Source organism: Aulonocara sp. 'chitande type north' Nkhata Bay, linkage group LG7, assembly GCF_057382095.1.
Source record: "Aulonocara sp. 'chitande type north' Nkhata Bay isolate Kocher_YH1m ecotype deep benthic linkage group LG7, A_spYH_male_GT1.1, whole genome shotgun sequence".
Taxonomy (NCBI): domain Eukaryota; kingdom Metazoa; phylum Chordata; class Actinopteri; order Cichliformes; family Cichlidae; genus Aulonocara; species Aulonocara sp. 'chitande type north' Nkhata Bay.
In genome coordinates this window covers 62,835,679-62,900,409 of record NC_141350.1, presented here as the reverse complement: position 1 = coordinate 62,900,409, position 64,731 = coordinate 62,835,679, and the positions used below count along the sequence as shown (strand labels likewise).

Genomic DNA, 64,731 nt, shown 5'->3' with positions numbered 1-64,731 from the left:
TGATTAACCTATAGTAGCATTCTTATATATGAGTTTGCATTGGGATAGGCATTGTTAATCCCTTTATCCATATTCATAAAGGCTTATTAAGATAATCTAATAACACAAAAATAAGAAAATGTAAGAAAACGTAACAAGGAACTAAAACAGAAAACCTAAACTGAGAAACAGTGGGAACCAGGAACTGGGAACATGGAACCTTAGAACCATGAGAGTAGAGGAGCAGGAGACAAGGGAAGACTGAGACAATGGTCGTGTCCAAATTCATGGGCTGCATCCTCCTGAGGACCCAGCCTTCGCGGTCTACGTGGGCCGGGTCCTCAGAAGGTCGGGTAGGCCGGAAGTAAACGGCTGGGGAAATTGGACGGTCTAGCCTTCTGATTAGCGTCACCGCTGTCTCAGTGGATTTTAATAAACTCGGCCATCTGCTCAATGCTATCTAAAATATAACGGGACACTGGCATAAATTCTCGACCGTCTCATACTTCTGTTTAATCAGTTTTCTGTTTGATGTTTATTCAGCTGTGTAAAAACCAAGGAGGAACCCCCCCGGGGGATTAATAAAGTTTTATTTTATCTAATCTAATCTAATAACTTTAATCTCAGCCAAACCGATTGACTCACGAACAAATAAAACACTGAAAAAAGCCCAACAATAACATTTTTAGGTTGTCTAAGTGAATTATATATTACGTTTAACCTTGAGTAGCGAAAGTCCGCGGTGATCTGAAAATGATGTGCCGGGAGTTTTGCCGTTCTCGGCGGCTTCAGTGACCCTCGAGCTCCCGACTAGCTATCGAGCTGGTGGGTAGCAGACGTCTCCGAAAACGTCGAAGCACTTTTGCAAATATGTGATATCTTGATAAACCGAGCAGATATTTGATGTTTACACAGCTACTTTCTCGCCTGAAAATATGTCAAAAGTTTATTTTGTGACCCAGAAAGATTAGTAAGAGTAATTTTAAAACTTAGTAGTGGCCGCCATTGTTTGGCCCAGCCAAACTCCAGAATTCTGGGATATGGTAGGCCACGAAGGACACACCTGACACACCCATCCTTCATCCTTCAAATTCAGGGAAAAGGAGGACGCATTTGTCGGCTGCATTCGGAGGAGTCTACGAATTTGGACTGCCTTCGGCGCGTCGCTGTGACGTAATCGGTCTACAAATACGGCCTCAGGAGGATGCAGCCCATGAATTTGGACACGACCAATATATACACAAGAGGAAGATTAGGAGAGTGGAGACATCTGGGGAACACAGCAGGAACAAATTAAACATAAGGAGGCAAGGGAAGCAAAGTGAACCAAATGCACAAGAGATGAGGGACTATCAAAATAAAACAGGAAGCCAGACAAACAGAGAACTCAAAACAATGAATAATTTACAAGATTCAACACTCTAAACATAAAGCACTGGCTCAAGACCCATACCCATGACATAAGCACATAAATAAGTTTTACAAATAATTAACATAAATGAAATTATTAATAAAATTCACACTTTTATCAGCTTATTACTATTGAGATTTAATAAAAACACTTTAATACATTTGTTACAAAATATATATCAGTATATATTATATTCTGTATATATAGAATATATTGTAAGTTGTTACAGTTAAAAGTTTTCTAACATGTTATCATGAATGATGCATTAATAACAGTAGAATACATTACAGTACAAATCAATGTGGAAAACATTACTGTATAATACTCTGGAAAAGTCTTAAGCCACTCCTCACTACTCCTAACCCACACTTCCAAGGAGACAGGTTTACTTGTAATTATTTAAAGTGCTAATGAGAAATTTTTTGAAAAATTCTATTTTGTTTGTTAAGCCACTTAACACTGACCTATGGATCATTCTTAGTTAAAAAGACACATAACTGAAAGAATGGACCAAAAGTTGCAAAGAATCCATTCTAAACTGTGTCTTTGGGGTTTATACAGCAGCTTGTCACAAAACACATAATTTGTTGCAATTTCTTTAGTTGAATATACAAAAACATGCCAACAATAACAGATTGATATGGCATACAATAGTATTTTTGCACCAACAAGATGATTCCCAGAGTGTGATTAGCCTAAACCCTTGCATATGTTGATGTGGTGTGCAGTGTCTCTTTTAAAAAATTTATAGGAGAAAAGGACGCAGCAGATGGACAATACCTTTAAGTTATAACATTAATAAATAGGAAAGATTACAGCATTGACCAGATACAGGACATTTTAGATCCTTCTGGCACTTCTGCTAATCCATCTGCTGTTTACTGAAGTCTTATTAGAAATGGTTTCAATGGAAGGGCAGCTATCAAAGAGCAATTTTTAAGAAAGGGAAATGGGGAGTAAAGGCTGAGCTATTGCATATCTGACATTACACAAGAACTGGACTGAAAATCAGTTGTAATAGGTCTTGAATAGGAATAATAATCTGAATTATTATTCAATTAAATTTTAATTTTATTTATACATTTGATTGATTGATTGGTAATTTATTTCAACATGTGAACAATATACAAGTACATTTAGAAAAGAAATAAGAGAGAAAAAAAATACTATACAAATTACATACAAAAAAACATTCTGATTAATTTACATGTTGAAAGGGAGTGGGAAGAAGTATACACTTATTTAATCCCACCCCTGTCCCATAAATTATCAGTGAATATTTAGTCAGCTTCCTTACTGATATAATTTGTAATAAAAATAGTGAACAGATTTCTGATATACTATATACTATAATATCACATCATGAATTTTTTGTTTGTTTGTTTTTAAATAGAGACATTCACTTAATTTAAATATTTTCCTTTTCTTTATAGATCGAGAAGATCATATTTTTATAACTCTTTTTATAACAGTGCCAAATCACAACAACAGTTGCCTCAAGGTGCTCAGAGCAGACCTAACAATAATACATACAGATTATGTATGAAGGTCAGGAGAGAGGTATAACACTGAGTACTCTGTATAACACAGTGGAGACTCTTTCAGCCTCTTTGGGCTTCATATCAACCGGTGGTGTTGGAGATTTTGTCAAAATTAATAGAATTTTGAACACAGAAAAGTACTGTCAGATTTTGATGTGCCATGCAGAGAGAATTGAAAAAAAGATGATCATACTAAATATTGATTTTCAAGCACATCGGAATTCTAAAAACTCTGTTTTTCCCCCTATTTAATATATATCCACATATATTTACTCATTTCAATAAATTGCTGCAGCTATTTCCCACCGTTCTATCAAAATGTAAAGAAATAGGGGGTGGCTTAAGACTTTTGCTGCACAGTATTGTACAGAACAGGTAAAATCACCTCCAGCTGAAGCTGGCCACAACATTAGTATACTTTACAGATGCAGCGTGCTAGTACCAGTTTGGACCACATTTTGCCTGGAGAGCAGCCTTAACTCTTCATCATAGACTGAACATGCTGGAAGCAATCCTCAGAGATTTTAGTCCATGTTGACATGATAGCATCACACAGTTGATGTCTACGTTGCAGGTATAGATATCAGTTGAAGTCATGTATTAACGTTAGCTATCTCAGGTAACCCTGGTCAGTAATTTCAGAAAACTGAAACATCAGTAAGATAAAATGCCTTAATATCTGTATATGTTATTATGAGCCTATGAACCTTTAAGACTCAAGTTAAAGTAATGCATTCCTAAGCTTAATGTGCACGTTCAATACATCTGTAATCACACTGTCTGCTAGTCTTTGCTTTTCAACACTTCCACTTTCCCCATGCTGTGAAAAGCAATGCTGATGTCATTGTTCTAAATGGTAAATGGCCTGTATTTATACAGCGCTTTACTAGTCCCTAAGAACCCCAAAGCGCTTTACATATCCAGTCATCCACCCATTCACACACACATTCACACACTGTATAAATACAGGCCATTTACCATTGTTCTAGTGACTAGAACTAGTCAGAAAGACGATTGGACTAGAATCTAGTCCAATCGTCTTTCTGCCGCCATCTTTAAACCAATCAGCCTCCATGGCACTTATTTTAACTCTCACTGCTCACTGTCCCCTTCAGACTCCTGCGCACAATCCACCTTCTCAACATCTCCCACGTTGCTCATCTTCATCACCACCATCAGGGTTTAAAATCCAAGGCAGTCCTACCTACTGAAGTAGTAGTTAAATCATTTAAATAAGTTAAGTTTAAATGAAGCTGTCTGATTTTATTTGACATTTATTTTAAAGATTATAATAGTTATGATTATGCTTTCACATATGTAAGTTAAATGTAATAAAACTAAAACGTATGATGTATTTTAACAACACTGTATGATTTTGATGTGTACTGTATATATATATATATAAAAAATAATCTTATCCAAAGATTGGCGTGGACTCGAGGAGTTCAGAAAACCCTTTTTCATATTTATTTGTAAATTGTTAGATGTTTTTTTTATTCTTGTTTTTTTTTGTTTTGTGTAGTCATTAACAGCAGAGCAAGGAAGCCGAACCAGCAGGTAATCATCACAGTTTGAAATAAAAACAGAATCAGTAGGGCAGATAACACATAGGGACTGCAGAGTTGAATCAAGAGTCAAACAGTGTACAATAGTACATATCAGCTTCAATTTAATGACTCATCCCTGTCAGAATACGGAAATATTCCCTTCCCACCAATCTCAACAAATTTGCAAAATTTGCAGCTTCTTTTATTAGGGACAAACTTCCATCATTCCAGCATTTCAAAGGTGTTAATAAGTGTTGCCTCTGCTGCCATGAGCTCTTTAAATGGAGATGCTTCAGTTCATGTTTGGCTGAGGTTTTGTGGCATGTCAGAACTGCACGGCACTCGGTGGGATGTCAAACATAGATGGGTCAAAGTCCTGCCCTTTGAAAGGTGACCCTTCAGCATCCCATCCCTTCTTCAGCATCTCATGCACTTTCTGCAAAGAAACATGGACACAGATATGTTATGTATGTATCTTTCATGCTAACAAACATCCTCACAATTCACACACAATCTAGGTGCACTACAGCAGTGACTTCCAACTATATTTGTCAGAATAGGTTTTAAGGACTTGACTCAATAACTGAATATCATTTAAGCCGAATTATAAGATAAACGTTTTTATTTTACAGAAATAATATAGATAATATAGATATAGCCTGTGTGTGTGTGTAATGAATAGTTTGTGTTATTTTTTAATTTGCTCCTTACCAATTCGTGACTTTGTGGCTTTCCCTGCAGCTTCTGGTGGTAGTCAAATGTGAGCCTGTCCAGAACAGCATGCTCCTCCTCATCCACTGTTGCCATGGAACGCTCACGGTTAATTTGGTTTATATCAATCTCCTTTTCGCCTTTGAGCACCGCATTCCACCAAACCTCTGATGTCTTGTTCAGTGACAACTGTAATTCAGAGACAGGATGTTCAATTCAAATATGTTAGACAATCTTTGAAAAGCCAACACTGGCTTTTGATAAAATTACTTTTTTGAGAGCAGAACTCATTTTTACACTTATCCTGTTATTCCAAGCACTAGAGAGCATTAACTCTTTCTAAACTAAACATTAAATGAAAACATCTCATTATGCAATGCAGAGTCTCTGTAGAGTCTAGTGTTCCTGTACATGACATTAACTTAATATCCCCACAGGGAAAGAACAATATCTTACACAAAGATAAGCAATTTAATAGTCATTAACATGAACAAAATTTGATTTTTGTCTTCGATCACCACATTATTCATCATCTACAGCCCTTGTCACCTTCGGTGTACAGAAAGGTTGGACTGTAGCTCCTGTTTTACTTTTTATTCATAGAGAATTGAATTTTCCAAATTAAATCGGAGCTTTCAAACTCTGAAATGGAAAAGTCAATCTTTAATTTCTCCATACTACATTAGTGCAATTCCTTCTTCGCCACTCTCGCCTCCTCTCTCCTGGCTTGGCTTCGTGTTTTACAATTGATTTTAAGATTTCGCTGATCAGCTTTGAAGCAAGTTCTGGTTCTGGAACAGCTATGACAGCCTCTTATGAGCCAGTAGTCAGGCCAGTCAAGCCAGTGCCAGTGACCTTCTTTCTTCTTTTTACTACCATAAAACCAGATGTTAGCTCCTGATAGGTGTTAATCCCTCTTGTTAGTTCATATTCTGATAACTCAAATAGCAGAAGGTGCACTCATTGCCACATTTTCTTCAGGAGTGTTCTTGTTGTTATTACAAAAATTAGATAATGCTTATGTGTACTCACAACCACACAGTGTCCAGGTTCCAGACTCCACAGAGAGTTTTCAGTGTTGATCTTGTAAGTGAATTCACCCTCCATCAGTGTCTTGTCTTCGGCTCCATCCCTCACACATACTCTCACGCCACTGGTCTGCAGACTAACACTGACCTGTGGGCCGTGAACACAGTTACAATAAGTAAAGTGTTATAAAAAAGTATTACTGGTGTCTCACATAGTTAAATAGACCTGCATTCACCTGTCTGCCTTTAACAACCGTCTTGGGCACAAACACGCGGACCTCCACATCCATGTAATCCTGAGACCAGCTGTAATTTTCCCTCACTGCCCCATTGTAACTGTCGGGATTGGACTGGAAGTTTTCTTGACGTCTAAAACACAAAATTCAAACACAATTTTTATATAAACGTCTTAAATACTGACACTACATTTTGAAATGCATGAGCCATTTCAGAATCAAATTAGAAATCATTCGTTAGTGCAAAGCCTCATTATTTAAAATGTTTTGAAGCTACCAAAGTTAAGTAAGAACCACTGTTAAGCTGGTGGAAACCCTGCACACCCATACAAAATTTAATTTAATAAATTTAATACAAGTCTGACAAATCCAAAATAGCAATTTTAGTTTTGTTGTCTCCCCGAAAACAAAACAAACAAAAAATAAACACCTTCAAACTATAATTTCACAGGAAGATTCCACCTAAGAGTGAAGCAGAGGCTGAGATCCAGTGTCACTTGTTGTCACTACTTCTACTTCTTTTGAAAGCTGTCTTTCTGTTGATTTCATCAAGATGACCTTAAGGTCGCAATGAACCAGCTTCCAGTCCAAGTATGAAGTGGATGGGATGAAATTTAGCAACTTGAAGTCCAAGGCCACAGCCCTTGACTAGAAAAGGGTAGAGTAGCCCCTACAGGTTGTGTACAAGTTGCTGCCACAAATGGAGGAGTTAAAATATTTTGGAGTCTTGTGGCTACACAGGAAGCTGCGGCTAATGGCTTTCTGCTAGGCCTCAAGTCTAGTACATGTAGTCACTAAACTTTCCAAATACAATAGAGAGTTCACACATGTTTTTTCTGTTTTCCCATCTCACTGTTTTCATACAGTGGGGCAAAAAAGTATTTAGTCAGCCACCGATTGTGCAAGTTCCCCCACCTAAAATGATGACAGAGGTCAGTAATTTGCACCAGAGGTACACTTCAACTGTGAGAGACAGAATGTGAAAAAAAAATCCATGAATCCACATGGTAGGATTTGTAAAGAATTTATTCGTAAATCAGGGTGGAAAATAAGTATTTGGTCAATAACAAAAATACAACTCAATACTTTGTAACATAACCTTTGTTGGCAATAACAGAGGTCAAACGTTTACTATAGGTCTTTACCAGGTTTGCACACACAGTAGCTGGTATTTTGGCCCATTCCTCCATGCAGATCTTCTCGAGAGCAGTGATGTTTTGGGGCTGTCGCCGAGCAACACGGACTTTCAACTCCCGCCACAGATTTTCTATGGGGTTGAGGTCTGGAGACTGGCTAGGCCACTCCAGGACTTTCAAATGCTTCTTACGGAGCCACTCCTTTGTTGCCCGGGCGGTGTGTTTTGGATCATTGTCATGTTGGAAGACCCAGCCTCGTTTCATCTTCAAAGTTCTCACTGATGGAAGGAGGTTTTGGCTCAAAATCTCACGATACATGGCCCCATTCATTCTGTCCTTAACACGGATCAGTCGTCCTGTCCCCTTGGCAGAAAAACAGCCCCATAGCATGATGTTTCCACCCCCATGCTTCACAGTAGGTATGGTGTTCTTGGGATGCAACTCAGTATTCTTCTTCCTCCAAACACGACGAGTTGAGTTTGTACCAAAAAGTTCTACTTTGGTTTCATCTGACCACATGACATTCTCCCAATCCTCTGCTGTATCATCCATGTGCTCTCTGGCAAACTTCAGACGGGCCTGGACATGCACTGGCTTCAGCAGCGGAACACGTCTGGCACTGCGGGAGTTGATTCCCTGCCGTTGTAGTGAGTTACTGATGGTGACCTTTGTTACTTTGGTCCCAGCTCTCTGCAGGTCATTCACCAGGTCCCCCCGTGTGGTTCTGGGATCTTTGCTCACCGTTCTCATGATCATTTCGACCCCACGGGATGAGATCTTGCGTGGAGCCCCAGATCGAGGGAGATTATCAGTGGTCTTGTATGTCTTCCATTTTCTGATGATTGCTCCCACAGTTGATTTTTTCACACCAAGCTGCTTGCCTATTGTAGATTCACTCTTCCCAGTCTGGTGCAGGTCTACAATACTTTTCCTGGTGTCCTTCGAAAGCTCTTTGGTCTTGGCCATGGCGGAGTTTGGAGTCTGACTGTTTGAGGCTGTGGACAGGTGTCTTTTATACAGATGATGAGTTCAAACAGGTGCCATTCATACAGGTAACGAGTGGGGGACAGAAAAGCTTCTTACAGAAGACGTTACAGGTCTGTGAGAGCCAAAGATTTTCCTTGTTTGAGGTGACCAAATACTTATTTTCCACCCTAATTTACGAATAAATTCTTTACAAATCCTACCATGTGAATTCATGGATTTTTTTTTCACATTCTGTCTCTCACAGTTGAAGTGTACCTCTGGTGCAAATTACTGACCTCTGTCATCATTTTAAGTGGGGGAACTTGCACAATCGGTGGCTGACTAAATACTTTTTTGCTCCACTGTATAGTACATCACACAGTTGTCCATTCCATATCCTATACACATCACTTCATCCAATATCGAGGCACGTATTCCTTCTCCTCTGTCTTTTTCAAAATTGCTGACATTTGAGGCACTTTAGTCTGCACATAGCATTGCTCGCACACAGTGCAGAGTGGTTATACATTATATTTCCAGAAATATTCACTTGTCACCCTTCATATGTATGAGTATGATATTGGTCCATCCTTTGCAGCTATAACACAAGATTTAGGAGTGTGTTTATGCACTGTTCTTGAGCTAAACTGAAGGTCACGTAAAGTTTCGAGTTCTGCAGCGATTGACTCCACCTCAGCACACTATGCACCTCAGCATCTGCTGATCCCTGTTCCTGTGATTTTACATGGCCTACCACTTTGTGGCTGAGTTACTGTCATTTCCAATTGCTTCCACTTTGTTATAATATCACTAACAGTTGACAGTGGAATATTTAGTAGGGATGAAAATTCACAACTGGACTTGTTGAAGAGGAGACATCCTATCATGGAACCATGCTGGAATTCACTGAGCTCCTAAATGTTTGTAGAAGCAGTCTGCATGCATAGGTGCTTAACTTTATACACTGGTCGCCATGGAAGCGATTGGAGTACCTGAATTCAATTATTTAGATGGGTGAGTGAATACTTCTGGCAATATAGTACAGCAAAGTACAGCAGAACTAAGTTGGTTAGCAGTGAACATTTTCTGTCTTAGTTTATAAATATAAATATTTTCCATGTTCTCCTTGTTTCTGCCTGGATTCTCTCCAGGTACTCTGGCTTCCTCCCACAGCCCAGAGACAGGGGCAGGGTTAGGTTAACTAGTGATTCTAAATTGCCTTTAGGTGTGAATGTTAGTGCAGTGGTTGTCTGTCTCTCTGCGTTAGCGCTGCAACTAACCTTCACCAAAGTCTGCATCCTGTCACAAAGTCATTTTAAGGCCTAAAATTGACCTTGACAAGTGCATTTACTGAAACACTGTAATGTGCAGAGTAATGTTTATGTTGGACCATATTTAAAACAACAGATGCTTCAAAGGTTAAAAAACGCTAGTAGCTACTCACCCTGCTTTGGATTTCGAGTTGGCTGCAGCTGCCTGATCTCCACAAATTGCTGGACTGCTGCTGCTATCCTGCTGAGAGCAGACGGATGTGCCTGAGGCTGCTGGAGCTGAAACATCCCCAGAACGTGAGGGGGAGTTCTCCATCTGCACCGCCTCTGTACTCTGCTGCTTGGTTTCATCACAAGGCTCAGAGGCAACCTCCAGCTCCTGAACTGCAGGAGGAACATACCTAGTCTCCTCTCTCTTCTTCAGATTGCTCACTGCTCTCTCTCTGTCGTGCTCCGCCAGCTTCTCGAATGACTTATATGTCTGAGGAAAGATTTAAAGGTTATCGCTTATCATCATTTGAGAGGCAGACAACTCTAGATTAGGATATAACCTTCACCAGTCTTAGGACAATAACAAATGTATTGCTATAGGTCTGTGGCTCATATAGACAGCAAGGCTATCACCAAGCACAGGAGTTATTTTGTATTATGTAGGTGTTAATTCATCGACGAATCACTGCAGTGTAAAAAACTCGAGGACCACAAAAGTGTACGTAACATTATAACAGCTTCATTTTTAACCTGTGATTGTAAATAATATGCATGTGCATAAACTGTACACTTAGTCATGTGTGTTGCCAAGGTATTTACATTTAGCAGGTTAAAATGTTGAGAAATTTCACCTTAAGCACCATCTTCTCTGCCACACCTGGAGGGAAACCCATCTTATCATTGGGACTCGACAGCAGGCGATAAAAGTCCGTCTTGCGGTACAAGAACCCAAAATAGACCTGCAGAAAGTCCTGAATGTTCCCAACATGCTGCAGGATCCCCAGAAGAGCATTATCGTACATCTCTGTCATCTCCAGCGGCGACGCCATCGCAGCTTTCAATCTTTATTCCTCTCAACAAGTCTTCAAATGATTCCAGCCAATACTTATCCCACCAAAATAATGACAGTTTGCCAAGAAACAAGTGGGACGAGTAGGATAACGCTACTTAGCAACTACTTTCCTCTTTCCAGAACAATACAAATACTTCCGGTGCAACGTTTTCAAAATAAGTGTGCAGTCTTTGACAAATATCGGATACCGGGTATCAAAACAAACAAAACAAAACCACAAGCTATGGCTATTTGTAGTGTTTTTGTGTATTTATTTATTTTTTTAATACATATAAATTGAAACAATCACGCATTTAGGACCCCCCCCCCTTTTCAGTTCTTGACTTATATTTATGTATTTATTCTTTAATAGCACAGATAGGCTAAGCAACTTTAGACTTACCTTCACTTGTTAGGCGAACCACTGCAGTGTGGACCCACTACAAATAAAGTAAAAGTATAAACGAACACAAATAATCGCAAGAAAAGTGACATATGTTTTCAAATAGGGTATATGGTTTCAAAGAATCTCTTTTTAAATAAAGCACAGTTAATACATAACAGAAACATAATAATAACTATAAAATTACTCAAGTATGCAAGAAAAGTTTTTGTACTAATGCATATTATACACAATAATAATATTAATGTTTAAAGCAAATTAATCATTAATAATTAAAATAACGACTATGGTTAAATTAAAAAAAAACTAAAGAGTACGTATTAGGTAACAAAATTTATATTTTAAAATGCATCTGTTAAAAATAGGAATTTTAACTTGCTTTAAAAACAATTCGTACGAGAACATGTTGTGAGGAAAAACTTTGCAATTAAACTGTAAATTAAACTGTGTGTTTGCATACAATTTTCGTTCAATGTCAATAAAGATTCTGATTCTGATTCTAAAATATCACTCATCTTTAACTTAAAACTTTTATTTTCCCTCTTTCCGGTTGGTTCAGGTTAATAGTTGTCCGGTGGAAACTTGTGGAAACTGCCTGTGGAAAAAACAGTTCCAGTATACAGCTCAAGTTCAGTATAGAAACGTTAATTTTGTTATTTTTACGTGTTATAATTATTACCGAGCTTTCGTAAACCTTCGGCTATTTATACAGTAATAAACAGAGTGACTGCTGTGTTGTAGTTTAGTACCACGAGTTAATTATTTGAATAAAACATGGCGGCGTCCTTGAGCAGCATAGGAAACGTGAGGGTGCTGGTAAGAAAGTCATTTTAAACCGTAACATTTACTTAATTTCCATGAAGTCTTGTTGACCGTGTAGCTATCGGCGTGCACCCATTAATTTAGCGCTACGTTTGGTAAGGCTTTATATATATAAACAATTTTAAGCTAGGGGTTAGCTAACTTGCTCTTGGCTGCCTAGGTTTCTATGATAAATAGCAAAAATTTCAGACATGTAACAAACGTTTGTGTCACTTTGTTACTACTGCGTTGTATGACCACAGAAACCAAACGTGTTTGTTTGTGGCACTACGAACCTGAATTATCAAACATGGAAACATCTATAACAGCCTTTTGCCTTATCAAAATATCTGAAACTGTATTATGAATACTAAGAACGGCAACTAAGATGTCGACAAATACCTTTTAACAACTCGTTACTACACAACTTTAAAACAATTTGCAATAGGAATGATTCACAAGACAGTTTAGACTAGCTGTGATTTAACGATACAACATCTCTGACACTATGTCCAAGACATCTGTGCACTGTGTTGCAGAGATGCATTATATGGACAAAAGTGTTTTGCCACCTGCACATTACACCCACAGGAGCTTCCATGATATCCCACGCTAAATCCATAAGCATTAGTGGGGAGTTGCTCCACCTCTGCAGCAAAATCAGCTTCCTACAAGACTTAGGAGGCTGTCTGTGGAAATAATTGTCCATTTATCAAGAAGAGCATTAATGAGATCAGACACTGATGTTAGACCTGAGGGCCTGAGTGAAAATCTCCATTCCTTGTATTTTCCTTTCTTAACTTGGTTTGAAATATTTTGCGCTACATTATTAAGCAACTGAAACAGCCTCTGCATGTTAACACAGGAAGAAAATAAAATTCGCTGAAACCCACTGTTCACTACAGTCACAGCTTGCTGTCATGATCCAAATATTAATGTTTGTACGGATAATACTCCAAAAAGATGTCTTGATTATAATTATTTGTAGTAATAAGTTATTAGTTTTAATAAGTATTCTTGTTTGTCCAATGCTAGCATGCATGATTGTTTCACAGACTAGCATTAGCAGATGTAATGACTGCCAGAGTGGTCAGTAGGTATTACAATTCAAGCACAATTGCTTCAGACATTTCAGTGTTTTACAAAGCCTTGTCTTGCCCAACACCTCTTCCTGCTAAGTAGGAGTGTTGCATCAGCAAGGACTTCCAGCTTATCTTTGCTAAGTCAAACATGCTGAGCCACATGCTTTGACATCCCCATTGGGAAATAAGGGAGAAGCCAGATGTACCGTTTTGCTTTTGAAATGATTTCTGACCATCAATTCAATATTTACTCACTGGTTTTCACTCTCACCACATTACCTGTTTTGCAGAGCGCCTTAGCTTGGTCCAGCTCATTGTGCAGCTTCTCTGGAAGCAGGGGCCTCCATGTTACTGTGTCGTGCTGCAAGGTAAGCGGCCGTGACCCTCTCAGGGCTGTTGTATCAGCAACACTAACTGTTTAACATAGTGTTTATCTTTTTAACTTTCACAGTATTCTGATACTTTACCGGAGCCACAGTCAGAGTGGTTCAGAGGTCACAACCATTTTAAAAAAAAAAGTAATTTGAGGTTTTTTGTTGCTTTTACAAAGGCTGTTAGGTTGTTATAGATGATTAACTTTCAATGGGTCTGATAGTGTTTTCTCCAAATATACCCAAGATGTGCTCTTTTGTCTTTCTCTTTTACAGAATCGAGCCGCTCGTATCCGAGTAGGGAAAGGAGACAAACCTGTGACCTATGAGCAAGCGCATCATCCTCACCACATTGGCCACCGCAAAGGATGGCTGTCACAGCACACCAGTAAGCATGACTGAGATTGAGAATATGCTCTCGCTAGGCACATTTGATTTTATGCACACTGTCCTCTCACATGTTTGGTCATGAATTAGTTAACTCAGTGATTTTTATGGAAGCAGTCATTGGTGCGGATAGCTCTCAGACAACATACCAATCATCACTGAGTCCAACCAAACTATGCACTTTAGCTTGAATGCTCCTGTGCCACAGACTTAAAGTGTTGTGCACAGGCCATCCACACACTGATACTGGGAAACATTTCCATGTTTTCAAAGTGTGTCCAACACATTTTCCAAGTCGAAACTCATTTTAGCATTTGATTAAATATTTTTATCTGTTCAAGAGAACCACAGCAATCAAGCACCTTCAAAGAGAAAAGCTGGCAAGACCCAGTGCTTCACCCACTGCTGAGGCTCTCCAGTTAGTCTCTCATCCTGCAGTTGGATACAATGGGGAGATCAGCAGTCCTTGTTCTTCTGTGGAGATTTGCTGGAAGCTTGAACTAGAATTTGCAGCAAGTGGAGAACTGATTAGGCTGCGTAGAAGAACGAGAACCACCATCTCTAACTGTTCTCAAACTATGAGGTTTGGGTCTGTCTGACCATGAGATGAGAGACTTGCTGGAGAGACAGCTGATTTTTGACTTATCAAAACTCTTTTTGACTTGATGGTCTATAAAGCAAACCAATGGATGTAGCCGCTGTGACATCACCTGTTGGTTCTACACTGTGCATTTTGAAGCCTCCCTGTTAGTATTTTGCTTGCAGCCCAGTTGGCTTTTTGGAACCAGAATTTATTGTATTAGTCTGTTAATTACCATACACATGCTAAACAACAGAGCAATAAAATAATAGAATTTCACTCATCAAAACTGCAGCACGAACAGGACAGGTCCAGTTCAGTGTCTCAGATTATTGAAGTGAGGCCGAGCACACAGCTTTTATCTGCTGCACGTCAGTGCACTTGTTTCTGTCGGGAACAATTTATAGAGTCATGGTGATTGTGCTCTCCACAGCCAGACAGCAGCAACTAGTGGTTTCATTTTATAATCTTTTTAGACTTCATCAAACGCTGCTCTGTCTTTTGATACTTTTCAGTGTCTCCATATGGTGTTTGCAGTTTATTACAGAAAATGCATAATTTAAGCAAAATTAAGACCTAAAGATAAATATTAAACTTTTCAACTATATCTCTAAACATAATATTAAACATGGTAAAGAAACTTAAAATAAGATTTATGTTGTCTAATGTGACTGTGAGCCTTATTAATAAATATTTTGCTGAAGAGGCAGTGATCTTTTCGTTTGCACATCTTTGTCCATCAGCCGCAGCTAATGTGTAATTCAGTCCAAATTCCTCTTAATCTTTCACGACAGCTCCAGTTTTTTTTCTCTCTTGCTGATAGGTAACCTCAAAGGAGAGGATGGGGCAGCTGAACGCACTGTAGAAGATGTCTTCATTCGGAGGTTCATGTTTGGGACGTTCCACGGGTGCCTGGCCAATGAGATTGTCATCAAAAGGCGTGGCAATTTGCTGAATGTGTGCGCAGTGATGCTACAGAAGTTACCACCACAGAAGTTTTACTTCCTGATTGGCTATACAGAGTCACTGCTGTCACACTTTTACAAATGCCCTGTCAAGTTAGAGATTCAGACCCTGCAGGATAAGATTGTGTACAAGTACCTCTGATTAAACTGTCCGTAACCATTTTCTCTGTAGATAGTAGATGTGCTACCAGTTTCTACCTTTTTGATTTTTGAAAAATGAATGAGCAGATTTCAAATATTTGTTTTATTTATGTCCTCAAAAGGATTTTAAGTTAGGAGAGAGGAGATCACTGTTGTTATAAAATTAGCTGGTGAAACCTGTTGCATTTTCTACAAAATGCTCATCAACTTTTGTTCCTGAAGTTAAATAAATGATCAAAACCTTGAATTCTAAGAGATACTTTATAGTGCTGGTTTGCAAAGGAAATTGACATAACTGCACATATGAGTATTTAAAATGTGAAAATACATCAAACACTGTGTCATCAGCAGATTTACAGACAGGTGACAAAAGAAATACTTGAACCTCTAACCCCTCCCAGAAGAAGATCCAGAGCTCCTGGATGCTGTGTGGCAATTTTGTTGTCGTGATTTGGATTCACCTCTCCTTTTAAAGGAGAGTGTGGATCTGATCACCTTTATCCTATGAAGAAACATTTCTACCCTGAGTGGGTTTTTTTCAGCAATGGAAAAGCCCCCATCCATCCATATCTTTTTAAAGAATGATATTGCATTTTTTGCTTTCTTTTCAAGCTCGTTAGATGAGGTGTGGAGTAGGAGTGACAGAGGGGTTCATAGTCAGGGTGAGATGACAGAGATATCAGGGATGGCTCTGAGTCCCTTCCTGTTTGCAATGCTGAATGACAGGTTGACAGATGAGGTCAGGCAGGAGCCTCTGTGGAATGTGATGTTGGCAGACGATCTGACCTTTTTTTTTTTTTCTTCAGATGATTAAATTATTTTACTTTGCATACAGAAACAAAATTATTTCACAAAAAACAAAAAAATAGGTCAGAGCTCTAGTTTTTTCTCATCTGACCAAAGGATGTGCTTCCAGTATGTATAATATTTCTCAGTTTGTATTTGGCATACTTCCATCTGGCTTCACGATGTCTCCTCTGTGGTGAAGTTTTTCTTGGTCTGCAGCTTCATAGTCCAGTCCTCTGCAGGGTTCTAGTGGTTGTCTTGTTTTAGACTACAGTCTTTAGAAACATGTCTCATTAGTTTTCAATCCAGAGTCTTTAATTGATTCCTCTTCTATTATGATCTCCAAAGCCACATGCTAACACAACACTACCTGAACTTAAATCTCAAAGGTTGATTATCTTGCTAATGGTGTTCCATCTTCACTGTGCAAAAGAAGGCAACGCATCAGAGATGCTTGACTGAGTTGTATAACTCAAATGTGCATTTAAGGTGTAATGTTAAAGTCTTTTTAAAAAGTCCTCTGCAAAACTAAGACATCTTACTATTCATCAGTGATAAAGGAAACCAACATAAGTAAAGGGAGAATAGCCCCAGGTTTCTTTTCAGCTCTGTAGCCAGGCTAAGAAAAGAATCAGAGCTCAGTTATGCCAAATGTCAATCTTGGTGTAAGCACAGGTAACTCTACCTGACACACCTTTGACGAGCTGATCAAAACACTTTGTCAGGTTTTAGGAATTACCTGATAATCTTGGAGGGGAATTAAAGCTGGCCACCTAGGCCAACTATAAAATGTACACTTTTCCCCCCCCCCAAGGAAATTGACTTGAACCCACTACAACGTCACATTAAGAAGGAAACCTACAAAAAAGTGCATTTAAATGTTTCATTTAATTTAATCAGTTTCATCACAGTGCAGATTTGTTCACATTTTAAAGGCACATGCACCACATCAGTGCGAACATATGGCTGACAGGATTAAAGTGTTCATCTTAAACATCACTGTGCAAAAGTTCCCTTAATATATTCCTTGCAATAAGAAAACATATGAAAAATATCAGCATGTGTTCCTGCTACCAATTAAAAAAAGGCTCTTAGTAATAAAGAGTTCAGTTTTTTAAAAGCCGAGTTCCTTCTTCAAATCTGAGGCACAATACTGAAAATAAACTGTTATACTGGATACAGGACATGGTGAACATTTCAGACTTTGTTGTCTTTCATTGAAAGGGTTGCAGAGATAGTTATGAGAGTACAAAGATCTTTTATGGAAACTAAGCTTTTGCCACAAAAAAAAAAAAAAAAGCAAAAAAAAAAAAGCAAAATGAACAAAAACAAAAAAGAATATTGACACAATACATCTCCACATTATACAGTTAGAAGCAGCTTTTGGTTTGGTCAGATTAGCATAACCATGTGTAAACCTACTTACATGCAGTTGCTTAAATTTTCTGTGCTGGCTAACTAATAATTGGTGGTATGTTTATACTGAATGAAAAAAAAAAAAGTTAAGTCATATTAATCCCTTCATCCAACTCATGGAAAGCATTTAAATGAAACCCTAGAATGTTAAACCAACTCTTCAAAGACGATGATGATGAGTCACAGTTTCAGTGTAGCAGTAAACCTTTCTCTTAACTGCTCACAATCAAAGTAAGAAGAAGAATCAAACATTTTGTGTTTCCGAGAATGGTGAAATGTTCAGAAGACACTGACTATGCCTGAAAATTGCAGTTTATACACAAACACATGACAGCATGGGGAAAGCAGGTTATCTTAGAGGTGCTTTACGCAAGTATTTTATATGGGAATTTCAGACACTGCTAAGCAGCTAACTCTTTCCCATCTAACGTTTTTCAAATTGAAGACTGGCCACTGAGTCCCTCCAAAACCTGGACTTAGTCCTTGCACTCTGCAGTCTTGGTGAGCCTGGCATAGCAGTAGATGAGCCAGTTCTCCACCAGCTGCCAATTTTGGTAAGGATGTTCCTCCAACTTCCAACAGATCACCAAGAGTGCAGAATAAGGTCTACCATTTCACTGCAGAGACTTGATGGAGAGGTAGAGGAATGCCATAACACTGAGCTTACATGTAGCACCTTTGAAAAACAAAAGTAAACTTACAAGAGAAGCTAGACGAGTGTGGCTCAGAAAGACGGCAGAAATTTTGACTCGTAAAAGGAAAAGTACACTGATAATACACCAACTGTGAACCCTTTTCCAGTACTGATGTTTAATCCAACATTTTGACCGATATCTGATAACGATTGGGTAAGGTTTACTTTGTTGTCTTTTTTCTTGCTTTTATCGACATCATATAAAAAAAATTGACAAGTCTTTTAGATTTTTAAATGTTTGAACATTTAGTGCAAATGCGTGCACACGCTGATAACAATCAACAAGGTCGATACTGGCTGATATCAGTGTTTACCAGATATGTCAATCCATCTCTATTTACTGGTAGATAGTACGAAATGTTGATTGCGTTATCATTGCACGCAGGCAAGCTGTCTTCCCCCAAATACAGGCTAAGCTAACCAAACTTCTAGTGGTGGCTTCATATATATCTGTATATATAAACAAGTTGCATAATTTGTGTCCCTGTCATCAAAAGAGCAAATTTCCAAAGAAAGTAATGACTCTGGGCCCCTGAAACTGACACAGTTAAGTGGAATACAGCCACCAGTCACTTTATTTGTCAACCATGTTTTTTTTTTTCCTGTCAGAATCTCATCTCATATATGTAAAAATTTGGACAGACTGATCCCACCCTCCTTTCAGACTTTGGTGTGGTCATCGTTTGGCAGCTTCTTTGGCGGTCTTATTTTTGCTTGTAATCCCGGCAGCTGTCACTCACGCAGGACTGGAGCTTTATGAGCCGCTGGTTCATGATCTGCAGGATGGAGGGATCCACCTTCTTCACGATGTTCTCCAGCTGATGCGGGTCCGACGTCAGGTTATAGACTTCTACATACGACTTGGGGGGTAAAAAAAACAAAACAAAACACTGAGAAGCTTCACATCTACTTTCACTAAAATGTGTCCAAAAAACAAAACCCCCACACAAAAAAGTCCCGGGAGTACCTCACTGTCTGCAAATTCACAGTACTGCATGTTCATTTTGCTGTCCAGAGTTCTGACACAGGCGTACGTGTTGTTGTAGGCGTCTTCACAAACACAGTCTGGGAAACATTGCTAAAGACAGTGAAAAATGTTACAGTGAAGGTTTCTTGGGAACAGAGCAACAAACTTTCAGAATCGGCAGGAGCAATATGTTTTGTGGCAACATGAACCCTATTTTTAGGCTTTAGTCCACAGTTGTTTCCAATTAGGAAAATTGCCATCTATTCTGAATTTGCTATTAAAAGGCACTTATTGGAAATTTCCTTACAAATTTGCACCATTAACTCAAGCCATTAATAGAATCTGAACAATTAACTGACTTCAGTTACTGTGTACTGACATCATGAAGCTCAATAGAGCCAGGCTATAGTTTAGTTTCTATTATAAGTCAAGTAGTGAGTAGCATCCAGTCTTCCCTCAGTGCATTATCAAAAAAGCAAAGAGGAAAACAGTGGAAAGGCTGAGAAAATACTTCTACTGTATTCAGCTCCCTTTTTTGGTATCATAATACTTTGACACTGAAGAGAAAAAAGGAATTATTTTAAATAACTTTTTTTCCCCCTTTTTCAATCAGAGATTATAATATTACTGGAAACTGGAAGCATGTTACATTCAGTGGTGACCAGAATAGGAAGCCTGCTTTTGTAGGTACTCACAGATACTCCTGGACCTAATTTAGGGCAAGTAGGGTCTGACGTTGGCTGTCCTTCTCCAGTGTACTCAACAAGGAAGTATGGTCGTGCAGTGCCATTACGCAATGAAGGAGCCTAAGATAAAATTTGGGTTAAGATTTAGCATGAGGGAAAAATAAGTGAGAGTCAATGTAAAGAAGCAGCTGACCATCTGAGCGAGGAAAGACTGCCCGTCCACATTCACAGACGACAGATTGACTCCAGCTATGTCCAGTATGGTGGGAGCCAGGTCTATATTCAGTACTGGAGCCTGGAAGAAAAAAAGACATGAGGGGGGGGAAAAAAAAGGTAAAAAACAAAAAACAGTTCCAGAGACATTAATATGCTTTTAAGCAGCTGGAGTGTGTGTTTTAGTGGAGTATTGTTCTGACCTGCAGCACCTGCTTGGCTTTTATGCCAGGACCGCGGACCATTAGCGGAATCCTGATGTCAAATTCATAGAGCTGCCTCTTATCAATGGGCAGCGAGAACTGACCTGGAACAGCAAGTACAGCTGATTACACCTAGATCTAATCAATCACTAGGCAGCAACTCAAGGCATCAGAATGAGGATGAAAGGTGATTTCTGTGACTTTGAACGTGGCATGGTTGTTGGTGACAGATGGACTGGTCTGAGTATTTGAGATACTGCTGATCTACACGAAGCTCAATCATCTCAAACTGGTTTACAGACAATGGGTTCAGTGTATTCAGATGCCCTCCATTCGCCACATAATTGAGTGCCTTTGGGATGTGGTGGAATAGAGGATTTGCATTGTGAATGAAAATCTGCAGCAATTGTATGATACAATCGTGTCAGTATGGAGCAAACTGTGAGAAATGTTTCCAGCATCTCGTTGAATCTAGGCCATAAATAATTAGGGCAGTACTGCAGTTAAAAGGGGTTTCAATGCAAAGAAAGGTGTACACAGTAAACTGGCAGGTGACTGTGCAAATACCTATAAGCTCTCAGGTCAGACTGGGGAACACAAATGTAACCTGTAACAAACAATTTACCCGCTATTGCTTTTAAAACAACATCAGATGGTTTAAAATAATTATTTCATTCAGTTGGGTGATTATTTGTTGCTGTCATTACTGTTTATTTACAGGTTTTTGTAGTTTTTGCACATTTTTATTACTGAACTAATCCCATACAGACAGGTCAGTCATTGGTCAATATGGGTTTATTATATTTATCATTCATATAAGACAAACCAATCTGAAGATTTTTTCTTTTTTAAACATAAAAGATACAGAAATGTTGCAATTACATATGTTCAGCAGAGTGCCTCAGATTCTGGTTTTTTTGTTTTTTTTTTAACACAAATCTCTCAGCATTATTAGAAGCGCATGTACATGACAATGATCTGGAGTCGGATGGTGTCTTTACAGTAAGAGATTTATTTTTCCTGTACTGGCTTCTCTTTATTGACTCCCCGTTATATCCAGACTCAATTTTAAAATCCTTCTCCTCACATACAAGATGTTGAATAATCAGGGCCCATCTTAAAGACCTCATAGTACCATATCACCTCAATAGAGCACTTCACTCTCAGACTGCTGGTTTTCGTGGTTCCTATCATTTTTTTTTTTAAAAGTAGAACGGAGACAGAGCCTCAGTTTTCGTGCCTCTCTCCAGTGGAATCAGCTCCCACCTTGGATTTAGGAAACACACACCCTCTTTAAGAGGGAGAGGGACTTTTGATAAAGCATTTAGTTAGGGATGGATCAGTTGACCTGAATTTTCCCTCATTTCTTCTTAACTCACTATATTTTAATACATCACTCTGCACTTAGTCATCAATTACTATTAATCTCTGGTTTACTTCCACAGTGTGTCTTTTATCCCTGTCTCACTCCCCTTACCCCCAACTGGTTGTGGTAGATGGATGCCCCTCCCTAAGCCTGGTTCTGCCTGAAGTTTTTTCCTGAGTTCTTCCTTTGCCAACATTGCCAACAGGGTGTTGTTCTTTTGTTCTGGTTTTCTCTGTATTATTGTAGGACCTTCACCCAGCAATCACTTTGAAGTGACTGCTGTTGTAATTTGGGGCTATATCAATAGACTGAATTGAATTAAATTGAATTATTTTCTATTACCCATGGTATTTCTTGAAGAAAACAAACCATAAAAAAGGACCTAAAAGTAACTTAAAATGTTTTGGTGACTTGCATTTATGCAATGCAGCCAGGGGGCTAAAAATTAAAAATTAAACTGTCTTCTGTAACCCAGCAGTATAAATCCAGCTCAAGATGACACAGACAGAAGGTACAGAGCATGAACTAATCGAAGATTAAATGGAGGAGTTTATCAAAAACAGACCTGTGTGGTAGCCGTTATCTGAAGTGTAGAAGATGTAGGTGTTGTTTAGCTCCTTTATACTGTCAAGTTTCTTCACTAGCTTCTCCACCATGTCATCCACAGATAACAGGGTCTGCCACCTGCCAGAGACATCAGAAGTTTTTGGATGTACATGCTAGGTGGAGAAATATTTGGATGTTGATATGATTTTCATAATTTTGGATCTATACACAAACAAAATGGATTTTAAAGAAATCAATAAAGATGCAGTTAAAGTGCAGACATAGGCTTTAATATGTCAGACTGAACACAAATACTGATTTTACCACTGAGGAACTGCAGATAACTGCAATTACTCCTATGATTCAGGGATTTTGTTTTCTAAATTGTTTAGACTGGTTTAATATCTCCAGTTGTTTGCAAGTGTGGAATTTTGCTTTCCTGAACCCATTGGAACAAATTTTATTCATAACTTTTAGTCATTTGCAATTTTTTTTCAAGCAATTAAAATTAATTGTTTATTTGTTATGTAATTTCAGACCAAAAAGGACCAAACAATGAGTACCCATTCTAATTTCTTCTATTTTACTTCAGTTTCAAGAAAGGCTTTGTCCTTCCTAAGTCAATTTCTAATATTTCTTATCTATGGGGAAAAAAAAAAAAAAAAAAAAAGCTCTGGTGTTGACCTCAACAACCCCAATGAAGACAAATAGGGAGGATGATCACAGGATCCTTTCCATATTTTTAAAAATACAATACCATAAAATTCAAAAGCATCATGCAGAAAACTCTGAGGTAGTTGAATAAATAATTGATTAAAAAAAAAAAAAAAAAAAAAAAAAAGAACTTTGTAAATCAGAGGATGCAGCAAAGAGTGATTTCCAGAATTCTAACAGCTAAAATATATTAATGCTTTATCCCTGCTGGCTCATGAGGTTAAAACTACAATTCGATTCAATTCTGTGTCAAATTACAACAACGCTTGCCTCAAGGTGCTTTATATTGTAAGGTACAGACTCTACAATAATGCAAAGGAAACAGAGAGAAAACCCTAACAATCAGATGATCCTCTATGAACAAGCACTTTGGCAACAGTGGAAAGGAAAAACTCCCTTTTAACAGGAAGAAACCTCTGGCAGAACAAGGCTGCGGTGAGGGGAGGAGGAAGACAGAAGAAAATAAACAAAAACAAAACTAGTTTTACCATTTTTTTTTTACATTTTCTTGTTTGACAGTGGTGACACTATTCTGACTTTGTCTTCTACGAACTATGCGCTTTCATGCAAAAAGAGACGTACGCTTAACAATTGTACCTTTTCCTGTATGCATTATCCAGGAAAGTGATTGAGCTGTTTGGCATCGGATTAGGAGGTTGGCGCAGCAGCCAGTGTTTATCCTAAAGCATTCACAAAAATAAAAGATTCATTAGAAACAAAATTAAAAACCACCGTCATCATCAACTTTATTTATAAAGCACTTTAAAACAACCACAGCTGACACAAAGTGCTGTACATTGGAACTGTAAAATAAAATTACATGAGATATAAATAAAACACAAATAAAAGAAGAGTGAAATCATATATTAAATAACTACTTCAATTAAAAGAGAAACTAAGTCTCACTGAGTTTAAAAGCCAAGGAATAAAAGTGGGTTTTAAGACGTGATTTAAAAGTGGACAGTGAAGGGGCCTCTCTAACATGCATGGGCAAATTATTCCATAATTTTGGAGCCACAATAGAGAAGGCCCCGTCCCCTCTGAGCTTCCTCCTGGATCTCGGTACCTCCAGGAGCAGCTGGTCAGCTGACCTGAGAGACCGACAGGGTATGTGGGGATGAAGAAGCTCAGAGAGGTAAGGCGGGGCAAGACTGTGAAGGCATTTAAAAACAAACATAAGAATTTTAAAATTAACTCTAAAAGACACAGGCAGCCAGTGCAGAGAGGCCAGCACGGGGGTTATATGCTCTCTTTTTCGAGTTCCTGTTAGGAGTCGTGCAGCCGCATTTTGAACCAGCTGCAGACGTGAGAGCAACGACTGACTGACCCCCACATAAAGTGAGTTACAGTAGTCCAGGCGGGAAGAAATAAAAGCATGGATCACTGTTTCAAGGTGCTGCCTCGAAAAAAAAGATTTTACTCTTGCCAGTCGCCTTAAATGATTAAAACTGGACTTCACCAGACACATAGCATAACATTCTTGAAAAGGCATACCTTCCCTGGCTTGTTAAAGCTGCCATCTCGAGGGGCCTGGACATCCTTGAACTCTTTCTGGTACTGAGGCGCTGCAGTCCAGGGGGAGTGACAAGCTGGAGGGGACAGCATCAGGAAGAACGGATGTTGAGGGCTCCTGTCATCCAGGAAGTGAAGAGACCGGTTCAGCTGGATTGACAAACAGGCACAGACTTATTACATGACTGCTGCAAAACTTACATTTCTTTAAAAGCTTAGCTTAGGCAAAAACAAGCAGACTTGTGAAGAAATGAACACCAACTGTATAAATGTATGATGTAAGCTACAAAAGTGCCATCTGAAAGTCATTATCACCCAGGGATGTAAAAATACAGTTGGTCAAAAGCCACAGTGGACCGTTCTAGGCTGTTACTCTCTTTTTCCCCAATTTGAAATGTAATTTTGATTTTAGTTTTTGGTTTTTGCCATCTAAGTTTAAGATTTATAGATCAGTTAGTATGAGAGCCCATATATACACATAAACTACTGCTTTCTTTGGCCAGTGGGACAGCAGCTGCACAACAGAACCAACTTCGAGTCAAAATGAAAGTGAAATATTAACCAGCAAGGGTTTGCAAAAATTCAAATGACTCTAAGGGTGCAAATTACTTATTTTGTTAACCATATAAAATATGGACAAACTGTAAAATTCAAGGATAACAGTCAATTTCAATGACATCTTTTCCTGTTAATTAAGTTTCATTTACGTTTTCCCTTTTGTGTCATAAAAGAAAACTGTTTTCAAGACTTCCATCTCATCATCTTTAAACAGAAGCACAAAACTGATGTAACACATCAACAAAAGCTGAATGTCAAATATCACTCACATGTCAGCTTACTAGCCAGTGGGGCAGCGGTGGTTAGCAAGGCTAAAAAAATGCTCCCTCCCTGTTTTACAGAATAGAATTTTATAAAGAAAAAAAAAGACACCAAGCCTATCTATGTGGGAGTATTTTTATAATAAGAGCTATTTATGTTCGGTCACAGACATGAAACTTGATTGGAAAACAGAAGTTCTCATGCTGAATCTCAGCTTTTCCCTGTTGTGTGGATGAATGTGTCAGCAAATCACTGACATTTCGAACCTGCCTTGATGGCTTACAGACATTAAAACTAGGACTACTATCATCTTTCTTCATGAAATGAAGCCACACCTTGGACCAATTCTTTCTCTCCACCGTTATTCTTTGTTGCAAGCAATCATGACAACAGCACATGTGACAAAGATCATTCAGCTCTCATAAACTAAATTTAGAGTAAGATAAACAAATTCTTTGAGTCACCTGATAAGCAGCAAGTGCGTGAAATTTAAACCTTAAATATAAACACAAAGAAACCAAACATTTTCACCAAAACTTGAATGTAATGTAATGCGTCCCACAGAAACTAAATAGCCCTTTCTAATATTAGCTTCTTTCTTGCAACCCTTTTATCGCCAGCTACTGCATTAGCTGATGATTAACCTGTCACAATGCTGACTGGCAGAAAAACACCACATTTTGTGTTTCTATGCCAGCAGCTGACTGACTGCAGAGGTGAACAACCATACCCTCTTTTGTAAATTCACCCTCAAATGTCCCAAAACACACAATATTTCCCACATACTGTTACTGCCACATTTCCACAGTGTGGCAGTAATAAATAGAAAGCATATCCATGTGCATGCACAAGCATGTGTGTTCACCATATAATAAATAAAATAAAAAAAAACCCACACAGGCACCAGCCACCAATGACTTCAACAAACCGCACAGAGGCATACCTGCTCATTTTTGCAAAGTATCAGTAATAAAATATTAGAATTTCAGCCACCAAAACGTCTTGGATAGTCTTTACCAGACAGCAGTTCATATTATTTTCAGATAATTTAATTAAAAATGAGGTCCAGTTTAGTGACATGAATCAGTATATGTGAAGCTGAGCTGATGGCTGGCAGCTATAGCCAACAAGTTGTTAAAGCAACCATGACCCTACTGCCAATACTTAGAAGTTCCACCAAAATTCACCACCATATAATTGTTGTAAAGTAGGGAGCTATCCACACTTCCTTAAACTATTCCATAAGTACATTATGACACTAATTAAAATGCAATCAGCTTCATGTTCAGCACAGCAAAGCCAGCTGAAGTATGAGGCAACAGATTCAATTCAATTCAATTTTATTTATATAGCGCCAAATCACAACAAAAGTCGCCTCAAGGCGAGATCAAGGCAGATCTCAGTCTGCTCCATGTCCTCCAGCTCAAAGATAATCTCTGGACAAAACAAGGTCTCCAATGACAAGAGACTCAAGACGGCTGAATGATATCAAGTAATATCACACATGATGTCAAGGACAGCACCTAGCTGGAAAGCATTGAATGCTCAAAATAAGAGTCAGGTAAATCAACCACCAAAGATAAATGAACCACATAAACCACGTAATGAACTCCCTCCACTTCAAATCTGAGGGTCTGATTACTACTCACTATGAGGTCTGTGAGGTAGTCGTCCTCGTAACTGTCACCGTGCTTTTCTTCTTTCCCATTGATTGACAGAGTGTAGTTGTAGTACTGAGAGTTTCCCACCTGTAAGTGCAGCAAAAGGTGTCATGACAGAAGTACTTAGGAGAAATTGTGCATGTACATGTTACTTGTGACTCACCAGTGCATGCCACTGGTCCCAGCCAGGTGGAATATGGCCAACACTTCCTGCTGCTTTGCTACCATACTGAAAGTAGAAGGTACAGTTAGCTCAGTCGGCTTCAAGAGAAATGATGTAACAAGCATCTTCAGGGCTTCATACTGACAGTCCTGCAGAATACTGTTTTGTAATGAGTCAGCGATCACTGCTGAGTCACCTTGTGGGACGTGTGTATCTCCATTAGCTGTATCTGCTGACTGTGATATGTCACAGTCTCTGCCAAATACGTGAGTGAATAAAATGAAAACACAACACAAACACTGTTGGGCTCCCAACAATATTTCAACATTTAGAACAGAAAAAAATCAGTCATAAGCACGGTGTATTCATTGTACTGCCTGTGTGTTTTGAAGTTTGGAAGCATTTGGACGTGTATAATGCTTATAAAAGTATATACATGTACAAACCTGGTTAAGATATTTCCCAGAAAAGAATGTCTGGTATTTCAGTTTGTTGAGGTAGGTGGGGAAGGCCTCTGCCTCGGGGCCTTTCTGCCACTGAAGGCTGGAGCAGTTCCCGTTGAGGGAGTTGTTTCTCACCTCGTGATTGTGAGGGTATCGACCTGTCAAAATACTGCTCCTGCTGGGGCAGCACAGTGGCGTGACTGTGAACTTCGCAGGAGGAAGAAGTGAGAACAGGGAGAAAGGGGGAGGGAGAGAAGCGTGACAGCAGAAAGGAGGATATGAGACTCATTTATTGTGTAATCACTGGTGCAAACAGTGCTTCAAGAACATTTGAGTTTTGCTTTCATACACACATCTTGTGCCATATCTTTGATTATTGTCTTGCAATGTATGTGGTTTTGCAGATTTGATGTATCTGATTCATTATTATCATAATATCTTCGTTACCATGGGCAACATATCAGAATATTATATATTGTATTTGTCTGTGATTCCCACCAATTGCTCTGACACTTCAAGAAAAGAATTTTTCTTTCTTAGTCAAACTGCTCACATCTGAAAAATGACAGGATTCCCCAAGTAGACACTTGTAAAAGGAAGTCATAATAAGTACGTTTGGGAACCAGTGGTTTAATTTTCACCAACATATATTGTTTCATAAACTTGTAATGTGATTTATTGTGTGACACTTCAATCTACAAGTAATTACAACTGTCGGAAAATATAACGTAATAAAATAAATGTCTCCCTGTGAAATGTAGTCTAGTAAAAGTATATGTACTGCATAAGATACTCACAGAATTCACAAATGTTGCTCCTTCGTCTCCTATATAGGCTTTTGCCTTCTTCATTGGTGTCTGTGCAATAGAAACAGACAAAGTGACTCACACCATAATGACAGTACTGGAGAAGTAATAGATGCTACAAGCACAAACTCAAAACATTATGACAGTATTAGCTATTGTCGAAACATCTACTAGAAAGGCACATAAAGTAATCTCTTTTAGCTAAACACTTGATCAGCTGACCATTTTTCTGTGAATGGATCTTTGTGGATTATTCAAATATCTGGTGGTTCCAAACATCTGGTAAAGAATTTCACAGGACCTAATAAGAACAGGTACCAGCTTTTGAAAATACATTAAGTGCATTCCAGATTTCTCCTTTTTAAAAAAAAAATGCTTTCAATTCTGAGCAAAATATTGCAAACATAAATGTGCTTATACTGGAGAGACCTTTAAGGTTGCACGTCACTTATAAGCAAAAATACACACAGGAACAGATGTAGGACTTGAAACAGGAATAGAGTTAACTGAGCAATTGTTTCAGAACCCATCTGCTTTCCAAGCATGTTAGAAGCTGAACTTAACATTTAGGTTAAAAACACTTGTCGTAACTTCCAGAGTTTCAAATAGATTAATTCCAAAACCAAGTAGGTCCTAACAAAATTTCATAAAAAAAATGCTATTATTTCATGTAGAAAACATCCGCATGTTGTGTAGAATAGATATCAACTGAAGGTCCTAGGCCCTCGGGCCTGGCTGTAGTTTCGTGTAATACAAACTTGTACCACAAGATACTGTAGCCATAATTTAACGCTGCAACTCATAAAAACACGTTGTTTTTTCCAATGACGCCTGACAAATGAAAAAAAAAAAAAAAGCATGAAGAGCGTGGGTGGCACACTCGTGCACTGTCGCCTCACACCAGCCCAGCAAGCACCTTTGATGAAACTTTTAGTTAACACATATGTACAAACTAATCACAAAAATGACCTTTAAGTTCAGTCTCAGATCAATACCGTGACCGCACATTTGTATCTTTAATAAATTCGCATATATTGCATTTTTAATTGTTAGTTTTATTTGCTCAATTTTATTATTTTTTATATATCCAGCCTGTCTTTCTCAAAAGTCATAAACTTCCCACAATTCTTGTAATTCTTTCATCATCTGACAGTTCAGCTATTCAACTAACTGATTAACAGGTTCAAAGCACCGAGGAGGTTAAATCTGAGAGCTAGCCCGCAAAACAGAAAGAAAATAGAGCGTGTGTTTGTCTAAACTCAGTATCAGGTGACCATAAACAGGACGTTTCAAACAGTATGAGCACTGCATGACCTCACTACAGAAACTGTCAAGTCTCTGAGGAACCGACACGAATGACAGGCTGTATATTTCTAGAGTGAATTCACTCACCATCCCACCTATCTGAACATCCTGGTCGTCGACAAGCACGAGGATAATGTTGCTCGGTTTGTCGCTTTCTGCACACCTGACGCCGCAGGTGAGCAGCGCAGACAGCAGCGTGACCAGGGACAAGGCAGCGGAGTGTCCGCCTCCTCTCTGTGGGCTTCTGGTCGCACCAGCTCTGATCCTCAGGTCTGCCATTGAGACACCACAGCGCCGGGCCTGGTGCTACACGAAGCCACCGCTGCCGTTCAGCAGCTTTCCTTTCCTGCACAGGGGAGGCTTGCTGGAAAATGAGCGTGATCCGGCTGGACCGGACACACTGGTAGTTTTAAAGTTTGAGGAAGTGGATTAAGAGTCTGCGATCATATGATCACACTGAGTGGGAGGAGAGAGGACTGAGAACACCGTGTACAGCACGGCTTCAGAGTGCTTTTATTACTTTAGTTTGCATTTATTTAAGTTTAATAGTGACATTAAGTCACCAAGCATAACAAAACCAATCCTGAAATATTACGAGATAAAATATCCTTTACTAATCCCGCATCTTGAAAATATTTTGATGCTAACATGTTTGCACCGTTAAGCTATTTAAGTATTAAGGATTTCTATTCAAAAATCTAAATTATTTTTATTATCTTTGCCATGGCAGGGACGCCATCTCCCTTAAACAAAACAGCAGAGTGATCCATGTTTAGCAGACATAACAACAGGATGAGGATCCAGGTGTGCAACTGGCCTCCCTCCTGAACTTTTTTAGGTGGATTATGAAACTAAAACATACAACAAAGACAGTCCAGAAATATGAATAAAATGAGTGCTATGCTTTCAGAACTAACAGCTAACAGTTGTAACAACTAACCTAAACCTAAACACTGGTATTCGTATCTATGTGCAAAATCACGCTGTCACATTAAAATCCCATAAAATGGTGACATGATCAAATAAACTCATATAGTAACTCAATCTACGTTCCTCTGTTTTTGGTTTTTGTTTTTTTACTTATGAAAAGAGATTTCTCTACTGATTGCTCTATGTATCTAATCAATCAAATCTTTGCGCTTCCTTTTGCTGTAGCCTGAGCTACAACTGATAAACGAAATGATTCAGCAGCTAATTGTAGTTTTTATTTCTTTTGGTTGGTTTTACTTTTTTGTTTTCACACTGGATTGAGCAAATACAACAATAGTATCACAAAATAATAAAAAAAAATATCAGTAGATATAGTTTAATCCAAATAAAACACAATTCTGAAGTTTGTAGAAGGTACTAGAGGGAAGGGAGAAAATAATATTGATAAATTGATGCATGTTTTTCATTTTCGAGACTTAGGCCACTCTATCTCAAATAATCAAATAAGTCTTTTAGAGCATTTTCAGTTAAACCTTCTCTAATTTCATACGAACTATATAAATGTACGTTATTTTGAAGTATTGTGAAATTTAAATGAACTGTGAAAATTCATTTAATAGAGAAATTCAACCCACTATTTTGTTACTGCAATTTTTTTTATTAGTGTGTGCTCAATTATGGGACAGGACTGCTTGATTTATTTATTTATTTTCATATTCTGACTAGCCAGTATATGTCCAAAATTACAGATTCAGATTCATTCTGATGGTAATAAAGACCAGTGAAATTTTCAGACTTTTACCCTAGATTTCTTAGGACTATGGAGGCACAACAAAACAAAACAGTTTAGTTTATTTAGCAGTCATTAAAATGGATTCAGAAGTTGCAAATTGTTGAAGACTAACTTCATAAATCATATCAAACTGATGTCTCCTATATAAACAGCCTTTATGCGTTAAAAGCGCCGGTAAGTATCAACAATGCTGTACCTGTACTTACTTGATACTGGACTAATACCAAATTTTTTAGTATCGTACACCACTAAGGTTTATGGATGTAGTAAAGGAGGATATGGAAAGAGCTGGTGTAATAGAAGAATATTCTTCTAATATTCTTCTAATATCCATCTCACCCTATCTGTTCTATATAGAACAGATAGGGTGAGATGGATACACACTGCGTAACCAAGTAATAATAATAATAATAATAATAATAATAATAATAATAATAGACGTGGAGGTCTTATAAATAAAATAAAACCTTCCGATCATTTCCAGTCGGAATTATTTTGGTAGTGCACAGGAGGAGTGACGAGACACCGGTGCAGCAGCTACACAGCTGCATCCGGTCGCAGTCATTCACGTTTGTTACTGAAATTGGGGATCTTTCCCCACAAACCTACCTCACAGCTTAAACCTCACCCAGTGAGTCAGGTTCATTCATGTAGGTTACAGTGTCGTATGTTTAGAAATTGTAATTTTATCAAAAATAGTTAAAGAAAAAGACAAGCTAGGAGAACAAACGTCATGAACTTGTGACTAAAGTGAACCGGACCTGGTGTCAAACTACCCAGTGAGTTCTATTAAATAGTTTTGTTGTGTACCATGGTGCCACTAAAACGAAGAAAAACTCTCCCCTCGGATGCTGGGAATACTGTGAGTGACAGCAGTGGACATAAGGTACCAAACAAGTTCTCTCAAGTTGTTTTGTTCCTGTTGGAAAGAAAAATGGGAGCCAGCCGAAGATTTTTCCTCTCTCAACTCGGACGAAATAAAGGCTTTCAGGTGGCGGACGTGTTCAGGTGAGAAGTGTCACAAATCCACTGATACAAATGTCACGGGAAAGCAAGTATAACTTGGAAAATGTAGGTTTCGCGGAAGCCTAAAATGAAATGTATTAAGGTAAATCTGTCTTCAAACCCTCCTTCACAGAATCCAAAGTGTATGAGTCATTCTACTTTTAATCTGCTGTTTCTCCACAGTGAAAGCGTCACACATGTTATTTCTGAGAATAACTGTGGCACTGAGGTCAGGACGTGGCTAGAGTCTCAGGGAAGGGGTCAGAGCCTTAGAGTTCACCTCCTGGACGTCAGCTGGTACACAGAGAGCATGCGTGCTGGTCATCCTGTGGAGATAACACATAGACATAAACTACAGGTACATTTTCATTTTACACATCCATGATATCAAAACCGAAAATCTGAGGCTTTGTTTTGTAGTAATAGGTGTTTTCACTGAATGTAAATCTGTACTAAATAAATACAAGCAGTTTATAGTAATAGTAACCTATAGAGCAACTCTCTGATGATAAAGTGACAAATCACATATCATGCGTAAAATGCTTTTACTTGCCATTAGGGAGTAATTGCACACTGACACCATCAGTCTTTATACAGCTTTATTTGTCTATTGACACTAAATTGCCAAAAATGACTTTTTGTTTCATTGATCTGTGATCAGTAACTATGAGGTCTATTAAGTTTTTCATCATTAGCTGAGTGAACTCCTAGAAGATGGTAAGTTATAATTAGAATTTAGAAAGGCTCACATCTATTTTTTATGTCAGGACAAAAAGCAGTGAGATGGTAAAATTACTTTCAGTGAAGGCCTTGCATAGTTCACATTCGACTGCTAAACAACATACTGCATCAGTTACAGCAGCATGGCTATGAACTGATCTGCCTGCAGTCAAGACCTTTCACCGGTTGAAAACATTTTCACATGAAACGAATCTAAAACCTGAGACTGTTGAGTCGGTAGAATCCTATGTCACACAACAATACAACAACACTCCTCTTACAAAAGTCCATCGGCTGGTCTTTTGCTGGAAGAGGTTAACACAGCCCTGTCCAAATTTTTTTGACATATGTTGCTGCCATCAAATTCAAAATGAGCAGAAACTGGTACATCTAGTGACCACTCCTGACAAAGCTACTTTTAATAAACCGCATTCATTAAAAAGGCTTCCATCTGCATTGAAGTTTACTATTACACTTATTTGTTAAAAAATAACTGTAGCGAGTTTCCCGTCTCAGACTGACAGATGTGTTTTTTCTTGTCCTCCACTTATGCCTATCATCTGGCATTCTCTTTTACTCATTCACTAACTCGAGGCAACTACTGTTGTGATGCTAAATAAAACTGAATTGAATTGAAGGAAAATTGAATCAACTGTTTCTTGCTTTTCTTGCTTTCTTTGTCACTCCTGGGGACTTCCCTGGTTTCCTCCTCAGAAACTGTTGTAAGTTTCCTCAGTCAGAAATTGCAATGCTTTCTGGTTTAGCAGTGCAGGCAGGTAATTGCGTTTCCCAACAGAGTACAAGCCTCTTAACTTTGTATGTCTCTGATGCACTCACTCATTTTTGTTTCTTCCACGTATGATGGTAAGAAGAAATTGGGCAAGTGTGCATGTTTGAGAAACTCTAGGCCTCAGCCAGGGGAGGCTCAGGTCAAGGTGAGAATTTCCAAAGTTGTGAGTGTTCTGGGAGCGCAATGGGAACAATAGCTCGGAACCACAAAGAATTTTTACTCTCAGACCACAGTGAATAATGGAGCAAGAAAATGGTCTGTCAGAAAACCCTATACTTGGTTAAATGTCCCTCACCAATTTGGTTTGATAATTTGGTTTATTAGCCAATGAGTTTTTGGTATAATCCTAAAATGTATTTTTGGTAAGAGTTTGACATTTTAGGCTTGGTTTAAACATGAAGCTGGCTTTTCCTGACATGAAGCCTAGCACATACCACAGATTTGAGGTTCGGCTTTTGCAAAAGTTTAACATCACCCTGCTGTAATCATTCCTGCTCTATCCATTCCAAAGCTAGCTTTAAGTTAACCAACATGTATTTTAAACCAAATAGGCATTGGTTTCAGGTTATACTGAAGACTTTAAGTCCTTATGTTTGTCTTCCAGGAGCAGCAGATCAGTGAAGCAGAGGTTGCTTTGTTCTCAGTATCCAGCTATGCCTGTCAGAGACGAACCACTCTGGACAACCATAACAGCAACTTGACTGTAAGCCCTCTACCCCCCACCCCAAGCAAACACAGAAGTCTGATTTTAGGTGCCATGTTAGCTAACACATATGTCAGAACTGCATTTTCTGCCTCAGGATGCCTTGTCGCTTTTAGCTGAAAACGCTGAGCTCAATAATGAGGACGGACGAGGCGTTGCCTTTCGACGAGCTGCTGCCTTGATGAAGGCGCTCCCCACACAGGTGATAAGCATGTCACAGCTCAGGGGTCTGCCTTGTCTTGGAGAACACTCGCTTAGAGTTATAAAAGTAAGTGAAAATTTTTAGCATTCCATGTTCACCCCCTAACAAGATGTAGTTTAAATTCATTTAAATTCTCTGGTCTTGCAGGATGTTTTGGAGAATGGAGTGTCAAGTGAGGTTGAATCCACCAAGCAGTCAAAGCGGTACAAAGCACTAAAGGTATCTCAGGCATTTTAAAATCTGCTGCAGGTGTGTCCCCTTGTTCAAAAGCAGCTGTTAAAAATCTAAAGGGAATAGGTCCAACTTAGCTATCACTAGGAAATAAAATTATTCTTCTCCTTTCTAACTTAATACTTTTTAACTCAAGCTCCCAAAAGGTTGTTTCTGTTCATTCGGACTCATCCAATTGACTCAAAAAGTCAACCTTACAAACAATACATTTGCACAGTACCTGAAACTAGCACCACTGGGAAACAATGGGCTCTCTTGATAATTATTATTCAAACTGTCATGACCATGACAGGTCATGACAGTTTGAATAACCCTTAGCCCCCCTCCTCGATTCAGAGATGGTTCTTCCCTTTTCACGTAAATGGCCTCCTTGACTCCCCGCTCAAACCAGCATTCCTCCCTGTCCAAGATGTGTACATCCTCATCATTGAAACAATGTCCACTGGTCTGTAGGTGTGAATAGACTGCAGAGTCCTGGCCTGACGAGTTAGCTCTTCTGTTTGTGTCATCTGCTTAGCCAGAAGTTGTTTGGTTTCTCAGAATCATGGCAAACCTTTCTGGCACTTAACAGTGTAGACTATTTTACTCTGTTTGTGTCGGGGGACCCAATCCTTGGGGTGGACCAGTTTCTGGCGCAGGCAGGAGCTTTCTTTAGACAACATTCCAGCTTTGACAAATGTCCAGCTGGGCTAACCACATTTAATCAGGGCTTTCTTGGTAGGATGTTCTTCTGCTTCCCTGGCCGCTTGTCTGTGGTGATGGCGTTCGCTCTGTGTTTTAGCGTCCTGTAATAATAATACTAATACTAATAATACTACTAATAATAACATCATCAACTGGAGCACCTCGTTGGTGCTCCAGTTGATGATGAGAGTCAAAGCTTAAATACTGATCTGTTTGCGTTGGTTTATGATACACATCAACTTTTAAATGTCCCCCATTACTGATGGAAATCTTACAGTCTAAGAAGGCTAACCTGTCATTTTTCATATCCTACCCGGTGATCTGCCTACCAATGGGTTGAGGATTGAGACCAGAAAATTTGAGATGTTACAAGTGACCGAGTTGATCATACAGACAATTGATCTTAAATGTATATCCTGTTTAGTATCTTCAGTAAACCATACAGACTGCATAGCTTGCCCTTGGCAACCTGTGGTATGATGTCTGGTCAAAAGCATTCTCTTGTTCTAACCGCTTCAGACAGTCTATCACCCTCTTCCTGTAACCACTTCCTGGGTCTTGTTTCAGAGGCTCATAAGTTTCTTATGATAGTCTTTCTGGTTCAGCAAAACCATGCATGCACCCTTTTCTACTGGAAGGATGATAATGCTGTTGTCATAACTAAGCAATATAAGTGCCTTCATCCCTGCCATGCTGATGTTGGATGCTGGGGGCTTTGCTTGCTGAGACAGGCATCGGCAGTTGCTTTGCTGCAAACCTGTTTGTTTGGGGGGGGGTTTTTTTCTTGCTTTACCGGAGTAGCTTTGAATAATTCAGATTTCTCACTTATCATTGAATGTTTTATACTTGATTCTCTGCCAAAAAACCCCCAGTTTTATCTCCTGTAGACCAACTTTCTTCTTATTGGCTGTCCCTCACAAAGAAGGTTTGAACAGCAGGAGGATGGGGCTTCAGCAGTGCTCATAGCCAGAGCTGTGTGCTTGAGATGACAATATTATGGAATTTGTTACTGTAATTGTATGCTTTTATGACAGAAAAGGAAAAGCTTAATAGACCCCACTTTGAAGGAAAATATAGTTATTTCATTTTCTAATGAAATGATATCAACTGTTTTACTGCTTTCACTGTACAGTTTTGCTTAATGTACACAGATCATGAATTTGGCTTGTAATCGCAAGCAAAAATCTATCTAATGACTAACATTCTTAGTTTTATTTATGCAACCTGTAACACAACATGTTATCCACTATTTAAAGATTTTGTATCAAGCAACTCAAATCTAGGAAATACTGATTTGCTCTAAACTTTCCTGCTCTTATCACTGTTCTATGATCAGGAGTTAGCAATGACATGACACACACCATAAGTATGTCCTGAAACCATGTAAACTTTGAATCTCTTACGTGCAAGATGGTGACAGAGCCTTCTGTTGTTCTTTGGAGGGGCTGTAAATAAGAATAACGTTTACTATAAAACTGTGTTTAGCTCATCAGTGTGCTATGGGTCATGTGCAAACACATAGGTGGAGGGCGATTTAGGCCCTGCGCCAAAGTGGTACAAATGTACTGTTGTCCTTAATGTTTTTAAATAAATGTATTTCAGATTTTGACTGGTATCTTTGGAGTTGGAGCCAAAACTGCTGACCGATGGATTAGAGAGGGAATATACAACCTTGAGCAGTTACGACATTCAGGACAAACACTTAATCGAGCACAAAAATCAGGTTTGTTAGCTTTGTTTTTCTTGGCATTCTTGAATGAGGATGATTTTCTTACTATAATGATCAGAGCAGGCGTATGTATGCTGTCTCCTCTTTAACTGGTGTCCAAGTTAAAGCATGTCAGGTGAGTTCTTGTGTCTTTGTGTGTCTGTCTCTCTTTTGAATGGGCCTTAAAAAAGTCATCACATGTCTTTTCAAAATAAAAAACTATTTAGCCTCATTGGAGGGTTTGCAAGCATGTGCGGCCTGTCTTAAGGTCAAGCCAGAATTTCTCAATCTGACTTGAGTCCAGACTTTGACTAGGACACTCCTTTTTTTTAAATTTTTTTATCCAGCTGCATAACCCAACTGACCTTGAGCTGCAGGGCATGACACTATGTGTGGCTAGACATTCTTCCGAGGGTTGACCGAGTGGTGGAGGCAGCAATATGTTGTTCTGAAAGCTGACAGTCCGGTCTTTTTATTCTTTCTTTCACATCTGTGATCTAATGTGTCACAAATACAGTACAGCCAACTAAATAAAAACTCAAACTAGAAAGACTTTACTGAGAAACAAATAACACCTGAAATATGATCCTAATCTAAATAGAAACAACTCTGCAGTGGGCTAAACTACTGTAACGACGGCCCCTGATGTAAGCCACTATGGTCCACTCTCCATCGTGACTCGGCACACGACTAAATAACCAGTGGCTCCTCCCACTCCTTGAATTAAATAGCAATTAAGAATTAAACAAATTAATAACGATGCTCAATCTGTCATTCAAATATAATGATGATAAGTTAACAGTGAGAACATTAACACAAATATATTTAGAAAATTCCCCAACTCTGTAAACGTTCAACATCAACAGATTCTTTAACCTCATGAAACCCCACCCCCACTTCACACTACACCTGGCACATTCCCTCCCAGGAACTTTACCATAAAAGGAGGCCAAAAAGAGCCAGACTTGTTTGGAAGTTCCTGTCTGGCCAGCTGGAGGCTTGGTGCAATCTGGAGGAGAGGTGAGAAACAAATTAAACATTAATCTTAAAACAAAAAGCAATTCTTTGCATGATTTTAAAAAAAAAATTAAAAAAAATCTGGTAGCAATTTACACAATAGTTGGATTGAAGGCACTGCAGCATGCTTAGAGTTCACAGACTTGCTGTCATAATTATCTTTAAGGGTTTTCTGGTAGAGAGCAGAATTCATGTTCCATCAATTTTGGTCAGTCCAGGTCCTGGAGAAGCAAAGCAGCCCCATACCGTCACACTATCACCTCCATGTTTGACTGATCTTTTTATGAAAACCCCCAAACAGTTCAGCTCATCAGTCCACATAATATTGCCTTAAAAGTCTTGGGGATCATCAAAATTGACAAAATGAGATGGGTCTAATATTAAAGATTTTTGACAGTCGCAATCACCTGTTAATGATAAATATGAAAAAAAGATATCTGAGAAAGTGTGGAAGTTGGGAAATACTTTTTAATGACATTGTGTAGCATTAAAAAAAATAATGTGTTCACTTGGTTGCTTGGTAATTCGCCTTTCCTCGTGTCCTATATAAAATAAAATTGTTAAAAAATAATAAATACACTCTCATCATCAAGGTCTTGAGCACTACGATGACCTCAACGAGCCGGTCACTAAAGCAGAAGCAGATGCCATCGGGGAGATTGTGCAGAAAGCTGTCGATTCTGTGCTAACAGGATCACAAGTTGCTCTGACCGGAGGATTCAGGAGGTGAAAGCACAAATATTCGCACACAGTACATCTGATAGCACATTCAAAATCTTCACAGCCTAAAATATCTCAATGAGCTCTATATTGTCAAAATTATTGTTTATACATGCGGTTTAAAGAAAATTTTACATGAGCAACAAGTAAACACTTCTTGAACCAAATCAAATTTTAAACTTGCCCTCTGCAATTTAATAGAAATATGAACTGTGGTATTTTCACAGAGGGAAGCTGACGGGCCACGATGTTGACTTTCTGATAACGCACCCAGAGGAAGGCAAAGAGGTGGGACTGATGCCTAAAGTGGTCGCCTGGTTGGAATCACAGGTAACTTTTGAGACAATTGATATTTATTAAATCCTTTGAAACAAATCAACACAGTTTCCTCTGGGGTTAAACTATTCTGATTCAGATTTTTACTTCTCAGTGGTAAAGGGCTGTTGGGATATTGTTGTCACCCTGGTGTGCAGGCGGCGTACACACCCAAGTCTGAATGTGATAACTTGATAATGAGGTGACATATGAGTATCAAATTGATGTTAAAGGTGCATCTGCTAAATATCTGGGACATGTTTGAATCCTGGTGACCTTGAACCCAAGGTCAGAGGTCAGCTGTTTCCAGTGAATGACAGGCTTGAGCCTTAGTGGTTTCTGGATTGTTCCTAATCATCCTAAACAGTTTCCTCCCATCTCAGGGTGACAGTTTGGCTCTTTTCCAGATCTTGGAAAAGTGGTGACACGCCTGAAAATTTGTACTTGCATACAGTTGTTTGAACTGATGACCTTGGAATCTGCCATTATTCAGAAATGGCTCTAAAAGACCTTCACAATCTGTGGAAATCTACACTCTCCATTCAGAGTTTATATTACTTTCAGGTTGTTCTCACTGTTTTCAGTCCAATGAATACTGTTAAACAAGAACTTTTTTATGCTTCCAAAGAGAAAGTATCAGTTGTAGTTAAGTCATGAAAAGAAATTGTATAACCTTCAGCGCCACTTATTTAAAGCTTTAAGTGACTGTATGTGTGTATATATTGAGTCTGTATATGTAATTTTTGTCCCTCTGGATTTTAGAAAATTCAAAATGCATTTAAACTTGTGCATCCAATGCATGCTATGCAATCATTCACCCTGGAAAAAGAATATTTCAAAGCAGTAATTGAAAGCTCTAAATTGCAGTGAATTCAGGTCCATGATGAGTTCATATAAACTTTCCTCACAACTCTATATGACATATGTTTCTGATCTGAACTGGTTGTTGTCTATTCAGGGATTTCTGTTGTACCAGAAAACTACCAGAAACTCATACCTGGAGTCGAAGGATGGCCCTGCTCGGCCTGCCTCCAACATGGACCGCTTTGAAAGGTGTTTCTCCATCTTTAAACTGACCAAAGGGAAGAAACAAGAAAGCACGCAGCCAGAGGAGCAAAATGATCTGAAAACCAAGGATGTTCTCAGACCTCACATGCAGGCGGACACAGATCAACAATTATGTGAGCTCAGTAAGAATTACCAGATGGAAGCTGCATCACACAAAATATGGAGAGCTGTGAGGGTGGACCTGGTGGTCTCTCCGATCAGTCAATTTGCTTTTGCTGTGCTGGGCTGGACCGGATCCAAGGTGATCGCTCACGCCTGACCTTTGTCCTCTTTCAAAAATCTATTGCCTCCTTCTTTTTCCCTGCTTTTCTATGTTATATTGTTTAATGTTCCTTCTGTCTGTGCAGTTGTTTGAGAGGGAGCTGCGACGTTGGGCTGGGCACGAGAAGAACATGTCTCTGAGCAGTCACGCCCTATTTGATAATACACAGGTAAATCGAAAAAAGAAAAATAAAGCCTTTTTTTTTTTTTTGTAGTGTTAGCGATTAGAGAGTCTATTTTTAAGATATACTTTATTAGTTTTGCTCACTGTTGAAGCCGGGAGCAGAAGTGCTCTTGAGGTACTGTTGAGGCAAGGCAGTACTCTGAGCACTAAGAAACACATTTGGATTTCAGCAGGAAGTTTGTCCCATGCTCTTTACACAGAAATCACTCCACAAACTGTTAGAAGCAACAGATATTTTGCTTCTAACAGGAAAGTCTTTTAAGTTAAAAGTGGCTGCGTGAGTGATTGGGTCTGTTGTGGAGGGCCACAACAATAAGTGGGACTCAGTTCTGTTCAGTATTAATTTTCTCTTTTCTCTTAAACGCATTAACCCTTCACTACACTTCCAGTTTCTCATGTGAACCCTTGAGAAAAGAATAGCGCCCCCCCCCCCCTTTTTTTTCCCATGCCAACTACTTCTACTTCTTCCTTTAAGTGCATATTATACCTGCCATATTTCAGCTTAATTAAATGAAGATGGCGTGATGGAATCATACTTGTTTTCCTTTTGTACAGAATAAATATCTGAGAGCTACATCAGAGGAGGAGATATTTGCTTATCTTGGTCTGGAGTACATCCCTCCATCAGAGAGAAATGCTTGAAGTGGCCTGATCAGCTGCTACACTGCATGCAAGCAAGAGCTGGAGGGCAGAATAAATGCGTCTGTTGGAAGGGCGGCCTCATGGCATGGAGTTGCTGTGTAACTACTAAAGAAATATTATATGATTGAACTCAACGATGACACCCACTCAGCTGACTGAAATCTTCTTATTACATGAATACAGAATTTTATTTATTAATGAAATCCACTGACCAGAACTGAGCCTGTTTAGTTTTTTTAATAAATGTGAAATTTATAACTGAAAGAGTGAAAACAAACCTTGCTTCCAGTCACAGTGTAATTTCAGAAATTTTACAGACTTCCTATTTACATATAATTTATGAATTTTTGGGCCACAAAACGCACACAAACAACTGATATGCGATAAGGAACATATGATTATAGAATTTTATAGATTTTATGAGTGCAGGAGCCATCAAGTGGCTTTATAGTTATTTCAACCATGTGCAGTGGTACAGTACACAGTGAAACGAGACAGTGCGCCTCCAACACTATGCTGCTACATATAACTTATAAGGCACAATCAACACAGGACTACATAACGTGCAACACCAGATACAACACATTGCAGACACAACAGTGCAATAGAAAGGTGCAACAATGACAGTAGGTTGTGCAAAAAAACCTTGATGTATGAAAGTCTGTGTGTACATGACACTGTACAGATAAATGCTTGAGGTAGTGACATGTATAAACGTGTGTGTGTGTGTGTGTGTCAGTCCAGTCACTGATTTTTTTAGGAGTCTGACGGCTTGGGGGAGGAAACTTTTTTGCAGTCTGGCAGTGAGGGCCCAAATGCTCCGGTACCTCTTGCCACATGGCAGCAGGGTGAAGAAGCTTTTACAACAGGGCAATAGGGGCCTAATCAATGCTAACAGCTGATCTTATTGGCTACCTCCCTGGACTTTTTTGGGGGGGGGCAATAACAATAATAATAATAACGATATGCAATAATGCTGCATTTTATCACACATCTTGTATTTTTGTGCCGCTCACATAAACCTTACTCAGAGGATTGAAAACTGTTATGTTTTATGTAAAGACAAAATGGCTGTTAGGTTTATTTCACCACATCCACACCTGTGTCACGATGACCTACATTCAGCAGCATCCTTATCACCTTATCTGTACATATAGCTGAAAAGAAACCTACTCAGCTGTTCTGAGAATATACAGTGTGAGATCTCGCATGTGAATTAAACATTTGCGTTGGAGTGTTTCCATATCAGTTCTTCTTCTGTTCAACCACACTAAAGATAGACTGCAGTTTTTAGTGCAATACATTGTGCACTACTGATAGATATAAAAGGTTCAGGAAGACCTGCTTGTTTTTATTTTCTGATATACAATATATACTGTTACAGTAATGCTTCTCATGATAAATATGTCTTGATGCATTTTCAATCATTCAGGTAAAGAAATTCCAACTCTGTTCGAAACGTTTGATTAGCACTGTTGCCTCACAGCAAAAAGGTCCTGACGTGCGCTTAGTGGGGTTTGGTTAATTGGTGATTCTAAATCACCCATAGGCGCGAAAGGTTGCCTGTTTCTCTGTGCGACATACTTGTGGTCTGTCCAGGTTGTACCCTGCCTCTCACACTATGGGAAGCTGTTCCAGATGTCACTGACAACGGTTATCTCCAGTATTGTAATCTCAGAAACATATCTCTAACTGTGAGCAGGAAAGTCCCACCCACCTGCTGTTTGAAACCACATGTTTGTGAGGAATCATAAGAAGGTTGGCTTAAAGAGGAGCTAACAGAGCTCTTTCTGGATAGTGGATGAGATGGGAGTGGAGAAGGGTTTGACAGCAGGCTTTGTTTCTATTTCTACTTTTTGAAACTCCCGGAACGACAATTAAGCCTGTATTTTTTAGAGGCCTGCAATAAAAAAAATACGTTGTTTTAAATCTAAGAACCAGATTTTCAGCATCACACTGAGGCAGGATGTTTCTCATTAAAAAAAAAAATTCCACTTAAAGAAGGAAATCCTGGGTATTTGTTTAATGAGCATGCTGAAAGTCATATCCCGGTCAAAAGTTACTCCAAACTTTCTCAGTGTTCTTGCAAACCAAGGTAATGTCACCCACAGTAAGTGTGTTGTGGAACCTCTTTACACAGGTACTCTGTAACCTACACCCTAACCCAGGGGTGGGCAACTCCAGGCCTTGAGGGCCAGTGTCCTGCGGGTTTTAGATATCACCGTGGGTCAACACAACTGAATCAAATGATTAGTTCATTACCAGGCCTCTGCAGAACTACAAGAAATGCTGTGGAGGTAATTTAGCCATTTGAATCATCTGTTATTTTGGATAACACCGGCCCTCGAGGCCTGGAGTTCCCCACCCCTGCCTTAACCTGATATGGACCTCCCTTGTATTGTAACTGCACTTTTCATCATTTCCTGCTAGTTTTTCACAAAACCTTTGGAACGGATTAGCGAGAGTATACAATAATCACCATCTCAATATAAAGATTTGTCTCAAAATAAGGACTCACAGATATCAGCAAATTCCTGGAGAGAGACTGCTGAAACTATTGGAATGAATGTGAATGTGTGTTATAAAAAAGCCAACAAAGGATGTGGCCAAGGGGGGGAAACGGTCCCAATATTTGTTTCTATAAAAACGTATAAAACATCTGGATGTAACCACAAGGTAATTGACGCATAAGAATTCACAAGAAACGATGATACACAAGGATACAGGTGAGGTTCATTCAAATTCAAAACAGAAAATGAACCACGAGAGGTCACACAAATAAAACTATGCTTTAAAATATACAAAAAACAAAGATTCAAAAGCAAAAGAAAGAACCAGCTGAATGTAAAATGTATGTTAACACAAAATCTAAACAATATACTTTGGAAAGAAAAATTCAACATTCATTATATTAACTAAAATGAGACAAAACCCACTGCAACACTATGGAGCAATTTATGTGAAGACTTTCTGCAAAAATCCAAATAATGTGACTTTTATGTAGAATAAAAATGATCAATACTTCAGTGAAATTACTCATTTATAATAACAGCACCACCCACTGTACTTGCTACAGTGGGTAGCTAAATAAGGACTTTGACTGAACCTCCTGAGTTTGCGAACTCAGTTTATCCTTTGTCCCTAAATGTTATTTTGATGGGTGATTAATATACATATGGACACTATCACTAATACTAATACTATAATACTATACAAGGGTCCTTGCATCATGTCTTGATAACTCTAATGAGAAACTAATGTTCTCGATCTTATCTGTTGTTCTAGCGTTATTCCTCAACATTAAGAACACTGATATAACTGGCTTCTTCAGTGAAGTTGACAGTCTTCCTGATGATAGACAGGAATAGATAAATGATTCTCCATCACAGGGTTTTACTACTAGAATGGAATAAACAGTCTGCTGGATGCTTTTGCACCTTTGAAAACTTCTCACTGTTTTACTTCAGAATTGCACCAACATAAAGAAAAGGAAATCACCCTTTTCTCTAAACAGCATCCTTCAACTACCTGACATTTTTTCCACCTCTGTTTTACTGCCCTGAGCAGTGTAACAATTTTAGGGTTTTACTAATATTCACTGTGTGATGAACGATCTGGATTTATTAAGAAATCTAAACCTTCTGCTGCATGTAACCCTGACCCACTTTCATGTGGTTAAGTTCTGCTTATTCTCTCTCGCTCCTTTAATAATTAACATTATACAGTCTTCTCTAATCTCTGGCTTTGTCTTTCTAGAAAAACAAACAGTTGCAGTACAAATTTACAAATTCACTCTCACCTTACATCATCCCCGTCAGTCGTTTTTGCATTTGAACAACTTGAGTCTCTTTTTTTTTTCACAGTACACAGTATTATTATTTCAGTGCTAATTTAAAAACTCACATCCATCCATCCATTCGCTTCCGCTTATCCTTTTTCAGGGTCGCGGGGGGCGCTGGAGCCTATCCCAGCTGTCATAGGGCGAGAGGCGGATTACACCCTGGACAGGTCGCCAGTCTGTCGCAGGGCCAACAGGCAGGGACAGACAACCATTCACACTCACATTCACTCGCACATTCACACCTAGTGGCAATTTGGTTTATCCAATTAACCTATCCCCACAAGCTGCATGACTTTGGACGGTGGGAGGAAGCCGGAGTACCCGGAGGGAACCCACGCAAACACGGGGAGAACATGCAAACTCCACACAGAAAGACCCCGGCCTGATGGTGGAATTGAACTCAGGACCTTCTTGCTGTGCGGCAACAGTGCTAACCACCGTGCCACCGTGCTGCCAAAAAAAAAAAACCTCACATATTTGGACAATTTATATTCTTCTACCACAAAAACATACAAGTGTTCACTGAAGTAAATACACAGCGTAGTAGTGGATTTTTTAAAAATGTGTTTATTTTATATTTATATATAAAATAAACACACATTTGTATATTTTATCTTTATTTTGATTTGCCGCTAACTGCCTTGCTTTTATTTGTGGTTTTTGTAGTAGGGAGAACTAAAAAAAACTGCAATTTTCTTTTTTTTTAAAGTGCAGTTAACAAATGTAGTGCTCTCTACTATGTGAACCCATGACCTGAATTTTTAGGTTTTTAATTTCAAGTCAATTAAATTAAATCCGAAAAAAAAATCAAGTGATCTCCTAAGAGCAAGCACCAGGCAACAATGGAAAGGAAAAATTCCCTTTTAACAGGAAGAAACCTACGACAGAACCAGGCTCAGGAAGGGGCAGTCTTCTGCCATGACTGGTTGGGGGGTGAGGGGCAAAATAAAATTGAACATAAAGGAAAGCACAGCATATTTAAGACAGGTGGAAAACTGGAAACATTATTACTGCTTTTAAAAGGTAACTGGTCCACATCCACAATTACAGTAGGGCTGAAGTAGATAATAAGCATGATCCCACAGAGAACAGCAGGACATTCACTTCAGCCGAAAAGCTTTGAGATGGCCCAGCAAGCTGCAGGAACAACAATGGCCGCTGTGGCAAGACCTAAACCTACTTTAAGTAGGTGTTTGTGACCATGACACCATGAACCACGGGCCTCAGCCTCCTCAGTATTGACATTTTTTTCAACTGTTATTTTATGCATGGTCTGATTTGGGCATTTAATTTGTTGTAAGGGGTGCTTACAAGATGAGTGCCTTGAGTGCCTTAAAAGGTGCCATTAAATAAAATGCATTATTATTATTATTATTAGTAGTAGTAGTAGTAGTAGTGGTAGTATCAGTAGTAGTAGTAGTAGTACTTATGTTGGACTTGTGGCAGATTGGAAGCCACACTGACTCACTACACCATCTTGTGGTTCTAAACAGAATTATAAGGATATTGCCCGTTCTACTACAACTTCAGTCTCTGCACCTCTCTGCAACACTGCAATACATATGATCTGATGGGCCCTAGTTTACTTTTCTTTTCTTTTTTTTGGTCTTTTAAAATGTATTTCCTGGGTGGCTGTAATTCAGGAGGTAGAGAAGGCCAACTAGTATTTGATGTTCTAGCATAAGGGTATGAATGTTAGAAAGCGCTGGGACACAGAAAAAAAAGGTAAGAAATGTTTGTATATAAGAGATGTTGTGTAAAGTTCTTTGACTGCTTGAGCAGAGAAGCGTTATATAAAAACCAGTCCGTTCATCATTTATTGCCTCAACGTTCCTTTCTTCCTTTCGTGGAACAGAGAAGTATTCATATATGTGCCCACATACCTGTATACTTAAATTTGTTGCTACTTTCTAATTTTTAATCCAACCCTTTTATGAGCTACAGAGGTGTGTGTGTGTGTGTGTGTGTGTGTGTGTGTGTGTGTGTGTGTGTGTGTGTGTGTGTGTGTGTGTGTGTGTGTGTGTGTGTGAGTGAGTGAAAGAGGCAGCAACAAAAAAAGCGAATATGTGGCATTTCCTTCACAGCCTCATTAACCTCTAAATACCATTTTAACATCAAAGGCCGTGTCATTGCTCACACCTCTATCTCTCTCAAGTCCACTCTCTCCACATGTGCACACTTCTCCAGGAACGGATATTTTATGCAAAAAAAATAAATTTTAAAACAAGGGACCCATGAGAAGTATGATATACAAACACAGTTCTTTACAGCTTTGCTACTGCAAGCAAGAAAAGGCAGAAAGAGAGATGGGGAGGAGCAGGTTTAGTTTATGTTCCCATAAATCCTCGTTAACATGTGACTGCTGACACCGTATGTGTGAACCAAAAGGAGATATGACTTTGTCCTGCACTGAGGAGACTACAAGTCTGGGCTGCTGTGAGAACAGATGAGTTCATGCATTTGTGAATGTAAATGAATGAAACTGTGGATGTAGGAACAGCAGGAGTTGTGACTAGGAAAAAGCTAGAACAACAGTTCTGTTTCAGACTCTTTCTCAGTTACGAATCTATTTGTCTGTGAATTTTTAAAAAAAGCATCCTTTAAATATCCAGTTTAACACAATTTGTGATAAAGTCACTGAAACAATTACTAAAACGTATTAATTGTTACTGTTACTACAACAAATTACTAAAACCATGAAAGTATTCCAACACATCAATTATTAGTTGCAGATTTAAATGATCTTTTTAATAGTGACTCATTAAAAGTGATCATTTCTCATTATGTAAACATTGTTTCCACTAGTAAAATTACTTATTTAATCAAGATAAAGAAATGGTCAGCTGTTCATATTATTAGTTATGCTTTTGTACTATAAGCTTAATTTTGGGCGATCAGCAAGACAATGTTAGAACTATGTAAACCACTGTTAGTTGTAGTTTGTTCTATCTATATATTTATCTTTTTTCTAACTTTTCTATGAGTGACGGTGATATCACAGCAGCATAAGCCACCTAATGATAGGCTTTATGATTTTAGGCATTATGACAAAGAATTTGTAACAGCAGCTGTCTCTGGATTAAATTGTTGTACACACATGGAATCCTCATCCTAGTTGGGATTTAGATAATAACATGTACAGGGAAAAATTGGGAATGAGGGGTGAAAGTTCTCTTTTAAAGAAAAAAATGCATTTATTTAGTTACTCACGTTTCTTCACTTTGTCACACAAGTATTTCACATGTAGCAGAAATGCCCAGTGAATTAACAGTGGACCTCATGAGAATGTGGCTGATCTGAAACAATACTGTCTCAGACAGTGTTTATTAAAGTTCCCGCGGAACACTGCACTCCTCTGATCTGCAGTTATGGGAAGCACTTCTAAAACATTTCCACCTGTGCTGCTGGTCTATAATGAGACCTTATCACAGACTTGAAAAATATTATTTTGTGTATTTTTGGCTTAAACCTATGACAGTCACTTTTGTTGTTTGTTTCACCACTCAGTACGGAGTTTATTTCAAAGGGCTCACATTGTTCTCTTTTACATTTCATGGTTGCAGGGATGTTCCCCACTAGCATTGCATAAAAGTCTCAAGTGTGCTTCATCGGAACACTGGCTCCAGCTCATAGATTTTTGGGAGAAATGAAAACTTGTCAGCCACGCTGCCCTGCATCCCCCGTTTGATAAGAAAAGTTGCAGTGCCTGCTCATCCACCAGGACCAGTCCTGCTGGTCCCTTCAAAGCTCCCAGAGCCTTTGATGGGGTTGATAGGGATCAATGGAACAGGGAAGGACACTTTAGTTGACTGTGCTACAGACAGGGCGGGGAACAACTGGAGACTGGCAGAAATAGAGTTCAGTGATTATTAGGTGTCATCACAGCCTTGAAGAATCCATTTACTACAAGAGGCAGAAATATAATGAGCCATTTTCTGCTGCACTCTATCTGTTATAAAGAACAATCAGTTATGGCTTATCAGTAATTTCCAAGAAACTATCAAAATTATTATTCAGTAAGTATGCTGTGTGTGCATAAAGCTCTTTATTCTCTGTTGTGATGCCTATGATCTTTACACCTGTGTTGTAGTTTTTGATTTGAAGTTTGAATCTTCAAAGCCTTGGTCCTGAAGATGAGTTTACTGGAGATTTGGCCGGGGATGATGAAGACTCATATATTTATTATAGAGATCTGAACAACAGCTCTGTTGGGACATGAGTCTCCCTCTGGTACTGCGGGGGAGGAGAGGATGGGAGTGGGAAGGTGGGTCGAGGTGTGTTTGTTTCCATAACAGAGCAGCAAACAGGCCCATTAGAGATGAAAGGGTCTGAATGGAGTCAATCAAAGACAGGGCCAGCAGGAGACTGTTCCCCAGCAGACATCAGTGGTCTGAGACTGGGGCCAGCAAGGATAACCAAGTCCTTCATCGTGGATAAGGAACACTGACAGACAATAAAACTTACTATCTGTTTCAGTTTGTTTAACATTTTATTCAGGTAGTGATGCTCCTTACAAACATGCTGCCACCTGTGTTTCAGGACAAAAAGCATGAACAGGTAAACAGAGACTGATGAGATCATGTAAAACCCCATGGAGCCAAAGTAAAAGAAGAAATAAGTAAAACTCTGTTTACCATATTTATGACAAATACTTTGCCATAAATATCAAAAAGTTACATTTAAAACAAAAATGCTAAAAGACTGAAACAAAATGTTACCCAAGAGTTCTTTCCTTCTTTTCCCTCTGAGTCTATGGATCTCAAGCTCAAGCAGAGGCTTCCAGAGACTCGGGGCCACTGTTTGCTAAGGTACTTTCTCCTTTAGGTTTCAGACTCTTAGTGTGAAATATGAATACTCAGTCGGAAACCTTGTAAAATCCTGCCAGAGAAAAGAATTGTTTGCTCAGATATGACAAGAAACATTTCAAACACCCAGTCTCTGACCAATCACACCCAGTGATTGGTCAGCATCGTCAAAGGCAGATGTTGAGTCCAACATCAGCAGAACAGAATATTTTCCTGCATCACTTCATATTACGATGGACTGGAGACTCCAAGAAGGGCTGTTTCATAGAACGAGATCTGTGAAGGTCAGAGCGAAAATGATCAAGAATCCAAAGGTTATTTACTGTAAAAGTTTTCCAAATCATATATGCAGATATATATGTTGTTCCTTTTTTCTTTTGATTAGTCGGGAAAGAGTAGGAAAGAAGAGAGTTGATTTTGTATTGTTGTGTCATTTTTTAATTGGGTAGATAATAATCTTGTTAAAATAAGCTGGGACCTGACTCAACACCAGTGAAGTTTTGATTAAAGTGAGCAAACAGAGACCAGTGGTCTTAAAGTTCAGAGAGCAGGAAGATGCTTTCATTGAATAAACTAATGTTACCTGTTAAAGAAACAAGTAGGGAAAAAACAGGCCCAGCTGAAGTTTGAACAGATAATAAAGATGAGTGACTTCACTGAAATATTAGAACACCCTTGTGGCCCTTAGAAATGCATATTGCAAAGTTGCATCTGGTCTGCAGATTGTTGCTAAAAAATTGAATGGGTTTAATCAGAATTTTGGCATTTATAGATTTAGCTTGGTATCATGTCAGATTTTCACATTATGATCATCATTGCCTAAAAAAGGGCAACACAGTGGTGGTGTGGACAATTCTGTCAGCTCACAGCAAGAAAGTCCTTTGTTCAAATCTGCGACGTGGTCATGACCTCTGTGTGGAGTGTGCATGTTCTCCCCATCTTTGTGAACACTCCAGCTTCCTCCCACAGTCCAAAGACTTGTACTTTGTGGGGTTAGTCTAACTGGTGATTTTAAATTGGTTGTCTGCATTAGCCCTGTGACATACCGGAAAATTAGAAAAACATAACAGCAATAATGTGACCATTCATTCGGAGGGGTCGCCAACAGTGGATCATCTGCCTCCATCCCACCCTATCCCACTGTCACATCAGCCCTCTGCATGGCCTCCTCCACTACATCCATGAACCTTCACTGATGTCTTCCTCCCCCCCCCCCTTCCTGGCAGCTCCACATTTATCTTTTGTTCAGTATATACCCTACCCGTCCCCTGCACATCTGCCAAACATCTCAGCCTTGTGACTCCAAACCACACAACCGGAGCTGTCCCTCTAATCTTTTTCTAATTTCTAATCTGACCAAAAACAACAACAACAAACCAAAACATAAAACATACAAACATTAAGCCAAAACTAAAGACGGCTGTAAACAGGACACAGTCTGATGTGTTCCTGCTACTTTACTGACCTTAAAGTGCTCACAGTTCTCTCCCATTGACTGCATAGTTAATATCTCATAAGTAACTATGTAGTCAGACAGGTGTGTCTGTCATTGTTCTGACAGTCCTATGAATCATGTAATGAGTTTCTAAGTGCTGGAGTCACAGAAACACAGACTGTTGACATGTCTCGCTGTCTCTGCTTGCAGCTGTGTTTTCATCCCGTCTCCTAGCCTCTCATCTGCTTCTGGTCTGTCTGCCTCAGCAGGCCTCACATCAAAGAAGTCAAGCACTGCGTCCTGTGACAGATCAGGAGGGAGGTGACGAGGTGGAGCAAGCTGACACTGATACCCGGTCATATAGCATCCAGACAGACAGACGGGCAGCAGTGGAGAAAACAAATGACCAGCTCCCCTTTGAACTCCTAACAATACCAATCAGCCAGCTACAGTTTTTCTGTTGTTGCTGTTGTTGTTGTTGTTGTTGTTGTAATTTCCCCAAAAGATTTTTTCTCAAAACCTCTTCACAAAAACAACACACACAGTTTTAATCTCAGGATTGATGGTGCGTCGGAGAAATATTAATGTGATAAATACAAAACACTGTATGTTTTGACTTTATGGGGTCATGTTACATATTTAAATGCATACAACTGTTCTGTCCTTAAACATTTATAGTTCTACATGTGTACACAATAACAAATATTATTTATTTTGCTTCATATGTAGCAAAACTAAACAAATTTACACTGCAGAGAAAATCAGCGCACAGATACATGTAACAAAAGAAATATATGTAACTGTAAAACAGTGTTTAGCTGAACTGACAATAAATAAATGCACCTCAATCTGGCGTTTCGGTTCTGACATATGACTGGATTGTTCTTTGAACTAAGTTTGAAATGATGTAATGAGCTTCATGTTCTCAGAACCATGTGCATAGTCCCATTTTTTGTGAGTACTATAACATTTTTTTCCCATTAATGATTTTTTAATTTTTACACTGCACCTTCACAGGGTGTCTCCTCCCTCTTGCCCTGTGGCAGCCTAGATAGACTCCAGCTCTCTCTTGGCCACACATTTTTCAGCTTCAAAAATTTAATGTCTGATGATTAAGGAACAAAAAGTAAATCTTTATAATATAGTAAATTACTCTTTGGACAATGATACTCTTTGAAGTTGAAGGCCATAGATGGAGCTTTAACAGTGATTAGTTTTTAAATGATGTGATCAGGCTCATAAAGAGTTGATCCTGTGCTTTTAATGTAAAATAACATGCACATTTAAAGTCCTTTAAAAAAAAAACCTGACTATATAATCAACCATTAAACAATAATCAGACTTACTCAGACCTCTATAAGCAAGAAGCACTTGGGATATGAAAGTAAAAGTGCTTAATGCAGGGAGGTAGTTCCAATTGATCTCTATATTACTGCAAATTAAATAATCAATGTGAATTAATCAGACTGACCAATTTTACTATTGTTTGACACTAGAACCAATTGTTTGTTAACCTTTGTATAATATGGGTTTTGGTTCTTTTTTTTAAATGAGTAAAACTTAAAGAATGTAAGGGAGGTTATGGCAGAGTGCGACCATGACAGCTTTAACAGGTATTTACATTATCGCGTGTGCAAATTTAAGACGACATTTTTAATTATAACCATTATTATTAATCCGAATATGAAAACTACGATACATATAAAGGATTAAAAAACACAGTATCACTTAAAAAAAAAGTAATGTAGAAGTATTTGAGTACATAGAACACCGGCATTACTTTACAGCACTGCAAAATACAACAGTACATTATACTGTTGCAGTAGTGTCGGAAGAATTACTCACATTATTCAGATAAGTAAAAGTGCACATGGAAATCGTTTTACTACTAATAAAAGTCCTCCATTCGAATACCTTTACACGACCACAGTCATTACAGAGAAGTTAAAGAGTTAAAGTGAAGGCATATTCGTGCTTGTTAGCGCCACTGACAGCACCATTACCCGAGTATGACTTTATTGGGTTTGAAAAGCCTCCAGAAGATATTAACAGGCTTTAAGGTGTTAGTTCTCTTTTGTTTCATGTTGGGTGTGTTGGTATCAAAGCATTGAGAGCCTTTGAAGTGTTCCAGTTTCAGTAGGTAATGAACTATTAGCACCGGCTCTCCCCTCCACTGCGCGCACAGACGGAGGGTCAGCTTGAGCGCACAGCCTCGAATCCATTCTGTGATCACCACCAGAGCTCACTGTCATTATCTTATCAATGGGAGTGCTACGTTATCGACTAAAACCTCTAAACAACACAAAATACTTAACATTTACACATAAAACATCCCCCCGCCCCCGACACACACCTCTTCCTCTCAGTCAGTCTCGGGGTCTATCAGGGCGGCGGGGCTGATGTTAACAGCCACTTCACAGCTGGGATCATAATTTTCAACTCATTATCAGCCACCTTAACTGATCCCCACATAGTTTGATGTGATTTAAGGAGGTACAAAAGAGATGACCAACCAGTTTCTATCAGCAGGGGTGGAAAGTTACACTCTGCGTATCTGCATATTATGCTTTGTCAAATACGTGCATTTCCTCAAATATTTGCAAGTATTTTCTTGTTTGGTGACTTTACAAGACATTTCAGTGGGATATATCCCCAACTTTTAGCTACTCTCTTTTTATATGAGAGCTTATTTTTCACTCATCATTTGACAGTTGAAAGAGCGAATATTTTTAAATTAAACTTTTAAAATGGTCTAAAAACATTACAACATCAGTTCTTTATCAACTACAGATAAGTCATGATGAAATAAGCTATAAAAGGATCACTGTTAGTGCGCTGTGTGAACACTCTTTTATCTTGGGATCATCCCAGAAAAAGCCATTGTCCCCGTTTTCAGTCACTCACAGCTCATTGTCATGATTATTAACCTGAAACCTGAAAAGCTGCTTTTTAAACAAAGAAGTTAAATTGTTGGTGCTTCATCTGAAATTACTGGACACGATGAGCAGTTTAGCATACAACCTTTGAGGAGATTAAAGGCCATGAACGTTTCTTCGAAAAGAAAGAAAGAAAGAAAGAAAGAAAGAAAGAAAGAAAGAAAGAAAGAAAGAAAGAAAGAAAGAAAGAAAGAAATAAGCAAAGATTACAAAATTATTAGCAAAAACGGGATATTAATAATGCTCAAATATTTTGTTACATTTGGCAATTGTATTCTTCTTGTTTTTATTCAGCTTTGATCCAATTTTCTTGTTTTTTTTGTTCTTTTATCTTTTGATAAGTTGTTAGGCAGTCATTTCTTTCACTACGTTTATATGTGTAAGGAAGGTGCTCTGCAAATGGTAAATGCAGGAATGGGTAATATTTGGAGATACAAGCATATGTATACAATTGTTTGAATTTTAATCCAGCCTACATCCTTTATTTTTAGACTGAGATTGGCTGAGACAGACTGTTTTACACAATAAATCAAGATATTCAGAAAGCAGAAAACCCTTCAATTGTTACACTGCACACCATTGCCAAATGTGTCAAATTTACAGCTGCTAAGTCTTTGGATTTGCCTTGTTGCAAAAATATTGTTTTATGTCTGTCAAATTATGCTGTTTTGGGAATTCAGCTAAAGAAATGGGAACAAATGGTGTATTTTTGTGAGAAGCTGCCAGTAACAAAGTGCCTAAAGACAAAGTTGTCTATTGCAAAGTTGTCTTTTATATGTAGACAGAACACTGGTTCATCCCTTGAAGTAGGTGTCTTTTTAATGTTTGAAAGCCTTCAGAAAGCCTAGGTAATCTTTGATCAAGACCACTGTAAAGATTTACAACAATATCTTGCTTCTTGGGGAAAAATATAAAGAAATGAGGACTGACACTAGTATTTTAAAGTTCTTCACTCACCCCAAGTGGAAAAAAACGACTCCCTAAAAAACTGCAGAAGGTTAATTTTTTAATAGGGTGGATATGGTTGTGGAAGAGATGGAGACAGTTTGGGGCGAAGTGACTGTATTATCTATGTGAAGAGTGGGAAAGAGGGTGGGTAGGGGGTCCTTTCCAGACTCACTGGAGCCTTGTTGTAACAGCCTCATTGAGACTGAATGGGACGTCTTAATTACTCAAGTTGTGAAAACTAAAGGAGGGCTGGACTGCAGGGAGGGGAGGATGTGTGCTTTGATCTTCGGGTTGAGGGAGGTTGATATGAGGTGGGATGTCTTCTATAAATACAAGCAGGTTGTAGATGAGGTAGTCATAATTCTCCAAGCTTCAGGACAAACGGATTCCTCCTCAGCAGCCATGAATGGACATTTTTCTATTGAGTGGATGGCCCAGAGCAGCCAGCAAGAAGGATCAGAGACCAGCACCATAAATGTCTCCGGACCTACAGCCTGTGGGACGCTTTCTGAGAGTCTGCCTGGTTTTTATTGCAGGCAGAAGTCAGAGAATATCCCTAAGCAGAAAAAGCAAGAAAACAGGAGTCAGGCCCTTGAAGCATACAGCCAGAGTATTCTCCAGCAACAAACCGCTCCCAATAGCCAAGGTAAGAGTTCATAATGAGCCAAAATCCCAGACTCCAATTTCAATGTAAAGTCTATTTAAAAGTGAATTACAGAAAAAAGTGCATTTACATTAAAACAGCTATTAGTTCTGTGTAAATGTGCATTTTGAATTTTTTTCCTAAACATAACTTCACATTTAACTACATTTCAGCTGAATGCAAATATGAACATCTCAGAGAACATCGATCATTTTTTAAAATTTTTTTTTAATTTTAATTTTTTACGTTTTCATTGCATATTAGCGCTCCTGGGTACACAGTTACTTTAGTTGTCTTAATTATTTGATTTTTTTTTTTTTTTTTTTTAAATCTTATTTACTTTAGTAGAAAAAAACCATTTATGCAGCTTTATTGTTATTAGAGTACTTTTTACCTAACTAATATTCGTGTATTAATTAGAAGAATATAAGTTGATCAGTGATGCAATGCAGATGTGTTTCGTAACCTATAAATAAACTGCAATAAAAACTTGGACATTTTTATAGCTGAATTTCCATCCAGTTAACAGTATGTGGTTAAATACTCTGAAATTAATAAAGTGCTTTGTAAACTACTCAAGTAAAATACCAGAATATGTCTAAATCGACGTAATGTGAAGAACAGATTTTAAGTTTCTTTCTTTCTCACTTTCTGTTTCCAGTGACTGAGGTTGGTTTCAGCAGTGGGACAGAGGAGGAGACCTCAGGATATGAGAGCGAAGGTGGACAGTCTCTCTCCCCTTCAGCTCAAGCTGTCTCAAAATCACCTCCATCTCCTCTAGTGGGTCGCAGGCCCCGGACAGCTTTCACAGCAGAGCAGATCAGTAGCCTGGAGAAGGCTTTCAGCATAAGTGCTTATCTGGGGACGCAATCTAAGGCAGAACTCCGCAAAAAACTCCACCTGTCTGATAAACAGGTAACCACCCCCAGTATCAATACTTGACATCATGAATTCATGAACCTGGTCCTGCTGGATATTCAATTTATGATAAATCTATAATAATCAGAAACAGCAGCAAATTTCAAAAAGAAACTGCCAAGAGATCAGTTCTCATGAGCACCTATTTGATAGCAGCTACTGACCTTCAAAACCATGTACTACTTTTAGCAGTTAAAAAAATAATTAGTACTCTAAAATAATCATGCTCTACTGTTCACTAACAGAAAATTAACATTACTTATGTTTTATTTCATTATGTCTTGTATTTTAAAAATGTTTCTTATATCTTAAATTTTCTGTTTTCATCACAGATCAGAAACTGGTTCCAGAACAGACGGATGAAGGTAAAGAGAACCATGCAGGATGCTCTGGCTCAGGCATGCCAGGCTAATGTCTGCCAGGCCAGTGTTGCCCCACAGTTCATTCATTACCCTGAGCTACAGGCATACAGGCCAGGGCCATACCCAAGATACCACTCAGCAGCAGCAGTAGCACCTGAGGGCCCGGCTGCCACCTCCTACATCTATCCACGCAGTCATGTGCAGTTCAGTTCCCCTCTGCCCAGCGTCGCCACTCTGCCCATGGACTCTTTCTACCAGTACAGCAGCCTCTCAGGAGTCATGGTGCCCTCTGCCACATCTCACCTCAGAGAGTCCTACCCAACTTATCCTCCATATTACTGAAAATCACATGCAGACATTCTTCTGTAATGTAATCTCAGCTGTGATATTTTAGACAAAGGGAGAAGTTTTTGATTTGATTTTTGAATAAAATAAAATGCGTTATTAGAAACATGGCAAAAATACTGCTTTGAAGCTTGAATCAAGAATCAAACAGGGCAGTGTGCAATAACGTCTGTTTGTAATTCATGTATAGTTTGAATGTAATTAAATGTCATTTTTTAAATTTCTGTTGTTATGTCACTGTTGGATTTATGTCAGTGTAAATATTATTCAAATAAATAATAATGATTAGATTCTTATCAGATTATCTGATCTTTTTTTCTCATCTAACAGTCAAACATTTAATTCAGTTTAATTTTGTGTATACAAAGCCACATCACACCAACCATTTCATTTTCATTCAGTTTTATTTAAATAGGATGGCATGCAGTGGCTAGATTAAAATAAAAGACTCAAAGCAGACCTAAGTAACGAGGAGGACTTTCATTATAAGCACCAACAGTGACCTTCGAGGCACTTTATATTGTAGGGTAACATCCTATAATATTAGAACTATTTGATGACCAACAGTGACTTGGGGACAATAGGAAAGACATCCTGGCTGTTTCTCCCTGGTTAATCTTTGAGGTTCTTTCCTATGGATCTCAGCTGATTATTAAGTGGTATCTATTTGTGTGCGTGTTCCCCCTATTTTTACCCTCTGCCTTAGAGGGAACATTCTCTGCTCTGTGGGTTAAGTTCCTGATAACTCCAGGTTTGTGTTTCATTGTGTAGTGGGAGTTAAAGAATATGTACGTCTTTTGTGAGTTTGTTTTGAATTGTATACAAAATGTATAGCAGGCAAGAGCAATATGTTAAGAGTTGTAAAATACTGAGCCCTTTGGATTTTTTGCTCTTTTTAAGTATTGATTTCTGAGCAGACCATGGCTAAAATAGTCCTAGCCTATAGCCTATAACTATTTTATAGCCTATAGATATTTTAAGAGAGGATTCAGGGTCACTTGATGCAGCCTTAACTATATGCTTTGGCAAAATTTAAAGACACCACCAGAATTCCTACCCAGACTGTCAGAGTAGGGCCACTCCTACTGTACCCAAAATGGCAGACCTCCCACCCGACTGAGATTACTGAAGCCCTCCTTCTTTTCCACAGAAGTGGACTGTTTTGAGTCATTCATAAGAAAAACATTCTTTTCGCGTGCCTGACAGCACGATATTCCCTTGGATACCTTATGCTTTTGGATTTTTTTGCCAAAAGTATTGATTTCTGAGCATTGTGTTTAAGCAATTAGCTGACAGAAAGATAAGTTAATAGATGTGCTACGCTGCATGTTTATACAGCAGACAACAGCACATTATATGTCATTTATTTCTTGTTAAAGAACCTCAGACACCTATACAGAAACAAGATCAGATGCATTTATTTTCGCAAAGGGTTTAACATTCTAATGATGCTCCCTGGTGGCCGCGTTTTTAAAAACAAACCGGCAGAAACCTATCGTCCTTGACATCTTGATTGCTATCTTGCTATAATCCTTTTCTGACAGGCTCCACTGGCACAACTGTGATTTTATAAGTAAAGATTGAGGTGACATAAAAACAAACAAACAAACTATGGTTTACTTATTTCAAATGCTTAAGACTGCCACGACTTGGATGACTGAGACCCAGTTACAACAGGGATGTCAAACACATTTTACATAATGGGCCACATACAGCCAACTTTGATCGTGTCGTGAAATGATATGACAAATATGTAAGATTGCAGAAAAAGTTATGATAGTGCTTGCACAGGCCGTCCCGTGATTATAAAATATGAAGTTCATTTATTGAGAATTCACCAAAAAACAAACTGTTATTTACAACAACAAACATCTCTTAATCAATAACTTTGGCAAAGTATGAATGGCAATGCGGTGAACAGTTTTTATCTATAGAAAACGCCGTAAAACTTACGAAAATACAGTTAAAAGTTTCAAAATCTTTGCATCCGTTACCATTTTCTAAAGCTTTCCAGTGGGGTGGATTAGAGTCTTTATTTAGGATTTATACTGACATCTTCTGGCAGGTCCGGGAAATGCAATAACAATGGAGTAAATGAAACATTCAGACGTGACAAGCTGCTGTAGAGTAGAATTCACCATTATTATTTTCTTCTTATTCTCCATCTTCTCTCTGTTTTCTTTTCTTTTCACTCTCACCTCCCTCCTCTTAATTCTCCCCTTCATATTCTTTTCTCTTGTTCCCCAGCCTTCCGTTTATTCCTCTTCACCCCTTGTTTCTTCTTTCTTCCCCCCTTGTTTTCCAAAGTCATTCTTTGCTATTTTATTTTGTTGGTGTACATAAGTAAGAATGTGGATGTTGAACAGTTGTAATGAGGTATTGTTCATTTTATGTAAAATTGTGCACACAAAACATGTAATCTACTTATCAAGGGTAGTGTATTTTCACAGACTTGTTAAACAACATGAGATCCATCTCAACAAAGAACGATTATTATTATGTGGTGTACTGTACTAGTTTATCTAGCTATTTTTCACATATATAAATAGGTTGGAAATGTCCATTTCGAAATTTAACTAAAATGCAAAAGTATAATTGTGAAAAAAAACCACCCAGATTTCATCATGTTCTAACCAAGACGATTTCACAATCGGGATTAAAAAAGTTTTACAAGACGTAAACGGAACTTCAGTCTGAACCAATAGCTAGAGAAAAATATTACAGGTGGGCACGGCTTACAATACCGGCGGACCAATAGGAATGCCGTAATCGTGTGAACTAGTGAAACAGGCAGTTAGTTGGACCAATCACAACGTCCCCCGAAGGGCACCCATGATGCACGGGAAGGAGGCCCGCGCTGGCTGAGTGCACGCAGAAAGCAGCTACGCAGGAGAGAGGGGCAGAAGCCGAATGGTGGAGCTGAAGATGGCGGATGGCGACAGCGGGAGTGAGCGCGGAGGTAGTAGCGGGGGAGGAGGTGGAGGTGGCTTCCAACACTTCCAGAGGGACCAGGAAACCCAAGAACTGGCGTCAAAGCGTCTGGACATCCAGAACAAGCGCTTCTATCTGGACGTCAAGCAGAACAACAAGGGCAGGTTCATTAAAATCGCCGAGGTCGGGGCTGGGGGCTCTAAAAGTCGCCTGACCCTCTCGCTGTCAGTTGCGGCGGAGTTCCGTGACTATCTCGGGGATTTCATCGAGCACTACGCCCAGCTGGGCCCTAGCAGTCCGGAGCAAATAGCACAAGCTACCGCGGGTGAAGACGGTGGGCCGAGGCGAGCTCTTAAGAGCGAGTTTCTTGTCCGGGAAAATCGCAAGTACTACCTGGACTTGAAAGAGAACCAGCGGGGGAGGTTCCTCCGGATACGGCAAACCGTAAACCGCGGACCTAGCTTTGGAGTGGGGGGCCCAGTGGGCGGCATGCTGGCCGGCCAGACCATAGCCCTTCCGGCACAGGGGTTAATAGAGTTTAGAGACGCCCTTGCTAAGCTCATAGATGATTACGGGGGAGACAACGAGGAGATGACCGGGGGCATGGCCGCCGGGGGCTACGGCGAGCTTCCCGAGGGCACCTCCATCATGGTGGACTCTAAACGGTTCTTTTTCGACGTTGGGTCCAACAAATACGGCGTGTTCCTGCGCGTGAGCGAGGTTAAGCCGAGCTACAGGAACTCTATCACCATCCCGTTCAAAGCCTGGAGCAAATTTGGAGGAGCTTTCTGCAGATATGCAGAGGAGATGAAGGAGATCCAGGAGAGGCAGAGGGATAAAATGTACGAGAAGAGAGACGAGTCCGAGGGGGACGATGTGGATGACGACTGAGAAAAGAAAAAGCTATCAGCCAAGTTACATGATGGCAGATCTACACTATAGGGTTATTTTGCGAAAAAACAAAAACAAAACAAAAAAGAAGCAGAAATGACAGATAAAGTGCATGACAAATCGTGCTGTAATAGCCTACTAAAGTATTGTGGAGTTTTAAAAAAAGAAGTACATGTGCAGGGAATTTTTGGTGTATTATCCTAAAGTTTGTTGGGCTTGAGGTTGAAGTGGTGGTTTGAATTTCTGAAAGTGAAAATGTATGGATGAGATGTATCTCATTGGCTGAAAAAAAAAGTGAGTTATGCTTTATTGTTGGAAAAAATAAGAGGAGCAAGTTGGTTTTTCATAACTAGAGGTGAAGCCATTGAATGCTTTCCTATGTGCAACATAGTTTCTATTTAAAGAGTGAAGACCTGTTCAAGATGTTTTCCCTTCTTGGTTAAAGGAGAGAGCTAGCATCCATCCTGTTCCAGTCCAGGACTCTCCTCTGTGGGAAGTTTGCGGGATTTTTGCAAGTCAGACAGGAAAAGCTGAGAGCAATGCAGAGACAGAACTGCTGTCACTCTATGGATTTTATTTGTTAGATATGTCAGCAGCTGGAGAGCTGTCAAACAACCGCACAACTGCTGCTGCAGCATCTGCAGGCTGTTAATCGAAAAGATTACCCAAAATGACCGGGGGGGGGGGGGGTTGTTACTAAGAGGATTATCTGTAAGCCCAAACAAAAAGGGCCTGGTGGACTAAATTAAATGCTTTGACTCCAGTAGTCAGTTACAGTGCAGAACAGCTGGGTTTTATGTTATACATATAATCTTAGCAAAGCGTACTTCTTATTGTTTTGAAGAAGATTCACTCTGTGAGGAAGGGTGGTGACTCTTCTCACACCAGAGCATCCTTGGTGTTTGAGAACAACCGCTTGGAACTGGGGAGCAGATGCCACCGGAGGAAACACAGATATTGTTTTATGGGACTTTTCAGACGATCATTTGCTAACAGGGGTCCAAATGTCTTGCAGTTGGAGGAGGAGTGCTGCATTACATGTAGCGACAAGTTTTCTCATCAGCCTCGTGTTCAGAACTGGACAGCTGGCCTATTCAGCCACAGGCCATTCTCTGACAGCACCTTCCAACACATTATGAAGACCCTGGACAGAAACACATTGATGGATGTTTTCTTTTGTTTTTCCTTTTTTTGTTTCTTCCCCCCCCCCCAAAAAGAGCTATATTGAAATGAGATTCTACTTGTAGGAAAGATATTACCAAACAAACCAGCAAAAGATATTTTCAGATACTTATTAAGGAAAACATATTTCAATCCTAAAAATAAAAAGTTAATTTCTTAAAAGAGAATTGTGACTCGATCTCAAGGTAATTTTTTCATGTTCTTAGAGTGAAAGTATAACACTTCATTTATTAAACAATTTGAAATGAAAGACTCGATGTTGTGACTGTGTACTTGAAATCAGGTTATTCATTTTGCAGACTAATTGGGTGAATTGTTTATTTTCTTGGTTAAATATGTACAAGAACAGTCTGAGACTGCATACATCTTCCTGCAACACTTTACCTTTTCAAGTTATGTAAGTGTTATATTATTATATAATTATATAAAGATGTCCCAGACCAGCGTAAGAGTCCATGCGCAGCAGATGTCCATCTGGAGACCAGGCTATGACTACACTATGCAGTTTCTCTTCCAGTGCCACACCGGTCTACCCACTCAGCTAGTTCTGCTGGATATTTTTTGTATATGGCAAAAAATGCCCACTTTTGCCTGATGTCACAATGGTGAAGAATCTTTCCACAAATCCAGGTCTGATTCACCCCCCAAAATGAATCATTTTAATACTAGTAAAACATTAAATTTCCCTGTCTTTTTATTTAGTTATTTATAATTTTAAGTAATTCTAAATCAAATAAGATTTTGCTTTATTATTTAGAATGCAATTTCTGGTCAATACTGTCAATATTCAAAATAATGAAAACGTGATTTAAAACAGAAAAATGCCAAAATAAAACCTTTTGGCTGATATATTGACCTTAAAGAGTATAATTCATTCCAGCAATATGACCTAATGCAGATGTGATATTGCTAGTGATTTATCAGTCCAGCAAGCTACAGTTTGCATTCATTTAAGAGGTTCATGTGACTATTAAAGTGATGACACCTATTAGTTCTTTACTTATTAGGACTTAGTTCACATGTGCAGGTAATGTTTACTCTCATTATTTACTGGCATTTATTATATTATTATTAAACAGAAGTATCTATTTTAAAAAAGAAACAGCTCTGTAAATATCTGATTAATGTTCTGTCGATGAGTTTCACTTTTAAACTGTACTACTTGGCACCACTTTGAGCTTCATTTCATACATTTGGTTTCATTTGGTTAAAACCACATTTGACATTTAAGAGTACTTTTGAAATCCATATTTACTTTGGCGAACTTAAAACCTTTACTTCAGTCCCTTAAGTTACAAACTAACATACAACATGAACAATGTAATTATACAACTAGTTCCCATTTGCTATTTTACAGACATAAACCTTTGTAGGAGTTGGATGACCTACTACTCATTGGCATTTAGGTTTGATCACTGATGAATAATTCATCAAAAATATCTTCTGGTTCAAGCTGCTGATGTGACACTTTGGTTTCCTTTGTCATAAATGCAAAGGGTTAAAACATTTAGCACTTCTGACTGGTTAAAACACAGTCACTGAAGCTTTCTTTTTTAAACAAACCATATCAACTATTTTGTTCTTGGATGTTCAAAACTTAAACTTTGCTGCCTTTCAGACAAG

At 38.9% G+C, this 64,731-nt stretch overlaps 6 protein-coding genes across 6 annotated transcripts; 4 read left to right on the top strand and 2 right to left on the bottom strand.

Annotated features, from left to right (window-relative positions):
* Nucleotides 1-4,361: 4,361 nt before the first annotated feature.
* nudcd3 (NudC domain containing 3) lies at nucleotides 4,362-11,023 on the bottom strand. Its single transcript, XM_086301867.1, has 6 exons — nucleotides 10,669-11,023; nucleotides 10,000-10,307; nucleotides 6,454-6,586; nucleotides 6,222-6,365; nucleotides 5,190-5,378; nucleotides 4,362-4,914 (listed from the first exon to the last, which is right to left on the bottom strand). The coding sequence occupies exons 1-6, from the start codon at nucleotides 10,864-10,866 to the stop codon at nucleotides 4,804-4,806; spliced, it is 1,083 nt and encodes a 360-aa protein (XP_086157993.1). The 5' UTR covers nucleotides 10,867-11,023; the 3' UTR covers nucleotides 4,362-4,803.
* An 817-nt stretch (nucleotides 11,024-11,840) lies between these two features.
* mrps24 (mitochondrial ribosomal protein S24) lies at nucleotides 11,841-19,382 on the top strand. The gene is made up of 4 exons (XM_086301866.1): nucleotides 11,841-12,087; nucleotides 13,445-13,522; nucleotides 13,802-13,913; nucleotides 15,316-19,382. Exons 1-4 carry the CDS (start codon nucleotides 12,046-12,048, stop codon nucleotides 15,597-15,599), a joined length of 516 nt encoding a protein of 171 aa, XP_086157992.1. The 5' UTR covers nucleotides 11,841-12,045; the 3' UTR covers nucleotides 15,600-19,382.
* On the bottom strand, nucleotides 17,254-30,335 carry gnsb (glucosamine (N-acetyl)-6-sulfatase (Sanfilippo disease IIID), b). Its single transcript, XM_086301865.1, has 13 exons — nucleotides 29,986-30,335; nucleotides 28,585-28,644; nucleotides 27,791-27,994; nucleotides 27,345-27,410; nucleotides 27,170-27,268; nucleotides 24,684-24,851; nucleotides 23,787-23,869; nucleotides 22,495-22,613; nucleotides 20,564-20,667; nucleotides 20,341-20,442; nucleotides 20,157-20,267; nucleotides 19,462-19,572; nucleotides 17,254-19,354 (listed from the first exon to the last, which is right to left on the bottom strand). Exons 1-13 carry the CDS (start codon nucleotides 30,175-30,177, stop codon nucleotides 19,199-19,201), a joined length of 1,575 nt encoding a protein of 524 aa, XP_086157991.1. The 5' UTR covers nucleotides 30,178-30,335; the 3' UTR covers nucleotides 17,254-19,198.
* Nucleotides 30,336-32,131: 1,796 nt separating this feature from the next.
* On the top strand, nucleotides 32,132-43,163 carry polm (polymerase (DNA directed), mu). The gene is made up of 11 exons (XM_086301864.1): nucleotides 32,132-32,629; nucleotides 32,810-32,984; nucleotides 34,741-34,839; nucleotides 34,937-35,107; nucleotides 35,189-35,260; nucleotides 37,559-37,679; nucleotides 39,275-39,407; nucleotides 39,629-39,731; nucleotides 40,675-41,025; nucleotides 41,132-41,215; nucleotides 41,785-43,163. Exons 1-11 carry the CDS (start codon nucleotides 32,433-32,435, stop codon nucleotides 41,869-41,871), a joined length of 1,593 nt encoding a protein of 530 aa, XP_086157990.1. The 5' UTR covers nucleotides 32,132-32,432; the 3' UTR covers nucleotides 41,872-43,163.
* A 12,943-nt stretch (nucleotides 43,164-56,106) lies between these two features.
* Nucleotides 56,107-58,101, top strand: ved (ventrally expressed dharma/bozozok antagonist). The gene is made up of 3 exons (XM_086302622.1): nucleotides 56,107-56,482; nucleotides 57,141-57,394; nucleotides 57,730-58,101. Exons 1-3 carry the CDS (start codon nucleotides 56,107-56,109, stop codon nucleotides 58,099-58,101), a joined length of 1,002 nt encoding a protein of 333 aa, XP_086158748.1.
* Nucleotides 58,102-60,923: 2,822 nt separating this feature from the next.
* purbb (purine-rich element binding protein Bb) lies at nucleotides 60,924-63,358 on the top strand. Its single transcript, XM_086301863.1, has one exon. The coding sequence runs from the start codon at nucleotides 61,015-61,017 to the stop codon at nucleotides 61,924-61,926; it is 912 nt and encodes a 303-aa protein (XP_086157989.1). The 5' UTR covers nucleotides 60,924-61,014; the 3' UTR covers nucleotides 61,927-63,358.
* Nucleotides 63,359-64,731: the final 1,373 nt, after the last annotated feature.

Coding starts and splice junctions, on each gene's coding strand:
- nudcd3 (XM_086301867.1), bottom strand. CDS start 10,866: ATGGCGTCGCCGCTGGAGATGACAGAGATGTACGATAATGCTCTTCTG. Junction 6,587..9,999: donor AACTCGAAATCCAAAGCAGG/GTGAGTAGCTAC, acceptor TTTGTGTTTTAG/ACGTCAAGAAAACTTCCAGT. Junction 5,379..6,221: donor AACCTGGACACTGTGTGGTT/GTGAGTACACAT, acceptor TCTGAATTACAG/TTGTCACTGAACAAGACATC.
- gnsb (XM_086301865.1), bottom strand. CDS start 30,177: ATGGCAGACCTGAGGATCAGAGCTGGTGCGACCAGAAGCCCACAGAGA. Junction 28,645..29,985: donor ATGTTCAGATAGGTGGGATG/GTGAGTGAATTC, acceptor TCTATTGCACAG/ACACCAATGAAGAAGGCAAA. Junction 19,573..20,156: donor AATTAGGTCCAGGAGTATCT/GTGAGTACCTAC, acceptor CACTGTCTTTAG/CAATGTTTCCCAGACTGTGT.
- polm (XM_086301864.1), top strand. CDS start 32,433: ATGGTGCCACTAAAACGAAGAAAAACTCTCCCCTCGGATGCTGGGAAT. Junction 32,985..34,740: donor CACATAGACATAAACTACAG/GTACATTTTCAT, acceptor TTTGTCTTCCAG/GAGCAGCAGATCAGTGAAGC. Junction 39,732..40,674: donor TCGCCTGGTTGGAATCACAG/GTAACTTTTGAG, acceptor TTGTCTATTCAG/GGATTTCTGTTGTACCAGAA.
- purbb (XM_086301863.1), top strand. CDS start 61,015: ATGGTGGAGCTGAAGATGGCGGATGGCGACAGCGGGAGTGAGCGCGGA.
- ved (XM_086302622.1), top strand. CDS start 56,107: ATGTGTGCTTTGATCTTCGGGTTGAGGGAGGTTGATATGAGGTGGGAT. Junction 56,483..57,140: donor AACCGCTCCCAATAGCCAAG/GTAAGAGTTCAT, acceptor TTCTGTTTCCAG/TGACTGAGGTTGGTTTCAGC. Junction 57,395..57,729: donor TCCACCTGTCTGATAAACAG/GTAACCACCCCC, acceptor TTTTCATCACAG/ATCAGAAACTGGTTCCAGAA.
- mrps24 (XM_086301866.1), top strand. CDS start 12,046: ATGGCGGCGTCCTTGAGCAGCATAGGAAACGTGAGGGTGCTG. Junction 12,088..13,444: donor TAGGAAACGTGAGGGTGCTG/GTAAGAAAGTCA, acceptor CCTGTTTTGCAG/AGCGCCTTAGCTTGGTCCAG. Junction 13,523..13,801: donor TTACTGTGTCGTGCTGCAAG/GTAAGCGGCCGT, acceptor TCTCTTTTACAG/AATCGAGCCGCTCGTATCCG.